The 72,089-nt window shown below is 36.4% G+C and overlaps 1 protein-coding gene across 5 annotated transcripts; it reads left to right on the top strand.

Annotated features, from left to right (window-relative positions):
- The first annotated feature begins 14,835 nt into the window (after positions 1–14,835).
- Positions 14,836–71,405, top strand: zmynd11 (zinc finger, MYND-type containing 11). Of its 5 annotated transcripts, none has more exons than XM_088918531.1 (16): positions 14,836–15,013; positions 36,068–36,203; positions 46,210–46,369; positions 49,188–49,211; positions 56,056–56,217; positions 59,355–59,432; positions 60,462–60,554; positions 61,324–61,411; positions 61,601–61,656; positions 62,034–62,111; positions 63,396–63,514; positions 64,001–64,208; positions 65,325–65,393; positions 65,903–66,175; positions 66,799–66,984; positions 68,320–71,405. In XM_088918531.1, exons 2-16 carry the CDS (start codon positions 36,088–36,090, stop codon positions 68,440–68,442), a joined length of 1,833 nt encoding a protein of 610 aa, XP_088774657.1. In that variant the 5' UTR covers positions 14,836–15,013; positions 36,068–36,087; the 3' UTR covers positions 68,443–71,405. The 5 variants fall into 5 exon arrangements, with proteins under 5 accessions (XP_088774657.1, XP_088774655.1, XP_088774659.1 ...); XM_088918529.1 differs by having other exon boundaries at positions 49,188–49,217; XM_088918533.1 differs by lacking the exon at positions 68,320–71,405 and adding an exon at positions 67,200–67,317 and having other exon boundaries at positions 49,188–49,217.
- Positions 71,406–72,089: the final 684 nt, after the last annotated feature.

The raw sequence follows: 72,089 nt of genomic DNA, 5'->3' as shown, positions 1-72,089 counted from the left end.
ACAGTGCTCTAGATAAAACCTAACATGCATTATTGAGTAACCAGTCATACAGTAGGAATACTGCTGCAGCAGAGCACTACTAAAAGTATAGCACTTGCAGTACTGCTACTGATATTAAAAAGTTTAAAGCTACGTTATTTTCATTGAGTTACACTACTTACTTACCTGCCAGCAGCCATATCACCCTGCAACTCACAACTGGCAACCCACTGAAGTTAAACAGGTGTGAGCCTGGTCAGTACCTTGATTGGAGACCTCCTGGGAATCACTAGGGTTGCTGCTGGAAGAGGTGTTAGTGGGGCCAGCAGGGGGCGCTCACCCTGTGGTCCCCGGTATATTGACGGGGACACTGTACTGTAAAAAGGCGCCATCCTTCGGATGAGACGTAATACCGAGGCCCTGACTCTCTGTGGTCAATAAAAAATCCCAGGGCATTTCTCGAAAAGAGTAGGGGTGTAACCCCGGCATCCTGACCAAATTTACCATTGGCCCTTACCAATCATGGTCTCCTAATAATCCCCATCTATGAATTGGCTTCATTACTCTGTTCTCTTCCCCACTAATTGATGATGTGTGGTGAGCATTCTGGTGCACTATGGCTGCCGTTGCATCATCCAGGTGGATGCTGGTGGAGGGGAGTCCCCATTACCTGTAAAGTGCTTTGAGTGGAGTATCCAGAAAAAAAAGTGCTATATAAGCATAAGCAATTATAATTACTTACCAAGCAGTAAATAAGGTCATGGACAGACACAATCGCAGAAAACACAGAGCAATCTTTTTAACCTTTAAAGATCCAGATGCAAAACACCTCAGGCTTGACATTAGATGAAACCCAGTGAAAGGATATTTATTTCCATCATTTTGATTTTGATTTAAATAATTAAATTCAGATGGGAGCTATCCATAATGAATCATAAGTCTAAAGGTACAAGTCTTTAAAAGTATAGATTTATAAATAAAACCTTTATTATATCAAACTTCCATTTCACACATTTGATATACAGTATGTATCAAAAATGCAAAAACAGAAACTTTTAACGTAATCGAAGAATAAAAATGATGCGGTGTATTCAAAGTCATATAGACATTCTCATAGAGTATCTAATTTCAGTTTATATGTAACTTGAAGTGTTTAAAGTGTTCCAGTGACAGAGGCTCAGTAGTTGAACTGTTGTATGATTGAGCTTGGCTGCCACAATGTCTTTTGGTAATCTTGCAGTCAGCAGGGAAGGATATCCATTTTATTTTTAGAGTTAAAGGTGCTCTGGGCAGCACTGGGGCCCGGGGATCAATTTCTCCATGTAGTTTCATGGGTTTCCTTCAGGTGCTGTGGTTTCCTCCTTCCTATAGACATACAAGTACAGTAGGTTACTTTGATTTCGTGAAAATTGGGCCTCTTGCGAGTGTGTGTGTATTTGTGTCTGTGTGTCTGCCGAGCGATGGACTGGTGTCCAGTCCAGGGTGTATCCTGCCCTGTTCCTGTTGCTTCCCCCTGACCCTGTATAGGATAAAGTGTTTAGAAAACAGATAATACATAAAGCATATTTTTGTATTGCATTGAAAGGATGTAAAATTTGAAGGAAAGCTGTGAGAGGAAGGCAAAAGAATGGGAATTTAACAAAATACACTTTACCAGTGTGATTTATTTTTACCCAGGCTAAATACTGTACATAACTTCAGCCGCGATTTATTAGAAATAATAATTTTAATTTATTATGTCTAAGAGATAATACTGTTGAAGGCAAACTACCAAGGTTACGTACATATACTAATTATAACCATCTTAAGCAAAATTGGACAAATTTAACAATTTTTCACAGAAACGTTCAATTTATCTTGCAAAGATCTAGATGAGTAGTAATTTCCAAATTCTATCTCTCCTCAGCCTTACATATTTGAAATGATTGACCCATGATGCCTAAAAGGAAAAATAAATGCAATTCAAAATCTGACATGATCAATCTGATTGCACATTAACTTCCTTGTCATTTTAAATGTAGTGTCACTCTAAACTTAATGGTTTGAAGCCTTTTTATTTAAATCAAAGATAGAGCTGATTTGAAAAGCACTGTAATTGAATCCAGATTGGTAATCTAGGTCAAATTCTTCAAGTCCACAAGATTTTAAAAGAGAGCATGTTACTTCAACAAATTCATGGAAATGCAACCTTTACAGCAGTCCATAATTATAGTACAATACAGTAATTTATCCACAAGCTTTAAAATGTCATTAAATAGATGCATATTTATCAACAAACCACCGTCTCCTAACTTGAACTTTACAGTATATTAAATGTCAGATAACATATTTAAACCAAAACATATTATTTATAATTAGGCTCTATTTATAACTTTTGAATGTAGAAAAAATAAGCAACTGTGAACAGAACATTACATGTATTAATTCCCTTAATCAAAAAGACTGGGACAGAATAAACAATACACATTTATACTGTAATACTGTTTTCTGATTCTCTGTTCCATGTTGTTTAATTTCGTCTTTAGTTATTAGCACAACTCTTTAAATTTCCAATGTTTGCTTTCTGATTCACATTATATGGTGTGCATGTGTGGATTTACTAAGGCAATGATTGTATGTTACAGTGTATAATGAGAGACATTACAAACACACAACTAAGTATTGGAAATCATTTCTTGAATATTTAATACCAACTGAATATATCAACCTTATCTTTAATTTTAGTACTCACTTTTTTCTATAAGTGCTCCTTGAGAGAATTGATTTGAAATGTTTTTTTTTAATTGTAAATAACTTGTAACAAAACTATTTTTACTGCTTCATTGTGATATTTATTCTACCTACCTTCTAACACAAAATGCAGAATTTAGGAAGACCACTAAACAGTACTTTATATAGAGAGTTTTCTAGAAGGGCTATTTGATTAGGTCTGGTTAAGTCTACACAGATATGGCCATACTGGCAATTGTACATTGTACTTTAGATCACAAACATGATTTATTTTGGGGTGTTAAAAATATATGCTTCAAACCTTTACATGTCTATATAGCCAAAACTAATTAAATTTAATCAATTTTGATAACCCATACAGTGCAGTATATTTGTACCCACCAAACCCAGCTTAAAGTCTAACTATATACAGATGTACCTCTAACTCCATCTGGTGGAAGTTGATATTAACCCCTGATTTCTGTCTTCAAAACCTTAATACCACAGCCTTCAAAATACATCCGCCTTGTTGGGAACAATTGTAATGATTGGCAGCTGATGTGGCCTTCGATTATGCACAACTAAATCAATTCTGATGCCCCAACCAACACAGGGAACTATCCATAAAAATAAACAGAAGAATAGTATTGAAATTTTGCAGAACAGATAGCAAGGTCAACTGTGTCCATCTGGTTGTTTTATCTGTACAGGTTATGTTTTAAATTCTTGTGTCACCGTCAGTTAAATGGGATATGTATATACTGCTTTATTTTAGATTTTTAAATTAGGTATTTACGAAATAAGAAATTTTGCCAGCTGTGCATAGATTGGAATTTAATAAAAACATTACTTGTAGGTTATTGACAATTTAATTGTCTGGGAATAACAGTGGTACAGCACACCTCAATTTTAGCTTTCAGGTGCTGAAATAAAATCAGAGATAAGGAACATAGTGAATTGTTACATTGTACATACCACACAAGAATGAATAACTTCTGCAATACTCTGACTTTCTCAATACTCCCAGAAGTCTTAGTCATACAACATTTCAGTTATAATTTACCTAGTACCAAAACATAATTAGTCATGCTAACACACATTACCCATTGATTCAATTCCATTTTAAAAAGCAAAAAATCATATTTTCTAATGTTATGCTCTAGCAAAAATACCTCTAACGGCAGAGCACTTTGTTTTTTTACTTGTATGTACTAGACTTTGGAATAGTAACATAATGCATAATGTAGCAATACGCTAATATAGCAATGTTTTATTCACCTCATGAAGCCTTAACATATTTTAAAAGAACATTCTGTACTTAATGACCAGTACCTGGATGAAGACCTACTGGGAAAACTAAGGATGTTTCTGGAAGAGGTGTTAGTGGGACCAGTAGGGAGTGCTCACCCTGTGGTCTGTGTACAGTAGGTCTTAATGTCCCAGTATAGTGACGGGGACACTATACTGTAAAAATGTGCCATCCGTCAGATGAGACATAAAACCAAGGTCCCGATTCTTTGTGGTCATTAAAAATTTCAGGACTTTTCTCGAAAAGAGTAGGGGTGTAACCCTGGCATCCTGGCCAAATTTCCTCCCTGGCTTTTACCAATCATGGCCTCCTTATAATCCCCATTTATTAATTAGCTTCATTACTCTGTTCTCCTCTCCACTAATAGCTAATGTGTGCTGAACATACTGGCGCACTTTGGCTGCAATAGCATCATCAAGTTGGGGGTCACACATTGGTGGTGGTGGAGGGGAGCCCTCATTACCTGTAAAGTGCTGAATGGAGTGTCCAGAAAAGCGCTACATAATAAAAGGCCTATATTATAGGAAAGGTTGAAAATGAAAGGAGGGCATGTAGCCAATCCAGTCCGTCATTTGATATCTTGTTTAAATTTCAGGGTTTGAAATCTGAATATATGAGAGAAAGGTCAATAAATAGGTCAATAACTACTGCTGTCACCTACACTGCACCTCCCTTTTCTTGTCATCCTTTCAGGTGAAGCACAAACACAATTTTGGCAAATACATAAAAATACACATAAAGGACCTCCCCCTGTGGGGCATATTGTGTTATTACATATGTGGAAAATCTGTCAGTAGAGCAAATTCATAATAAAACACTTTTCTAAATGAAATATCATTTGCTTATATGATAGCTATACTTCTTTGGTCCACTAGAGGGCATATTGTTGTTGCCTAGCTCAACATTTGGACCAAAAGAATTGTGCAGAAATAAAATGTATTTAAAAAGATATAGTAGTTCAGGTGGGTAGCTGCGTCAGCATGCGTAGGCTGCAAAGGAACAAGTAATAGGTTTATTCCATGCTGAAAAAAAGAAGAAAGAGAACACAACGTTTCGGCCGTGGAGCCTTCTTCACACCTTTTTTTCAGCATGGAATAAACCTATTACTTGTTCCTTTAAAAAGATATATACATACTGTCCTTTCAATATGTACTTAAAAAACATTCACAATGCTGGCTAGTTTTTCAAGTCTAACAGATAATAGACAATACTTATTTAACTACCCAAGATTCAATTCACCAATTTATCCAAAATATCCAAAGAGCCTTCTTCAGGTGTAAGAAAGATAGGGCAGTCAGCAAAGATAATATAGGAACAAGTAATAGGTTTATTCCATGCTGAAAAAAAGAAGAAAGGAAACACAACATTTCGGCCGTGGAGCCTTCTTCAGGTGTGAGAGAGACAGGGCAGTAGGCAAAGGTAAAGTAGCGGGAGAACAAAGGTTGGGAGGGAGGAGGAGTGAGAGGTGGGAGCAGGGGACAGAAAGAGAGGCCAATCAAGAGGTGTGAGGTCAGAATGGGTGTAGAGAGGTGTGAAATTAAACTTCCAATGAATGGAGAAAATTTAAAAGGACAGTAGTCTGTTGTTAAGAGAAGGGAGAATGTGTGATCCTTGCTGCAGAATAATTTTGGTTTCGGTGGTCTTTCTGATGTACGAGTTCGGAAAACCGTCTTTGAGAACAAGAAGATAATATAGCATGGGAAAACAAAAGCCAGGTGAGAGGAGGAGGCGGGAGCAGGGGAGGGGCAGAGTGGACAATCAAGTGGTGCGAGGCCGAGAGAGATGAGGAGAGGTGTGAAATGAAACCTACTGTGAGACGCATTTGGGTTAACATGTTCAGTGTTCAGTGTGTGGTAATCTGTTTGGTGCGAGTGAAGTTTTATGTAATCTCTGACCCAGGGAAAAGTGTGGTGTGGACGGTTGAGGAGAGAATGCAGGCTCGTGCTGTGTCCATTATTCTTGATTCTTTTTTCTTCTTCTGGTTTGGTCGGCTAGTTCTTGTTTTGGTTTTATCAATAAAGTTTGATAATCGGCCAGTGAAAGCTCTGTTGTCCTTCACATTAATGCCTGAAACATTTTACCGAACCCAGGATTTTACACTACTAATGAATAGAGAGAATTAGTTTCTGATGTTCTGCTATTGGAGTTAAGAAACCCTACTTTGAGAACGCAGATGGAGAGATCAGTGTGATCATCTCCTGGCTTTTGTTTTCCCATGCTATATTATCTTTGCTGACTGCCCTATCTTTCTTACACCTGAAGAAGGCTCCACAGCTGAAACATTGTTTTCTTTCTTCTCTGTTCCGCATGGAATAAACCTATTACTTGTTCCCAAACAGATTTATTAGGCTGAGTGTAAACTCATTTGAAATTGAGGTTGCCAATACTTAGCATGCCGTCCAAAGCTTCTGAAAAAGAAAATAAAGGTTAAGGTTTGTCCTCATTATAACTGAAAACAAATAATCAAACTTCACAAATGAAAAAATATTAAATAAAAATGTATATTGTTCCTAAAATGCATGGTTAGATTAATATTTTGTATTCACATATTAGTCTGTCATTTGAGTTTTTAAAACTACCTGTTCAGAATAGTTTTATATTATTTAATGGTTGATAATCTAAACTTTTTAGAAACAAACTGTGCTAAGAAAACTTTACATTGTCTCATCCTTGTTTCCAAGCCTTCCTTTGTCCATGTCTAAGTTGTCCCAGAATGCTTCAATTGAACAACAATCTGGAATCTTTGGAGAGTATAGCATTAACTTTAAATCCCCATCTTATTCTTTTTGGCTAAGAAATTCTTTAATAATAAGGCAGCATGCTTTAGGTTGATGCCATGCTGAAGCCTCAGTATACTAATCCCTGTCCAGATGGTTCAGCATGCTGTTTGTGAATTTACTTCAACCTTTATTTATTTAATTTATTTAATTTATTTTCCCTTAGCATAAACTAAGCTTTTTTAAAATTTTCCAATAATTGTTATGTAAACCCTAAACATTTAGAGACCAACACCATTGTTTCTCTTCCACAGGAAAAACTGAAACCTTCTTTTCTATGGCAGATGCATCAGTATTCACTAATGCTGAAAATCACAGATTTAGACTTCATCTCAGTCCGCTTTGTTTTATATATATTCTTACATTTATACTGTGCTTTTCTGGACACTCGGCTCAAAGTGCTTTAGAGGTAATGAGGACTTACCTCCACCATCGTCAATTTGCAGCTAACACCTGCATGATGTGATGGCAGCCATAGTGCGCCAATACGCTCACCACACATCAGCTATCAGTGGGGAGGAGAACAGAGCAATGAAGCCAATTCATACTGTAAATGAGGATTATTAGTAGGCCATGTTTGGTAAAGGCCAGGGGGGAAATACCCGTGCTCTTTTCGAGAAATTCCCTGGTGTTTTTAATGTCAGGACATCCTTTTTACATCTCATCTGAAGGATTGCACCTTCGAGTTGCAGGGTGATGATATAGCTGTTGATAAAAGATACTGTATAAGACGAGCCTCTTACCTTATTTGAGGACATTTTGAGGATTTTGCAGACTCGTGTAGAATAAAAAACATTAAAACGATGCATTTTCTAATAAATCAGTACAGTCAGCAAGCAATCAAACTGCAATTCAATAGGTCCCTCTGGTGCCCCTGTAGCTGTGCCATGACATTACTTTCATACATGTTATTTGCACAAAGGATGAGTACCCCCTACCAATCCCACTAACACCTCTGAGCAACTTTAGCTTCCTGGGAGGTCTCCCATCCAGGTTGTGGCCAGGCTTACATCTGCTGAGCTTCAGTGGGTTGTCAGTTGTAAGTTGTTTGAAAGGGTATGTCACACTTCAAATGCTCTCTGACAGGTACATTGTTTCTGCGGCAGCTTGGCCATGTAGATTTGTTTCTTTCAGTCTACAATGAACAGTTACAGTACGTGGCTGCTGCAATCAGTCCTGTTTAATTTTCCTCCTAATGTCCATGTACAATGACTGTCAGGCAGTGGTCTGAAGAATTGGTTTCACTGTCCTCTAATTTTATGTCATTGTTTCTCCACTTTCTTTATAGTGCTTCAGGGTATTTCATGTCATGTTTAGTCAATAAAAACATAAAAAAGGCTGCAAACAAGAGGGAGCTGGGCAGACCACCTTTTAGTTTAGTAGTTGAGTGAAACGAAAATTTTGTCCAGTTGTTTCTTGAAGGTGCCCAGAGTTTGGGTAAAGGATTCTATTGCCAATACCCCTGACTCTTTGAGTAAAAAAGTTCTTTCTAGTCTCCAGTTCATTTAACTTTTCGTTTGTGACCACAAGTCAGTGCACTGAATTATTGGGGAGCCATTTTTATACTATATTTTATTGCTTGAAGAGTTAATAAGAATCATTTCTCCTTTCTTTAGTTTTAGCAACCTAATATGAAATTATATAGTTTCTAGTTAGCTCCTACTGTATTTCTTATTAAATTATATTTGTGACTTTGTACTGTCACTATTGTTAAATTGTTTTATTCCAGTCTATTATAATTCTAGAAAAACTTGCGTATTATTTGTAATTGAGGTTTATGTACACTGTATGTTTTTTAAGCTTAATTTGCATTGTTACGCTCTTTTAAACCACATTTTATTTTTTATAGATTTGAAGTGAATTTGTTAAGAAAGGCTAAGTTCTACAATTGATTTATAGGCACAAATAATTATTCTTTATCATATACAGAGCCTTGCAAAAGTATTCAGCCCTTGAATAGTTTTGGCAATTTCTTGCTTTGAAGCTTAAATATAATAGCTGTTACAGGTATATACACAAGCGACTCCTTGCATATTCAAAGCAAAACACAAAAAGTGAAGAAAATAGTTTAGCAAGAACTGAAAAAAATGTGTGGAATAACAGTGGTTCACTTGATTTCATAATAAATACACCTGTCTCTGTAAGGTCCCTCAATCAGTACATTTCAAGCAAACATTCAACTATTAAGACCAAAAATGTATCCCTGGGCTTTTAAAAACTCTTGGATAAATTTGTAGAAAGGCACAGATCATTAGAAGGGCATGAAAATATTTCCAAGAACAACTTTGAGTGTGGTTAAGTCAATCTTTGAAGTGGCAGGTACTCAGAAACTGCCTCATTTAGGCTGTCACTCCAAACTGAGCAGCCAGGCAAGGAGGAAACTGGTTTAGATTTAGACTTTAGGGTCAAATCAGTGGTTGAGACAAAATGTTCAACAGTCATCCAAAAAAGGGACTTGTATTAAATTGAAAAAAAAACAACATTTCAAATCCAGCATGGGGTTAGCAACAAAGCACATAATATTTGATAGTGATATTGGAAAACTGTGGCAAAGACAAAATTGGTCTAAATGCAACATTTAGTGTTATATCTAATGCAGACCCATCATAGTGCTTCACTCAGTCAACTCCATCCCTGCTGTCAAACATGGTGGTGGCGGCCTTATGTTATAGTTCTGCTACACATCAGCAGAGACAAAGTACTGGCAAATCATAGATGACAGCTTGCACCAGACTTTAAACTGGGCAAAAGTTCAGCTTTCAACTGGACAATGATCCAAAGCATAAGGCCAAACCAGCACTTGAGTGGCATAAGAGTAAGAAATTGAAAGTCCTCGAGTGGCCTAATCAAAGCGCTGGGAAGACTTGAAAACTACTGTCAACAAGCAATTGGCAACGTGAGAGACCTTGAGCAAATCTGCAAAGAAAAATGGCAAATTGGATCAGGTTAGTGTGTAAAGTTGGTAGTAATTTATCCAAAAAGACTTGCCTGTAATTGCTGTCAAAGGTATAACAAATGTTGAGCTCAAGGGTCTGAGTACTTATGTTTATTGTAACTTATCTTATCTTTAGTGAGTCTTCAGTTTATGCATTTAGGTTTTGAATAAAATGTTAAGTTCAATAAAATGTGAATGATGTTTCACAAAATGGAACACCATAGGAAGGGTCTGAATACCTTCGCCAGGCATGGTACAGTGTTTTACATACACAATAATGGGATGAAACTGTAAACACAAATTTCAGTGGCCTAGCTAAATTCCACTTTGAGTTAACTCAACCTGTATTGCCTAAATTTCAGCTTTAATTTAACTGGAAAAGTGCTGTAACTTGTCACCTGATCTGGTAGAGAGCTACTGGCTCAGAATGGAAGATGGTGGTTAAAGTGGGTCTCTTGTTACATGTAAACCATTCTGACATTTTTGGGGTGTTATTACAATTTATATTGATGATGCTAAGATCATTAATATCTTAGTTTCCTGCTATATACTGGTACACATATTGTAGAGACATCTGTCTACTCCCGTGAACCAGAAGATAGAGATTGTCCGGTTGCTAAGCACACTGGAGCTGTGACTGAGGGATTATGGGAAGGCTGACTATGGCACAACATCTGACTGTACATTTATGCAACACAGCTATAGCTGTTTGCCAGCCTGGCTTTATTATCTGCTCTCTATGCATGCCTTCTGTGTGTGTTTGTACATGCCTTGTTATGGGTAACTCTGAAAATTGTATTCTTACACTGAGTTCAAGTAGGTACTGTGGCTGCATCAGCATGCGTAGGCTGCAAAGGAACAAGTAAAGGTTTATACTGTACCGTGCTGAAAAGAGAAGAAAAGAAACACGTTCCGGCTGTGGAGCCTTTTGAAGAACAGGTAGACACACCTGAAGAAGGTTCCACAGCCGAAATGTTGTGTTTCTTTTCTTTTCAGCGTGGAATAAACCTTTACTTGTTCCTTCTTACACTGAGTGCTTGTTAAAAAGCATCATTGGAGTCTGCTTTTTTGCGCTAGTACTTTTGCGCTCAGTTATTATTCCAATTTAAGATATTATCTTCATTTATTAGGCCAGCCAACTCATGCACTGTGATCAGTTTCAAGGTACCATTCTTTAATGAAATCCAAATGTGAATACCGTTGGACATCTAGGCATCAGGCATGAGGGATCAGGACAATGTGACATTCCTAATAATGAATGTATGAATTCCACTTTTATCCTTGTTTAGGCATGATGTTCTCAGAGAACATCAGTGACATTTAATTTAAAATGAAATGTGAATTAAAGTGTTCATATACAGTTGAGAAAAAACAACAGTACAGTGTCAAGGATTTCTATCAGGTGATTTATTTTGCTGGAAAGCTTATATTGCTTGATCTGCCACAATTTTTACAGGTTGTTCATCTGCAAATGGAAGTTGTATATGCAAATGGAACGTCAACTTTTGCATCAATTCTAAACAGGCCGCCAAAAATATACTGTAATTTCTGAGAATCAGATTATTTTTAAAAAATGATTCAAACTGCACACTAATTACCTGATTAAGAAAGAGCATGACAAAGACCGCAGATGTAAAAAGGCCATTCAGTCTATCTTACTCAATTAGAAAAAGTCAATATCAGCTTCAGTCTACATCCATGTGCTGTTATAAATAGCTACCAGTTCAGTTAAAAAACAAAACAGATAAAAAAGGTCTCTTCTAAATCAGACAATAGTGAATAATACATTCACAAATAGGGCAACTCAGAGTATTGCTGTGGTAATTGTTGAATTTGAATACAAATCTGTGAAGAAGAAATGTGAGAAAAAAATGTTTTCATTTCATATTATCTAAGTATGAACAGTATTTCTGAATCTTCATTGTTCTACTGCAACTACCACAAACCTACTGTATTCTACTCTTCCATTCTTAGTTAATTGATTTGGTTATGTTTTTCTTTATTTCCTACCACATGTCCTAATGGGATTTTTTAATCAGGTGATTAGATTGGCCCTCAAGATTGTAAAATTCTAAAAAAAAAAGATTTCCTTCCATACAGTGGTTAGTTAGGTCAATTTTATTTTTGAATTTGTTATTCATAAGATCAGAGGCTCCTGCCACTTAAGGTAACTTTTTTTCCAATACCTTTTGATATATTAACAGATTCTAATGTCTTTCCTTGACAAGATTTGGAAAAGGGGAGATTTATTAGTATACTGTTGAGGAAAGCCTCACCCATACCTGCAAAGGTTATGAGGGGACCTGACACAGCTATTCAAAATCGTCAAAATCAGTCACAAAGTTAGAATGAACAGTAAAACACGAACCACAGTGCACAAATGGAAACTATGTGGAATTGCATTGAGAACTGAGAACACGAGGCACCTCAAGTGTGGTGTGAGTACAAAACAAGCTACCAAGCAATGCTGTTGAAGTCACTTTCCAGACTTCTCTCAGGAAACAATTGAAAGGGAAAACTGGGTTTATTTTTTGGGAGTTTTTTTATTTATAAGTTAAAGTACAGAGAACAGAGTTGTTAATGAATGCTGAAATATCAGCATTTGGGTTAGCAATTGCTGCATCTGAATGTAGCGATATCACTTCTTCAATAGTTTTTTTAGGCAAATACTCGTAAAAAATATTTTTTAAATAATGGTAAGACATTGTTGCTTGGTCGTCAGCCAGTCTGACATCAAGGTGACTTGATTGTTCAATTGGTTGGATTATAAAGGTAGGAGATTTGAGTGCAAAATCTGCTAGTATATGAAGGAGCTATCAGTTTTAAAAACTCAAGGATTTAGGCTTTCCAATGAATGGTGCTCATTTAGAGTAATTTATAGTGATAAAAACAATGACGCTTGATTAAAATCACTCAGAAATAATGCAGAACACAGTCAAATGTTCATAATGGAGATTTTAAAATTAATCTTTGAATGGTTACATGTTTGCTAGTCAACCTACAGTATATGACTCAGACTGTTCAAAGCCTGCGTACTACATTTGTAAATGAGTCCAAAAATACTGCTCAATACTTCACCTCTTGTAAAATCTGAGTTTTCATGACATCATCACAAAATAGAACAATTGTTAATTGAAATACTTGTGGCAAATCAGTACCATACGACATATATGATAGAGCTGTGACCAACACTATGTTACCACTATGACCAGATCTATGTTACCCATTATTATTCTGAAGAATAATATATATATATATTATACTGTAGGCTGCATACAGTATATATCACAAATTTCCTTGGATCAGTTTTTTTGTGTGTAAGGGAATTAAATTTAATTAAATTAAAATTATTTTTATACTGTAGTATGTTTGAAAGCAAAATTCTCATTAATAATCATAATTGTTTACCATACATAAAAAGAACATGTCAGAATAAAATACAATAAAATCATAATACACTTAGCTGTTTAGTTTTTTAGTCAACACAACACACTGATCTTGACTTCAAGGTAAATTGAACAGGGTCAAATAACACAGGCTCAAACCCTGGACAAAAACCCATAGCTCTCATACTGTATAAGGATGTTAGATGTATGATTCCATGATTTTTTAAAACTCAGCTGGCACCTCTAAATATTAAACCTAACAGTGATTCAATCTGGTTATAGATGGGTGAGCTCAAATAAATTTTGAGGACAAGCTCCTGCATTCAATTCATTCCTTACCCTAGTGAAATCAGATTATCTGTGCAGACACACACAGTAAATCAAAAGACCTTTTTACCTCTTGTGCAAGATGTGTCCTTTATAAAGATCGGGCATAGTAAAGGACATGGAGCTGTAAGGACATTTTTATCTTGTGTTTGCTAGTTGAGCATTGTTATGAGATGCAATTCCTGTAATATATCCTGAGATAGGAATTTAAAAAATGAGGAATTTAAAAACCCAAGATTGCCACATAACATAAATGAATAGTTTTAATATCCATTTTTTAAATAACCTTTAATAATATAATTTCTGCGATTTTATTACAGTATAGTACTGTTTATTGCACTTGTTATTTGAAACATTTTTTGCTGACTTTAACATGCACAAAAAGCTTTATTCACAGATTTTACAAACTACAGAGTCTTCCTCTCGACAATCTACCCACTCTTAACATAGACCAATGTATATTGCTTCATGGAATAAGATGGCCGCTATCAACAGTCAAGCACCTGCTACTACTAAACTTCAGAATTTCCTTTCCAGGGAAAGTTAGCCATCTTTCAGCGCTGGGGCCCTGGGTTCAATTCTAGAAGTGGGGTGCTATCTGTATGGAGTTTGTATGTTCTCCCTGAGTTCACATGGGTTTCCTCCAGATGCTCCGATCTCTTCCCACAGTCTGCAGACAAGCTGGGCGGTTAATTAAAATTTTGAGAAAACGGGGCCTGGGGTGAGTTTGTGCAGGCTTGTGTCTGTGTTTGCCCTGCAAATGACTGGAGTCCCGTCCATGTTGTGCCTTGCCACGTGCCCTTTGCTTGCTGAAACAGACTCCAGCTCCCCCATAACTGTGTTGGATAAAGCAGTTAGAAAATGGATGGATGGAAGAGTGCTGGTCCACCAAGATCACTTCTAGCAGCAATTTTCATTTTCATTACATGTACTGTATATCCATCCATATGCTAAACAGGCCCAGTCTTGCTTTTGTACAGTATATTACTAGATATGACAAGATCAGGCTTCAAGACACCAGAATTACTAGAACCGTTTATTCAGTTAAGATATGGTTATTGTTGCAGTAACTGATAAAATTAGGTACTTTCTCACGTAAGATTCCCTTGGTCATCAGTCAGGTCGGTAGAGTGGCAGAGAGTAGTCCTAGCGGTTATAAAGTAGTAACAATAAGGTGACATTTTCAACGTTACATTGTGGATAGAACCCAGATATAATTATTGTGTTTGCGAAACATTTATACGCATAAACTGCTGTAGAGCTTTTTGTCTCAGTGTCCTTAAAAAAGTAATTTATTACAGATGCAATATGTAATAAAAGTAACAGTTCGTTTATCTTCCTGAAAAAAAAATACAACAAAAAGACAACTAAAGCCGCAATTCTTTATTCAGCCACTAGAGTTCTCCTACTCTTAAATCAGCCCTGCTTGCGTTTATGTGTTTACCTCTCCGAAGCCTGAACTGTGGATAGACATAAAACATAAATTCAGACATAAGAAAACTATTCCGGAAATACAAATGTAACATTCCTATCGCATCCTGCACGGGTTTCTACAGAGGCGCGCATTATTTTTAAGAACATCCTAAAGAAGGTAGGTTTAATTTGATCCTTTAAAATTTACGAGTTGAAAAATAAAACATTAGGAGATGTTTCTTTTTATGTGATGGAGGATTATTAACATGGCGCCTCTGAACTAGTGTTGAAAATATCTACGAATGAGGCTTTAAAAAAAAACTACCCATGCTAGATGGTTAATTGCAAAATGTGCAACTCACCGGAATCGCATAAAATAATATTAAGCGCCTATTTGCGTTGTGCAGGGTTTTATATTAATTGAAGATTTTGTTATTATTAGTTAGAACAGAACTCCTTAACTTAACCCACCCAGTCGTTATTGTTGTAGTTTTGCGTTTGTGCATAGACTGCAATCTTTGATTTAAGAGCGCAGTTCGTGCGTCTTGAAGCATTTCTAATGGAGGGTAGTCGAAATTGTGGTATTGCAACAAATGGTGAAGTGGCCTGGGTGTAGAGTAAAATCCACGGACATTCCTAAACACTTAATCCGGGAATCAGATGAGCTCTCAAGTAGAAGGGCAGCACAGCCCCTGGCGTTGTTAACTGGACGACTATCATGTCTTAGAAAATAATATAATTAAGAGCGATGGAAATCAATCAGATGATTAACTGCTGCAAATAGACATTATTCTTTACATATCATAGAATCACAAAGGGCTAGGCGTCTGCAATGAATTACCCGCTTTAATGGCATGGTAGCATAAAAGCCGAAGAAGTCTAGTAATTCATTGATTTAATGTTGTCTCCTCTGTTTTGTATTATACATGCGACAATTTGTAACACTCCCTGTGCCGAAAGGTGCTGCAGTAACAAATGGGCAGTTACTTTTCTCCCCATTAGGATATTTAAATGAAAGACCATTGGTTTAAAATACTGAGGAATATGGCGGTTATTTAATTAATTTATTTTTGCCGAAAGGTGAAACCAGAAGTTGTAACTGGGATATCCACGTTTACTGCCATATCACGCGAGCTAGACGATTGATATTTTTGTTACTGGGTGATGGTTGTAATGGGTTACTAAAATATGTTCGAATTCTGCACTTATTTTTATAGAAAATAAGTATTTTTGAAGCCTCCTTGGACGTTTGTGAACCATGGTTTGATTTGCTCCGAATATATGGAAATTCGTCTGAAACTATTTGATGAATGTGGATTCCAGCTAAAAATATTCACTATTCAAATTTACATTAGAATATTTTTTTTCCCCTTTGGAAGATATGAGCGATGACGGAACAATAATATCTTTTTATTAAGTGGCTTCGTTTATTCAGAGCAGCTCAACAGGGTTACAGTAAAAATATGGTTTATTGCAAATACAGTTATAAATTAAAGTAAGGTTATTTACGGTGTAGAGCTACCTTATGTTATTTATATTGAAAGAACTATATTAAATTTGGAATTATATTTGTAAATTGTAGACATTGATTCTCAAGTAACATTTTGCTTATTGGTTGCAATCTGGTTTATAGGATCCCAAGCAATATTGTCAATATTGCCAAGAGCCAGAGAAAGTTGATAACCAGTGTAATGTGGAACGGTATTTTATTATTTGAATCACAAAAAACTCAGGTGCAGAAATCTTCAAATTACCTGTTATTCCAATTAAAACATGTTGCATTTCTTTGAAACTCCTAATAATATCACCAGCTGTAAATTGTGATGTGTGAATTGGAGAGAAAATTGTGACAGTTATGTAGTCTAATAACAGATGTTGCTAGCAATCATTTTTAAGTGTATAAGTATTAAACCATTTGTAGAATTTTCTCTCAAGACGTAAGCAGTACTGCAGTACAGTCATCACAACCACAGGTCTAATTCTGGAATAACCATGTCATTGCAAAAACCCTGATGTGGTTAAATTAGCACTTAAAAAACATTGCTGCCATGTTAAAAGACCTACCTGGTCAATTTTCAGCTCATAACTATCATTTCTGAAGATTTTATGTTTGCTAATTTGATTTATTGGATTGTTTTATTGTAACTTTATTATTCACTGCAAACTAAATCACCCAATTCCAAGAAAGAATGTAAGTTGGAAGAATATAGTGGTGGTTGAGAGGGTCTATTCAGTATCACAGACTTAGGATAGCGGGGACAAAAACGAGTCACGCTGTCACACTCTTTACTTAAGGATCTGGTTTATAGCAAAAGCACAGAGATCCGCTGAAGGAAGGTCACATTTTCTGCTATCCACTGCTCTGTGTCCAGATTCCCAGCCTCTCAAGGAAACAAGTAACACTTCTGTTATGTTGTAGTTATACCCATTTCACCTTTTGCAAATCCTTATTGAAAAGCTCTTACTAGAACTGTACCGAAGAGGCAAAAAAGTAATACATTTAATATTTATTCAGATCCGTCTCTTACACTTTTCCTCTACCAGTTAAAAAGTATTACGTATGAAATCTCTAGGATAGCCTTTTATGAGAGTCTCATGAAACCTGAAGTGGGTCAGACTCCTGAGCAGTGGGAAACCTAGGCCTATCTGTTTTCCCTCCAAAGGGAGATGAATGTACTTTATCAACCTGATCCCACTTGCCCATTCAAAGCTAACAAGTCTTAGGTTGCAGGGTTCATACTGGATTGTTAGAAGCACCTAGGCAGTTGTGGTGTAAGGAGTTCATTATTTTCAGCCTATTTAGGTAAACAAGTAAGAGACTTTCAAAGAAGTATACAGTAGGTCCTGTACATTTGAGGTTTGCGAACTTAATTTCATTATACATAGAGAAAAGAGTGAAGTTAAAAATTATGCACAGCAGAAGTGCTTTTCTTCTTCATCTGTAGAATCTGAAAGTGCTTATCACTGTTAAAATCTAAAATGGATCAACTGGCAAATAGCAGTATAATCCTTTTCCTTTTATAATACTCTGCCGTGATTAGAATATTAAAATCGCTCATAAAATTTCGTTGGAGCCAGTAAGACCCTTCATTTAGATACAGATTTCATAGATACTGTGTGCAAAGTCTCATTTGTATAGGGAGTGAGTGTATATTGTCTGTTTTGAATGTATAACCCTTTTGGAGTAAAGACAGTGAATATTACATGGGTAAGAGATGGCATACTTGAACAAGGCAATTTGTAGAACACATAGGCGGATTTTAGTAGCAGTGAATTGTGCAAAAAATGCTTAAAATGGTATAATACTGTTGGAGAGTATAAATGGTACTCATGTACACTGTGAACATTTTAACTCTAGATTAAGTTAATAGTAAAGCTAAGATGTTTATGTACCTAGTTTGTAGTTTTTGTTTAATTAAGGATTTCTTCCTGTTATCCTTCAGATATTCCCCACACTAATAAAGGTAGCCTGTCATACCCCTGTAGATGCAGTGAGAAGTCAAGGGTTCTTGTATGGCATATTATTTTTACTTGTTGAAAAAAAAATGTATTTTTTACCTCCAGGTTTTCATAGCCTTAAATTAGAAAAAAAACAGTTTTAATAGCCACAAAAGTTTCTAGAGATTGGTCATCCCCAGGAAGTGTATTTTTTTACTTGTTTGTATCTTTCACAAGAAGGTTGTGAACTTTGGCCAATAATGGTTGCTGTAAATTATGGACACAGTTGTGGGTTTCTGTGTGAAAACCTTATCAAATCATCTCTATGTCCTCATGTTCAATTTTAATTGCATTGTAGGCTGCTGAGCTAACTTGCTTTGCTTCAGAATGTTTTTTTTTCCAGTTGGTTGAAAAGTAAATTTTTACACACACAATTTTTTTTCGTGTACAGGATCTTGTTTCACAAATTAATTTATAGATCCTCAAGCAATGAACCGTACAGTTCCATGAAGATTAGTGTTGTGGGATGGTATTGAATACATTTATAGTATTTATTTCTCACAAACGTCCCTGTATTTTTTTAAATATTTGTCCAGGTACAAATACAGGTAAAACAACTTTTAAAACTTGGAATAGATCAAAATGGCATGTTGAGATTATTTTCTTCCAAGCTAATGGCAGAACATTATCATTTATATCTACACTGAAATATAAGGAAAAAAAGACTGTATAAAATGACTGGATGTGAATGTTATATTGCTCAATAATATACTGTAAATATGCATTTCATCAACATTCAGCTGTGTTCTCTTGGACTGTTCAGTGTAGTAACTTCATGCACTATAATCCAATGCTTTTAGCTGTGTGCTGCTTGTCACACAAATGGAGGGTGATTCCTTAAGTATTGTAGGGTGCTTAATGTGTTTTCTGAAATGCACAGAATTTCAACAGATCTTTTCTGCTAAGCTCACAGCGTCCAATTTGTGATAGTCACTTTGACAGTAAATCTAAAATGTTTGCAGAATGTACTGCTGCTGTCAGACAGAGGGTGAGAAATATTGGCAGGGTATTAGAAGCAGAAAAATACATTATAATGTAGTTTCTGGCTCGCACTGTGTCATCAGATTAACCAGCCACGTATTTTTATCATTTTCGCTTCACTCCAAAGTAAGACTGTCTTCTTTAAAAGCATCTTCTCTCTTTAAAATGTCTAAATGAAGTTTGCATAGTAAGCTTGTGGTGCAAACATTGAAAACCTTTTGCTAAACCACCCTGGAAGGAAAAGAGGAAAAAAAAATCTATTTTTAAAGATCTAACTTTCTCATTGGTGAAGCAAAGAACCCCAATTGCTGTCATACTCTTGCAAAATGGCAGCACTTATAGATTGCAGTTTAGATTGTGGGCAGTATGATCAAGCCAGTAGGCCTTAAAAAAGGGCAGTAAATCCACAACAGATCTTTGTGCAGGAAACACTTTACTTGTTGCTGTTGCACTGGAGACAATCAACAGTGAAGGATCAATTTCTGTATTAGACTGTGGAGTGTGGACAAGTATCCTAAAAGTCCCTTATGAAAAGAATAGAAAACATTTGCAATTCCTTTCCTCCCCAAATGTTTACAGTGAGTCTGTATTCCTGATTTCTTCCCATAGGACATTCTAAACCAGAGTATCTTTACTCCAGTCCTCAGGGTCTGGAATGTAGCCAGTTTACTAGGTCAGCTTAATGTGTAGCCAGCTCTGTACCTGGGAGAGGTGTTAAATTGATACAGTCAAGGTTTAACCGGATCTATTTGGCTCTTTTCCACAGCATTCATTCATCTGTTGACAATTTAAAGAAACCAACATAGAAACGCTGCTATATTCCAGATTCCGGGTTGAGAATCACTTTTCTAGACCTGCTGTACATACCAAACATTACTATAATTTAACAGTAGAGCTGAGAGGGGAAGTGGGAAATGGGAGCAAACTGCATGGGCAAAGCAGGGGTTTATGGACAATCATATGAGTTAGACAAAGAGGGAGCCAGCTTTTTTATGGATCTAAACAAATGTGCTATTTTTAAAACTTCGAAAAAGGAGATCTGTGTGGCAGCGTATTACCAATGGGAACAAAGTTCTTCAACAACTGCAGTTTCCATTTTTTCAGAAAAACGTCAGTAGTTTGGAGTATTTGTCTTAAACATGTGCACAGTGCTGTAGTTCAGCGTTGCAAGGAGGAGGCATTGAGGACGCTCTGGGAATTCCTTCCACTGCATAATCAGTTTCTAATTTAGCTTACTTACCTGGGATGTTTCTGAACCTGTGACTAGAGATTTATCTATCAAAAGTGGTGTAATGTGTAACTGCAGACTGAAAGACTTTGAACTAGCTGCTGCTGCTGTATGGCTTGATAGTCAAATACTTGCAAAGCTGTAATACTGCAGGGGAACATCCGTCTTGTCATGTGTTTGATTAAAAGGTGGTTAATTACCATAATTCTGCTGCTGATTATACCAGAAAACTACACTGGAAACGGTCAATATTTGACTCCCATTTGCTGCAGAAATCTTTCCTTTTTTCTCACTACATTCACTACATTAGGGTGTCTTCTTTTTGCTCTTAACTGAATCCTGAAAGACCACTTCCTGCACTGTTTTCATTTCAGCCTCCTCAGGTCAAATTATGGTTTTTAACATATCTGTAGCAAAAATAAAGTTTACCACACTTGCTCTTGTAGTGTTGAAGGCTTCTTAATGATCAGGCTCAAAAGTTGTAGTTTTCAGTGAAATTTACAAGTTTTGGTGTACAAATTGGGTATTTTGGTATTGGTGCTTTTCATAGTAACTGATGAGTAAGCCCTGTAAATCCTGGAAAATGTAAATCTAACTATGCAACACTTTTTATAGGCACCCTATAATTATCCATGTTTAATATCATGGAATATATATATATTTTGCAATCCAACATGTACTTTGTTTAGCAAGGAATGTCTACTTCTGATTCGTGAAGACTGTAGGGTATTGGGGTTTTCTTCCTTAACTCGCCAAATTACCAATTTCACTTATCAAAACCAACAATTTGAAATCATTTGGGTTTGCTTTTTAGTGTAAGACATAAAGGAGCAGACACAAGAGGTGATTTTAGAGAGAAGTGATATGGTACTTCAAAGAAGTGCTCAGAGTGTAAATGAAAATATTTACGACGCTCAAAATAAAGGCCTAATAGTTTCTTTTTTGGAGGCCTGACTACACTTTTAATTCTGAACCCCATCTGAAGAGTTGGGTAGATAAGTCACTTGCCAGCCAAATAACCAGCATTAAGTAAAAACCTTGTAGTTTCCCTTTAAATATTCTTTTCCTTTTCTTAACATCTATACAAAACAAAAGTTTCTAAACTACTTAAACATTTCCATAATGTTAATTTTCAAAGCATTCTTTCAACAAGCACTATTAAGAGTGTGGTGACCATGGGTCTCTAACAAAGACCAGGACCTTCGTTTGCCATGCACTTGTATACTCAAAGGTAGTTTCTCAGTGACAACCAAATGTATCCAATTAAACTCTGGGTCACAGGTCAGTTGGCAGTCCTCTATTCTCATGGACCTCTAGGAAACACACTCTTTTTTTTCCTGCTTTACCTGTGAGGAAACAGCTTTGTGTACTAGATCAGTGAGGTTAGCCCCTCTGTTACATCCCCTCTGTAACCTTTACCCATGCTGAGTCACAATTTGTCAGTTGTTTAATGGCTCTTTCCAGGCAATCCCTAGATACGAGGATGTGTTGTTAGCTCTTGTATATCAGGACAGCATCCTGTAAACGCGCAGATGTCTGAGAACCCAGGTCGACAAGACACAGGTGGCTTTATTAAAACCATGCTCGTGCAAAGAGAGTGCAGAATCTAACTGCTTCACTGTGCAACAGTTTATCACACCCCCCTTCTTATAAACATGTTTTCAGCTGGAGAGCTGGACCATGCAGCACATCGAGTCTGTGTTTAGCTCTGATCCCCCAAGGCATTTGAAATACAGCTGTTAGGAGATCTGTGAATCTGCTGTACTTTGAATTCTGCTTGTTTCAGGTATGGCAGCTTCCATACACAAGATACTGTACAGTACATGCTGTGGTAGTTCTTCCAATGGGCGGAAATGCACTGCTAGCAAAGTGTATACTGGAATTTGAAATTCCAGTCTATAGAGAAATATTTTTTGTGTGCTACACTCACTGTGTGCTACAATATGTCCCACATTTTTAGATTAGGCTATCATACATGTGTTTTTCAAAGACATTTTTTGTTTTGGTGGAAAGTTCTGAAGGTTTTATATAGCTGACTTTTTTTAACTGATACTTATACATGTGTTCAGGCTGTATATGAGAAAATATAAGTGTTGCATAAAGCTTTCTTTTATGCATCTTCTGCCAATTACTTTCCATTTAGTTCCATTTCACATCTGGTATTATTAAACAATATTTGTGGTACAATTTTCCTTCTTTGGAAATGCCCTGCAGCATCAGTTTGAAATTCTTTCTTTCTATATAGACATTTGCTAAATGCACAGCATATTTTCATTTTAAAAATCCAAATAACAGCAGTAACAGTGAGTGTACAATTACATTGAGTGTTCTGCTTTTCCTTTTTAAGAAAAAAGGAAAAGTAGAAATCTTGAGAATAGTTCTGGTTTATTAGAATTGACAGAGCATGCATTGCCTGTATATTTTATCTTTACAACCCTTAGATACCTTGTGTTCAGTGGAAATTTCATGACAGAGAATGTCATTTAATATATAATAATAGAATGATATTCAAATAACAAGAATTGAATTCCAAACAAATCACTTGGTAGAACTTAGAAGCACACATTAAAGGCTGTCACATCGAAAGCATACTTTGAAAAGAAAAGAGAAACTGCTAGCCTGCAGGATCTGAATGCTTTTCAAAATATAATATTGTGCTTTATTGATTGAAACATGGCAATTGTTCTGTGCTGTTGTTCATTTAGTAATTTCATGACTTTACTGTGGTACCGCACAAATGTAGCCACCTTGTATTGCATATCAATTGTTCTAGTAAACCCTTGTGATATTTGAAAGTGTTTTCAATTAAGTCTTTCTTTCACAGTTGCGAACTAGAAAAGATATGTGAAATCGTGGTAAAGATGCTTACGGTAGCAAAAGTAAAAAAAAAAAGCGCTACAGTAGTAAATACAGAAACACCATTTGTTATATAGATAGGTGTGCTGGCTACACTATAAGAAGAAATATATATACAGATTAACTGGGACAGATTCCCTGTCAAAGTTGTTCAAGGCTTAGTTACTACATTATATATCGTGGCTACCATGAGCCAGTCCTCTGCCTGGCAAAACGTGACCCATAGAGATAACTGTTTTCTTTTGCCGTCTTCAGAAACTGATCTCCCAACACCTAAAATATGGTAGGTACCGTTCTAGTGTCAATACAGCTAACATCAAAGTAAAGGAGGTTATTGATACAAATAGAATCTATGTCCATAATGCATTATTAAAACTCAGTGATCACTTTTTACTTCCTTCATTTGTCATGATGGTCATGTCATTTCGGCATATTAAGAGTGGCAGAAGATTACTGGCAAGTGTAAGAAACCAATAAAAGTCAATATGAAAGTGCGTGACTCAGGTCTGATGACAGCCATAGAAATATGAGAAAAGGACATGAAAAGAACTATTTCAAGAGAGAAGCTTGTGCATAAGACATGCATTATCTTGATCGCCTGTAAAAGGGATAGTATACATTTGGCGATATCAGTTCTGAGATGGTCAAAAATGACCCCCTTCACATTGAATATTGAATACAAAGAATATTGAGGTTCCATAATTATCAATGTTGTGGAGGTTACCATTTTCTTCACATTTTGTTTCATATATACAGAAATAAAATAAAACATTGACGCTGAGGAAGACACTTACAGCAATGCATTAATTGTCTGGTCATTGTTGTTTCATAATACGGAAGCTGAGGTGTTTCAAATGGGCCCTATTGTTTTGTTGCCCTCCCAAAATGTACTTTTTTCATCCCATAAGAACAGTTACAAGAGGAGATCATTCAACAAAACTAACCCTTTTGGTAGGTAGTACTGGATTGGTTTGACGATTCCAGTTCTTGAAAGGCAAGAATGTTGCCTTTCAAGTTGCCTTTCAAGTTGGGGAACTTGTTCTAGACTCCAAGTTCATGAAATGTTCTTGAGAATCATCTTGAGAAACCTACAAAACTATAGCTGTTTCTGTCTCAGGAAACCTTTTAACAGCGTAAAGAACCACCTGTGGAAGGGGGAACAGGTGTGGTTCACCCAAACACCTGAGGGAGTCCTGAGATGGATCATATTGTGTGAACCAGGCATCTAAACAGGTAATAGATCACAAAAAATAGGCTGTCTGCTTTTCCGAAGCAGAACAGTTGAGACTCACTAAGAAAATTATCAGGTTTGGCAATATAATACAGTCGACACGCAACTCATGCGCTCTCAGCTTCAGCGGTCGGCTCCGCAAAATAAAAAAAAACATAAAAAATGTTTATTCTCTGAAAAATTCAACAAGCACACCTACGAGAACTAGTTAGTGAAGCTATACAATTGTCTCCCATGAAGTGAGTCTCATCACCCAGCATTTGTGCGATAAAAAAGTATGAGACAGAATCGTGAAGCTGTTTCTTATTTACTTTGATACATTTTTATTTGCTGTTTTATAGTTATATTTAATATGTTGAATTACCGTAAGAGCCTTGTAGGTTGTTATTGGTTATAGACTAAAAGCTGACAATACGAGAATGTGGCTTTACGCCTAACTCAAAATTTGTAACCTCCATGTAAGTTGTAAGTCCACTGAATTACAAGACTGATGATGTAGAAAAGGGGCAGAAAGTAACAGCCAAATTGATAGATGGACCCTGGTGTCAAACGCTACTATTGAAAGTGATGAAAAATCTTCTGTTGACATTGTAAACATTAAATTATAACGCAAACAACAAATTCAACTTAAAAAATGCCTTTTCACTAATTTCTACCTATGTTACCTCAGAATTAAAAAGTGCTCCAAACTTTTAATGCAATACTTCACTGACACCCATATAATACATTAAATTACCATTGTTAAAATTCTTATCATGTCAGGAACTGACACTTCAATCATGCAAAAAGGGAATAGAATATTAAATGTTTCCCACTGGTAGGTCTATGCTGTTATCACAAGCGGTTGAGTACAGTATGTGGTATTTTCCATTCCACTATAAACTATTTACTGACATCAGTTTTTTTAGTAATTGCTTTCATTGTATTGAAATGAGGAAAGCAAGGTGTGATGCTGTTGTCGTCTGTCACAGTAATGTATTTACTATGGAAGTCAAACCTGTTTGTGAATCATATGAATGCAGCCTTACAGCTGCACTGCATTATGGTTACAGCCTGGTTGAGAACCTGGTCAAATGGTTTTATGAATAAAACCCAAACTCCTTGATAGATCAGTTGGTTAAATTACATTTTGAGTTGTCTTTTTGTTTTGATTTTTGTTTCATATAGTTCATGAGGTAGTAAAATGTGTCTCACTCCACATAAAAAACACTAAACTTAGCAAACGTGATCTTTAAAAAATTAAATATATTAACTATTGTTGGTGGTGCATGTTAACTAGTCTTAAAATGCATCTATCAGTGCTTTATATTCTAAATTCATCTAAGACTTCCATCTGCAGTTTATTGCAAACAAACACAAGTAACATTGTGTTACACAAGATGGTATCACCACTGAAAATAAAGTAATCTGAGACCTCACTTATTATATTTACTTATCTGTCTTCTCTGTGGAGTTCTTGGTTTTACAACAGCACATCCACAAATGAGGGGAAAATATTAACTTTTCTTGATGTACAAAAGCAAACTGTGGAGAGTTGCGGTATTTATGTCTGCACTTTCTGTTGCTTGGTGTTTTGTCATGTTCATCTGTCAAGACATTTTAAAATGGCGCTGTAGCACTGTGACTGCTCTACGCCACCGATCTCAAGAACAATGACTTTTATAAATAGTTTTTCTGTAAAGTGGTCAAAGATTGGTGGTGCTGTGCTAAAAATATGACTCCCCATCAGACTAGCACTGCATAGAACTTGGGCTTTGAGAAAGAGTTTAAGAGAATTAGAATGGGATGGAATAGATATGGAATCAGGGGAGACTGAATGACAAAAAAAAGATCTCATCCCAATGCCTCAACAGATTGATTAGAGAAAATCAGAAGTGATAACAATGCACTTTATAAAATGATTACAAAATCAACAGGATCCAGGTTGAAGAGGATATTAGAAAGAGAAATATTGAACAAAAAATGTAAATTATACTAAGATAATAAAAGGTATGCTTAGTATTACAATGGCTAAAGAACAGTAAAGGGAAAAGTAAAATGTATGAATGAGGGATAATAATGGGGAATTTCTAGTCAATGAAAGGGAAATTGCTGATGTATTAAATGTATAGTTCCCTTAGGTATATGTCACGGGATAAACCAACACTACGCCTCAGGGTGTAGAAGGACAACATTTTGTTTAAATTAGTGTTAGCATACAAAAAGGCAAAAGTGTTACAGGTACTAGAATCACTCAAGATGAATAAATCTTCACGGTATTTCACCAGTAACTTGAGGAAACAAGAAATATCATTCCTATTTAACAATTCTTCCAACATTCACTGACGATGCCAAAGCATATGAAACGAAAACAATACCCATTGTTAGCAAATTGCCTTTTGTTATTGAGGGGAATGTCCAGAATTACAGGGTTTTTCTGTAGTTGATAAACAAATCAAGTTTGCAGATGATAGCAAAATAGGAGGATTAGTTAATTCTGTAAAAGCAGTAAAGGATATTAGGAAATATCTTGAAGAAAACAGAGAAAACACCTGACAATATAAATAAGTGCAGATTAATACATGCAGGAAGCAAGAATGTAATCTAAAGATGCAAAATATAAAAATTCTGAGCCTTAAGAAAAGGTATTTATACTGACACATTTAACAATTTTTGGACAATGTATTGAGAAACATAAAAAGCAGACTTAAGATATAAAGATATATTTTTATATATAAAAATAATAGTGAAGAACTCAAGAATGTAACATTAGAATTGTACAGTGCAGTAGTAAGACCTCATTTAGAATATTGCATACAAATTTGGTCACCATGTTATACAAACGATTTGACTGCTCTCAAATCAGTCCAGAAAAGAACAATCAAGATGTATTCCATGTCTTTAAGGAATGTCCTGCACTAACTGGGTAAAAGAACTGAATCTTTTAGTCTTGAACCGAGTAGATTACAGGTAACCAGATCCAATATTTAAAAATCCTTAAAGGGAATAACAAAGTCAACCCAATGGACATCTTCAGAATCAGGATCTACACACAAATCAAAGGACACAAGTAAAAACTACAGTTAATTTAAAACGGAGAAAATAAGGCACTTTTTGTACAGAGGGTTGATGAGAGTATGGAACAATCCATGCTGGTATCCTATAATTTATTTCAAGAAATGGTAGGATGAGATCCTCAAATTTTATTATTCATCAGGTTATTGTTAGCTTATACTGCATTTTGCTTATCATTTAGCTAATAGCAACCCAAGCAGTTAGATCAGTGTTTCCTGACCCTAGTCCCTCTTGATTCATTTATCATATTGAACCTTCATTTGAATTGTTTTCTTTTAAAAAATACGTTCTGCTCCTAAATACAAAGAGAAGCTTAGAGTGGCATATACCCTGTGTCAGAAACTGGATGTCAGAATTTCCCTCATTTAGATTTATTGTTTCAAGGCAGAATTCAAACACAGCCCGAAGAATGCTTATAATGTACCATGTAACATGTGTTTACATGTAATTATTTGAAAATTACTTATTTGTTTATTTATTTGTTTGTTTCAGAAAGCAAAGGAGAAAAAATTAAGTAAGTAGGAACATATAGACATGTTGGCAAAGTTTCTAAGAATTCTTAGTTTTAAAAGAGAGCAGTTAACAAATCAAACACTTCAGTTAACATTTCAGTAAGGGTACTTAATTAATCAAGATCTCAGCTGGAGCGAGAAACAGAGGAGATAGAGGTGTTCCAGGGCCAGACCTGGGAAACTGATGTAGTCCCAAAGGCTTCCTCTCATGTGTAACCTTTCTTATGGTATTATGTAGGTCAGTGTATACCTCATCAATTTAAAAATTAATTCAGGATTTCAAGCAGAGTCATGCAAGTAGTTCTGTGTTGCACTGCTTATTGCTGAATGGGTGAAACTGGAGATGAAGGCCAGGATGTAAAGATGAAATACTAACAGTCTCATCTGGCTTTCAAATTTTATGAGGTAAATATGAACTCATAAAATATTGATCATTTTCATCTCTGTACTCTTTTATGATCATTGTTCCCACAGTGCTCCAGTGTTAGCTGTAGGCATACAGCCACTGCTGGGCTTGTTGCAGTAGGGATCTCTGGGGTTACATGAAAAATCCTAAAAGATTGAGACCTCAGAAATAACTAAATATTAATTAGAATTTATTTGTAAGAATGAATGAAATTTCCGGTTTCATAACAGCATTCAGCTGGAACATGCTGCAGATATTGAACACAACCATGACAGGTCTTAGTTTGCCTAATGGTGAATTGACAAAGAGGTATCTTGACCTGCAGTCCTTGAGAGCTTCAGATGCTGATGGTTTTTGGCCTCGATTGAAGACTCGTTTGCCTCGTTAAGTCAATTACATGCTCAGTTGGACTTGCGGTGTGTTATAAATCCTATAAACCTTTTGGAGGCCTTGAGAGAAGCACAGAAGCATTCGGAGAGAAGTGTAGAGGTTACCAGGCTAATTGGATCATTTTAAGACCGCTGTGCTGTGTTAACTCAAGAACTGTGTTTGATAGCCCTGGCACATAATGTCCAGCACCAAGGATGCCGCACCTTTCTGACACAGTCAGTCTCGTTAGCATATAAATGTAAATCAAAATGACGCCTTTCTCTCTGAATGTGGATAGGCAACTGCGAAACCAATGGAAGATCTCATCCAAAATGTTTTAGATCATCCATGCATCTTCTAACTGGTTCATCCAGGTCATAGGGAAGCTGGAGCCTATTCCAGCAAGCAACAGGCACAAGGCACCCACTCGCACCAGGGCCAGTTTTCACAGAACTGTGTCTCGGTTAACCCACCAATATATCTTTGGACTGCGAGATGTAAATAGAAATATGTTTCGGGAGATGTTGTTTAGAGGAGGAAGACTGAAATCTCAGGTACTGCTAATACATCACAGTTTAGCTTTAGTTTCACTTGAAATGAAGTAGTAATTTGACAAGTTTTTTTGATGTGCATTAAGTTGTGTAGGAATATGTATAATATAGTGATACTCAGTTTGCCTCAGTTGTTGAAGAACTGTTTTTTCGCTGACATTGTCTACAAAAGTGTAGTGGTTGTCTCTGCTTTTCTCACCATTCTGCGGAGAGAGGAAATCAATAAATAATGTACATTGAGGCTTTTCAGCATTCTGTTCTCCGAGTCCTAAGGTTAAACACAACCCACCCCATAAATCTGTAAAATGCTGGCAGTATTTCAAGGTTACTTGTGAACAAAAAAAATAGTTTAATAAGCCTTGAGATTTAGTGCCCAAGCATGTATTCAAAAGATAAATGAAACACATCCTCATTATTTTTTTAATTTTGTTCACATACGATATTAAATAAAATGTGGTTGTAATAATTTTATTTTTTATTGAATCTGTTTGAACTTTTCTTTCTAAGATTGCCTGATTTTTGTATTTCAAATTTAGCCTTGTGATCTGCAAATGTCACTCAATTTGCATTGCTTTATGATGAATGTAAGCCCATGCATGCAACTTCTGTGAGATCTACAGGGCATCTATTATTCATGTGTTTGATAAGCCAAATCCTCATAAAGCTATAAATGTTTGGAAGTGTTTAGGGGAAAATAAAGTAATTAAAGAAAGTTCTAGGGGTGGTGTATGGTTTATTTTGAATGCATTATTAAACACATAACTTTCTGAAATGACTCAGATTTTGTCATTCATTATTCAGTGTTGACTGAACATGTCTCGTGTCTCTTGTTGTTCACATTTCATGCTTGGAAAGCAGTGATTCTTTGGAAAGAGAAACTGCGGCAAAGATTTCTACAATGTAAACAAATTTTTGTGTAAAAACCTGGCTTTCCCCTTGTTTTGTGATGTCTGTTGCTTTATGATCTCTGTTAGGGAATAGTTTGTCAATGCTGTTTGCTTTTCATATCATCTTGAAGGGCAGGTCTCTTCAGTTGTGCTCTGTTGTGGGAATGTTGCATGCAGAGCCATGTATGCAGTATGCTGAATGGTTCATTTTCTCACTGATTTGCATGTAAACTTGGTTTTATGAGTTGACTGGTAAGGTATTTGTTTTTTTCTTCTCCTTGTATAAACAAGCTGCAGCAATTTAATCTATCTAGTATTACAACACAACCACTGCAACGAAAGTTCTTGCCTTTTGCGAAAGGAAGTTTCTTTCAAACAAAAAATTCTCAACACAATGCTATCTTGGTTACTGTATCAGAAATATGCTGGTGTTCCCAGTGGCACCACTTAGTTCAATAAAGAACACTAAAGAATTGCACAGTGAAAAACAATAATGTCCAAATATTATTGCATTGTAATACTATTCAAACAGTAACCAATTCACACGTCTTGACTTCCTTAACTTTCTGTGATTACCATTGTCCTTTCCTGTGCTCTGATTAATAAAATGATTTATTAAGCTTAATTTGGACGTTATTGATACGTTTTGCAACTGCTGAATTTTGTAACAGCAAAGTACAAGATACTCGAAACCCAGGTTAATCAAATTATTTTTGTTGTATCTGTCAGATATGAAAAAATGACAAATACCACATCATAAATCTGTTTTCATGGTGGTTCAACATCATTAACAAGACGTGACCACTATTTTACTATATATACCCTATAGAATTGACACATATGAATCCAAGTCCATCTCTTACAGCAAATTAACTCTCAGCTCCATTGAGACTTCCACCTGAAAACTAATCAACATAGATTAAATAGACAGTAGGGTCTCCTTTAGAAAGGGAGCTCTTCCCACAGTTATTGGGGAGCTTTGAGAGAGCAGCCATTGTATAGTGTGTATTCCAGCTCACTGCTCCGTGTATACTAGTCCTTAAAATATGACTTTACAGTGACCAATTCTGTTCTTTAAAATAAACAACTTTACTCTTTGTTGTGGAGTAACCCCCTCTGACATATCATACAAAGATGTACTTTCAGAAAACAGAGACGATGTATTAGGTGTATTGTTTTAATGTTTTGAAAAGTCATATTGTTTACATTTACCCTCATGTGTTTACTGATGAAAATGTTCAAATAGGTAGCTGCATCAGCATGCGTAGGCTGCACAAACCTGAAGAAGGCTTCACGGCCGAAACATTGTGTTTCTTTTCTTCTCTGAAGAAAAGCATGCATGGAGTAAACGTTTACTCGTTCCTTTGATTAAAATGTTGCTTTTATCCTTGAAAATAATCCATGGGTTTTTGAATAGATATCCTCAAACCTGAGAAAAAAATTACACTACTGTGTTAAGAGGCTAGGACACTTTATTCCTCATAGGCTGACCCTGTTTACTGATTGTTATTGTCACTCATGTGCTCACGACTGATGCTGGTTGACCTTGAGCATGGCGATGTTTTGTAGGTAGCATTATTTATCTGTTTCATTTCAGTGACTTTCAAGACTAGCAGCCATTGCAGCAAGAGGTTTTCTTTTGTTTAACGTACAGCAGATCACAACCAGATTCATGGGAAAAGCACATTTCATATTTTTGGCAGAAATACAGTACCTCACTTTCCAACATTGTCCTTGATTGAGTGTTCCAGAAATGGTTTTGACATTTTAAAAAGGTTCGTAGTGTTTCCAAAGGCCAAATTTTATTTTTACATTGTTATATTGTAGCTTTTGAAAAAGAACAAATGAGATTTCAGGTCCGTTGTTATGTGTTCCATATTTCCCATTATAGGCACTCCACAGAGGAGTGAAATTTGAAGCAAAAATCAATGCAAATACATTTTATATTAGTATACAAATTGTAAGTCTACATTTAAAACTGACGTTGCTTAGTAAAATGGATGGAGTAACATCTCCATTTCAACTGTTCGGTGCCATTCCTGATCCATTAATTTAATTATAATTTAGCCAATAGGTAAAAAAGTCCCATCCACTGTCTCTTATCAACAGTAGACAAAGCTTTAGCCTTTCAGCAATGTAAAATTGATTTAAAAAAATACATCAGACTCGGACAAAAGGCCACGCCACAGCCATGTTGTTTGAAGCTGTCGTTTTGTTTTTGAACATATTGTTTGCTTGCTGTTCATCCGGTTAAACTGGTTATAAACTACACGGGCAGATATCAAGTTTACTAAAAATATTAACTGTCAGAGCTGAATTAAGCAGTTCAGCATAACCAAAACCAATTATTTGGACACAATTTAAACATGATTACAGTATCTTATGCTTTAAAGACATATTCTCTGATAAGAGACTCTTTTTCACCAATTGATATTGAAATCTGTGAATATCCCACAGCAATGATGAGAAGAATAGGAAAACAATGGGACACTGAGCTCTGGGAATCCCTATGAGCAGGTGCCACATTTGTGCTAATTACATTTTGTAATTGGGACCAGACAGAATATTTGATTTCATATGCACACTGTATGTGTGGTAAATAGTCAATGTGCCTCCTAAAAGAATTATCTTCTCTTCAGGTTGTGATAATGCTAATTTTACTCTCCAGACAAACACCGACCAGGTGTTTGAAGTCGTCAATTAGTCAGTGAGGAAAGAGGAAATAATAAAGTGGGCAAAACCAATATCATTCTTCAGCAGCCACAGCTTAGAGAACAAGACCCACTTTTGCTGAAGGCGTTAGGCTACATGTTTACACTTATTGAACATCTGTGACTTCTTGATTTTTCTAACTGTTGATTCTTTCTTTGTTCAATATGTGACATTTTTAAGTGACAGAGGGAACACTGGCGCGTTTGCTGTTGCTTCTCTCACCAGTTTCAACTTTCTTGTTTTATTTACCTGTATACCTGTTTACCTGTATTTATTTTCTTCTTCTTTTGCTTTCACTAATCTTTACATTCATTGCTAACTGTAGCCGTACTCGTTTATTGCTCTTTTTCTGCAATCAGTGAGATACTGAGCTTTGGGAATCCGAGAGTAGATCTGATTTCTACTGCTTTTTACTTTTCCTGTAAAGACACTAGGCTCTGTATAAAATAAAGTTTATTATTAGTAGTGTTACTTTGTATTAGTGTTACTCTGTAGTGAGCAAATCAGTTGTATGAATGCTGAAAGTGTAACTTTTTCCCACAAAAGTGTTTTCCTGTTTTTTTGTTGTTTTGTTCTAAGCTGTGCCAATTAAAGAATGGGAGTGTCTGCTATCAACTATTATGATCACTTTGAGATCTGATTAAGGGCCAGATTCAAACACCACATCTGTTTTAATAATAATAATTATAATAATAATTGCTCATGCTTATATAGTGCTTTTTTGGACACTGCACCCCAAGCTCTTTACAGGTAAAGGGGACTCCTCTCCACCAACACCAATGTGCAGCATACACCTGGATGATGCGACGGCAGCCATAGTGCTCCAGAACGCTCACTACACACCAGCTATCAGTGGAGAGGCGAACAGAGTGATGAGGCCAATTCATAGATGAGGATTACTTGGAGCTCATGATTGGTAAAGGCCAGGAGGAAATTTGGCCAGAATGCCGGGATTACACCGCTACTCTTTTTGGGGAAACGCCCTGGGATTTTTAATGAGCACAGAGAGTCAGGACCTTGGTTTTATCTATCATCCAAAAAGCAATTGTAGAAAAAGCGTTGACCTTTCAAATACGAGGAAAATTTTATTTTTTTCATCAACTGTTGTTCTTTCCCTCTGTAGGATCACAGATCATTCATTGCATAATTTCATACTTTTTTTACTGTTTGATTAATCATGAACCTAACTGCAAGATTATGTACTGTAATTATCACAGATTACCATTGCTGCAAGAACTTCAACTGGTCTCTACAGAAAATCTGGCTGAAAATCTACCACTGATTTACTGGGTATATTACAGATCATGTTAAGCTCTTTTAGTTCTGCTTTTGGATATATGCCTGTCTTTTGCTACTGTAAGACTGAATGTTCAGGCTTTGATATGTTTCGGTCAGTCAAGAATTGAGGAAATCCTATTCCCCACAAATTCTCCACACTATATAGCAAGATTCCATCAGGCATTTAGTGTTGTAGGGATTTGTGTTCTATCAGGATTGATAATTATCCTTATGAACATGTACAGGTACTGTAGTTCACATTAAATAAACTAGACACATGGGTGAGGCTGGGACTGTGCAATTTGTGTAGAAATACTATCATAATACATGTAAATCTACAATAATTCAGATTTTCTTTGTACCCTGTCATCTGTATTTGGCATAATACAGTATTTTAACAGGATACTTGCTCGCTTGTCCTAGTAATTTTCATTCTTAAAGAGGCTATGGCGATATATGATTAATGTAAGCAGGATGAAAGATTGTGCAATGTAAAGTTTTAGTGAAGTACACATTGTTTAAATGTGGATGTTGGCTTTGGTATTAGTACACTCTGAGACCGATTTGACTGATGAATCGTTGCCCTCTGTGAGTTACTGTATATGATGCAGAAGAGAACTTGACCCCAGAAACGAATTCTCCAAAGTAGACATCCCTCCGCCCATTGTCTAACCACTTTAGTTCTCAGGGGAGCTGGTAACCTTTTCTGGCAAGCAGTGGGTGCCAGTCCATGGCAGGGCATACACAAACACAAAAACGCACACAATCACACCAGGGCCAATTTTCACTGAAGCAAATTAACCTATTGTACCAGTATTTCTTTGGACTGTGGGAGGAAACCGAAGTAACCGAGAGGAAACCCACACAAACATGGCGATATCATAGAAATCCACGCAGATTGCACCCCAGGAATGGAACCCAGGGCCGCAGTGCTGCGAGGCAGCAATACTAAGTACTGTGCCACCGTACCGCCCCCCAAAAAAGTCTTATTCAATAAAAATTTGGACTCATGGCATTTTCCACTGCAATGTCAAATCCATTCTAAATGCATACTGTATGTGTACATTAATTGTGTATCGGTGTAATACTCTTATTTTTAATCCATTTGTGAATGCTTATTTTAATACAGTATGTTATGTTTTCATGTTAATATGTTTCTGTAGATTGTGTATTTTTTAAACATTTTTATTTTGTACCTTAAGGAAGATTAAAGGGAGTGCACTTTATTAAGAAATGAATCCTCAAAATCTTTCTTACATTTAAGAGTTTTATGTTTCCTTTGTTTTGATGAAGCTGTTTAGAGTGGATTATAAAGACTAATATTAGGTGAAGTAACAAGCTAAAGACTTATAGGAATAGTAGATAAACTCTTCTTTGATCCAGAGTTAAACCAGATGACAAAAGTCAGCTGAATAGATTCAGGTGGAGAACAAATGGCAAAGGTGAAGCTAGTGTCAAGACATATGAAAAGGCTTTTCCCATTACCCATGCTGGTGCTTTTCAGTGGGAAATTGAAGACACAGCATGCAGAAAACGAATGTCTTCTGGCAGGCCCTAAACGCAGTTTCTGGGGGTCATCTTGCAGTAAATAGGATGAGAAAAGGTGTTTCCACAAAGAGAATAACGATTCTTGAACTATTTTTTCTCTCCCTTGTTTCTTTGGCTGCAGGTAAAATAAGTAAAGACATCATGTCACGTGTAGTAAAGAAAAGGCAGGCAGACCCCAAAGTGGTCCAATACATCTGGGCGGCCATTGAAGTCATCCGGAATCAGAAACAAATTGCCAACATGGACAGAATTTCAAAGTAAGTCATCAGCTGATTTGTTTTCTCTTCACTTCACTTGATGGGAAAATATTCTGGTATATTTTGGGCCCGAAGTTGCACATCATCTGGTCGTGGTAGAACTAGACCCTGCAGGTTTCTGAGTTCTCTTCAGCTGCCGATGATTACATCAGTTGCCAGTTAAATTAGTAGATTAAATTAGTTAATTACACTAGGAATAGTAGGTGGGACACAAAGCAGAAGCACCTTTTTTCTGTTTAGATCTCATTTGGGGCATCCCTATTTTACTCTTTTTATTCATTAATTATTTTGTCTTTATACATTTGTTTATACATTTTTCTTGTTGGAAATTAGAGGCTGTAATATTGGTATATGTTCATTTTGTTTGAAAAAATAAAATTATATAGAGTTGCAAGAAAAAGTTTGTGAACCCTTTGGAATTAACTGGATTTCTGCATTAATTACTCACAAAATTTGGTCTAATCTTCAACTAAGTCACAATAATTGATAAACAATCTGCTTAAACTAATAACACACAAACAATTGTACTTCTTCTTGTCAATATTGAACACATCGTTTAAACATTCACAGTCCAGTCCATTAATTAATTGAGTAATTAATGCAGAAATCCAGGTAATTCCAAGGGTTCACAAACTTTTTCTTGCAACTGTATATAAGGAACAGGCATAATAATAAAGGTTAAAAGCTGAACTGGTATATTACATTTCTAAAATTATTTTGAAATATCATACATTTTATATATGTCAACATATATACATTTTATATATGTCAACCTCATTTTACAATGAATACAATTTCATTGTAAAAACCAGAATGCAGGGGGAACATTTCCTATCCTGAATAGCTTGTGTGTTTGCATGTTTTAATTCCAGCTCAGTTGTTAAGGACCTAATCAGCTCATTATTGTCCAAATTGGACAACATTTTCAATTTCTCACAGCACTTAGCTGTGGAGTTTCGAGGAAAAACTAGCCTTTAGTTTCAGCTGCAAAGTTGGAGGCACCTGGTCTAGCATGTCCACCTTTGACTTTCTTAATTCACATGGCAAATGGATCAGCAGCCTGACCATAAAGGTAAGGTTGACGGAACAACTCCTCATTTTGTGTGGAATGAGTCAGGGAGCTGCTGCAAGAGTGATGGGGTGAGGGGGGTCTAAGAGAAAATATATGAGCGGGTGCTCTAGAGGCAAGATATTAATAGGCAGCAGAGAGGAGGTGGTTGTTAATAGGGTTTGACATTCTTGCAAATGTTAATTTAAACATCCATTTACGAAGACTTGTCAGGAGATATCCTGTGGACTTCTCCAGCATTCTGCACTGAAGTATCTGATTTGTCTCCTGACTAATGTCAGAAACACCTACAGTATACTGTTTCAGTGAGTTCCAGGTTAGGTCATTTCACTTGCCAGATCAGAGCTTAGATTCCTTTGCTCTTTGGAAGTTCTGTTGTCTTATAATGTTTGCTAAAATGTGAAGCTACATCAAGTCATTTCAGTTGTTATTGAACTCAGTTTTCTTCCCTTCAAAAGTTTGCAGCCCTTCAAAATGTAAAGCAGACATACTGTATATCTTGGACAGCTGCCATCGTGTTTTACTTTACAGGCGGTTAACCTTTAATTTTTTACATTTTGTATTTCACTTTCATATTTTCATTTTAGACCTGCTTTGAAATTCAAGGCCGTTCCCTTACTTTTGTGGGTTTTCTTGAGAAGACTCATACAACTGGACCAGTCTGTTACTATCGTACATACATTAAAGGTTCTCCTAGATGATAGTTGTCCAGTATTCTGCAGTTGGTCTGCAGCACAAACCTGTCAAATAATGTGTCTTGCTTTTACAGTACAAGTATTTTACTTGGTTTCTCAGTTCAGGTTTTACCAGCTCTTTATTGTACTTGATTCAAAATTGATCTTGTTACAGCAGGAAGAACAGGTTTTTTACCACCATTGTTTACAGTGAAGTACTGAGACAGTGAAGGGAAATTAGTCATTTTTGCAGTGTACTAATGACATTTGTATGTCAGATCAAAGGACTAATAAGAGGCAAATTGTAGCTTTTGATTTGGGGTCTAATTTCGCATAAATGTTTAGTCATGTTCGAACAATGTCATTTGTGGTGTTTTCCATCTGCCCATTCCAGGTGAGCAAACACACTGACAGGTGTTTTCTGATTGCTCAGGTCTTCCATGTTACATTAAGTGTGAAAACATAAAAGAGCTGCGAATGTATAGCCTTGGTTCCAACCTTTGGAGTTTACTGTTTGGGTCAAGATGAAGATCAGGTATGATGGAAAGACAAGCAATTGTGAAAAAAAATCCAATAAAAACCAATGCAGAGAGAGTATGCATCGCAAAATCAACAATATGGGGTATCTTCAAAATGAAAGAAGTGAAGTGAAAGTAAAACTAGTCAGTGAGCACTGAAGACTTTTGACAGGAGAATTACAAGGGCTACACTACAAGATTCAGACCTCTCATCAGCATTAAAAACAGAAAGACCAGATTAGAATTAGAATGAGCCACAGCAGTTCTGGAACCTTTATCAAAGTCACTTAAAGGTAAAAGTGTGGAGAAAGAGAAGAACTGCTGGTGATTCTAAGCACAGCACCTCATCTGTGAAGCATGGTGGAGATAGTATCACGGCTGGGGCAAGCAGGACCGCTTCTGGAATTGGCTCACTGGTCTTTGTTGACAAGAAAACTGATGATTGTGGCAGCAGAATGAATTCTGAGGTGGACATAAACATCTTGTCTGCCCGTGTCCGAAGAAATGCCTCCAAACTCATTGAGCGGTAGTTTACCCTGCAGTGAGACAATGACAAAAAACATACTGCGGACCTAATCAAGGAATTCATCAGGAAGAAGAAGTGGAAACTTTTGAACTGGCCAAATCAGTCCCCTGATTTGAATCCTATTGGGCATGTATTTTACTCTGTTGAAGAGGAAACGTAAGTCAGGAAACATCACAAACAACAACTGAAAGTGACTGCAGTTAAGGCTTGGCAAAGCATCTCAAAGGAACATGCTGGGATTTTGGTGGTGATGATGATGAGTCATAGACTTGAAGTATTCTGAAATTTACAGACGTTTAAATTACTTGTCCTTATACAGTCCATATGCGGACCTGAAATCGGGGATGTTGAAAACAAAATATTTTTGTTCTAACACAGTTTAACGTATATACACAAAAGCATCCAGAAATAAAAGCTGTTATTCTATAGTTTTGCCTCGTTTCTACCTTGTAATCTAAAATATGAATTTTAATAGGGCACAGCAACTTTACTTCACTGTCTCAATTCTTAAGCTTTTCACTATGTATTTTGCCTTCTTGTGTTTTGTTGGATTGCAGACTTTTAATTTCTTTCAACCATACAAAGATCTAGGAATGTGCCCTTAGTCTTGCAAATAATGATGAAAATGAGCTTCTTATTAGCAGGATCTTTCACATATTCTAGATTTGAAGATAAATGGCAGTTCACTCAATAATCTGTGGTCGTTACCAACATTGTCCCTCTACAATATATAATTTAGTGGGGGTTTTTGTTCTTCCATAATGTTAGATAAAGTATTACATAAAATGCATTATATTGTTTTTTGTAGTTTATTATGCAGTACAAGTCATATCTGTGTCAATTATCAAACAACCTAAAGGAGTGGAGCTAGTGGACTGTCAGTGGAACCGGATCTGCATGAATCTGCAGTTTGTGTTTCAACCAGAAAGCTAATTAATATTTGCTCTCAGGTTTTTTCTCTTTTAAACTGTAGTGTTCATTATGATGTGTAAGTACTGAGAAAGCACTGTTCTGTTCAGTAGGCTAATATTGGATGCATCACTTGCAGTAAATAGATCTGAAAACACCAGTCTGGAAAAGAAAATAAGCACTGGACAAAAGCAATCGAACAACTGTATGAGGTTATGAATAGTAATGAAAACTGTTTTCAGTCTTAAAGTGAAAGCATTTTTCTTTCTGATTGTACTGATAGCAGAACAAACTTCTAATGACAGGTGAGGCAAACCACTGTTACATTGCACAACTTACGTTGCATTGCATGTAAACGGACAGACTTTCACATTCAGAGACTACATATGGAAGGGTGTGCATTACCATTATTTACCACACAACTGATTTCTTTTTAGTAATTTTTTAGTATATAAAAAACAATATTACCAGTGCTCTGTGCATTCTCAGTGTTTTGAAGCATGCGGTAATACTACTGTCCCATATTTTAGTAAACTTTTAGGTTTGACTAGCAGTATAATGGAAAATGTTGTGTGTTTCTCTTGTCTGTTATTAACATTAAATGAACTCTACAGATGGTATGGTTAAAAAGAAAAATACAGCTAGTTTTCTTCCTCAAAAACCTTTGCATTGTTTATACAGGACAATTTGTAAGAGAAAATGCATTCATTAAGAAAATTAGTATGAAGCAGTGAAAGATGAATCTTTGTAAATTAGAATGAAGCAGTGAAAGATGAAACCAGGAAATAATTGCTTAAGGATCCAAGTACAAAGGTACCTCCTCTGCAGTCACTGTAATAATCCCTTTGGTTTGGCTTGGACTCAGATTGAAATGAAATGTTTTAATGTTTAGGTGAGGCATCTTTGGAGGTAACATTTGATTGCGATGCAGGCAAGTCACTTGGCCAAATGCTGACTTGCAGTTTCTTTTACCAGCATCTTGTTAATCAGTATTCAAGAAAGTTTCTGAATAGCAGAATGTTCCAACTTGAGAAATAAGCTCTTGCTTAAATGGCAGAACACAAAGTCACGATGTGCTTTATTGCTGAAATATTAAATATCTCCAATGCCATTGGCCTAAATCCACAAATTATTATTGGGGCCTATAGAAAGACAAGTAATAGTTAAAATGGTCAGGTAAAAGAGCACATTCAGTTTAACGCATGCTTAGTTGCTGTACAACAAATACTGTGTGAAAATCTTAAGAAAGTGACAAAGAATAAAAGCTTTAAACAGTTCAGTGCATATACAGTACCGAGTTCATTTTCCACAAGTGGTATACAGTGTTGTCAAATTAATTAGTAGGATGTGAAAATAAAGATAAATAATGGAAAGGCTTATAGACATGCTGTGAATAGTGTCCTAGCTTTGGTCCTCAAGGAAAAAAAAAAGATTTAACAATGCTTCATACTGTCAGATAGAGATGTTCATGAGCCAGAACCACTTTCTCTCATATGAAGAAAGGGTCCCAAAAGAAAGGGAATTAAATATGGCTCATCTGTGACAAACCAGAAACTGGAACAAGTCCAGGTTTTAATCAACGTGAATGCACGCCAAAGTGCAGTGCAAGGAAATGCTTCTTCAAAAAGCAAAACTTGCTCTGAAATGTCATGGTACTGTAAGCTCTTGTAACAAGTAACCTTTCTGCCTGCTGTGACTGAAAGCTTTTACATTATTTTTCTTTATCTTCACATTTGCTTTTTTCCCCCCAGTATTATATTGTCACTTTTTGGAGTGCATATTTATGAGTTTGGAATATTTTAATATTTATATGCTCATTGCTACATCGGTTAAAAATTAAACATTAATTTTCACTCAGTGGTACTTCTTACAAATAAGAGTCTGATTTTTTTTTAAAATATATCCGTGATATATTAAGTCTTTGTATATTTCACGTAAAGGAATAAAAACCTAAAAACAAGTTAACTTTCTAAAATGCTAGTAAATACTGAGCTGAAAGGTGGCAGGTTATTGTCACAGTCTTTGCCTCTTAAAATGTATTAGGGCTTTGCAAGAGAATTGCTATCATAGATTGTCCATTGAAGTATCATTTAAAATGATTAAATCAGAATATTTTAAAAGCCAAAACAGCTCACTGCAGTGGTGGAAAAAGTAGAGGTTAATTCCATGATAAAAAGGTAAAAAAGAAGATCATCAATGTTTTTGCTGTGGAGCTTTGTTCAGATGTTTATGAAAGCAGTGAGAGACCAGTTGAGTGACTGTGAGGCACAGGGCTGGAATAGGGGTAGAAGGGGTTCAGGAGATGATGAGAGAGCTAAGAATTGAAATATGGGCATTAAATTACAGGGGGAGCGTGGAAGACTGAAGTCTACAAATGAATGGAGTGTTTGAGAAACAAATTGATCATTGAGAGTTGAGAGAAGGTGTGAATCTAGCTTAAGGACAAATTTGTCTTTCAGAAACCAGAATGACCCTTGATGAATTATAGAATGGCCTGTCATTTTTCCTTCTGTACAGACCGACTTTGAAATTGCTGGTTGTTAATCATCTTGGCTGTTCTCTCCCAGGAATTTAGGACATGGAGGCCGAATGCAGTTTATCTAACTTATGTGCTACCACGCCATACAACAAACTGTAGTGTCCTGGATGAGAGATTCTTACCACATGCACCGTACTCCTGCTTTATGAGAAGAAGAAACAACAATAAAGTACTACATGTTTACTACTCTTTTATGTTTAGTGTTTAATTCAGTTTTAGGTTAAAAAGTTTAACCTTAATGTGGTCACCAAAAATAAATCAGGCAACATTTTTTTATTTTTAATTGGGGAATGAGTGTCCTTTTGTATGCGCTTTAAAAGGGCTGCTGGATTCTTTGATGTGCTCAGTCGTGGCGTCCGATAGAGACAGTACATTAAAGGATAAAGAAAAGAGTTAATAATCCATATCTGTCCCTTCAACAAGGTGTGAGAAAGATTGTCCATGCACATTATTGCAGATTTTGTTTTTAGGTTTTCACTGGAGAAAAACAGCTTTACATCGGTAGTTCTACATAGGTCACAATAATGCAGAGACATTACAATGATACCACAACACTGGGTTAAATATAATAATAATAATAATAATAATTGCTTACACTTATATAGCGCTTTTCTGAACACTCCACTCAAAGCGCTTTACAGGTAATGGGGATTCCCCTCCACCACCACCAATATGCAGCATCCACCTGGATGATGCGACGGCAGCCATAGTGCACCAGAACGCTCCCCACACACCAGCCTTCAGTGGGGAGGAGAACAGAGTGATGAAATATGCATATAGCTTGTTGATCAAAACAATCCAGCCGTCTCTAGGGGGGAGGACTGGTCATTAGCTGCTCTTTCTTTGATCTGATTTTTAAGATGAACCCACATACTCTGTAGTTTAAACCTGTTTTGTCCTGCATCCATCATCATTATTCTGGTGAGGTGTGAGGCAATCCTGAGCCTATCCTGCAGACAGGTGGAACTGAGAGCATATGAGTTTTCCACCTAGATGGGACACGAGGCCATGGAAAGGCTATAGAGAAATGCACATTTTAGCGTATTCAGTGAAACCTAACTGGCTTTTGGGGAGATGGGAGGAAACCAGAGCACCAGGTACAAAACCGTGTCAAACGAGGAGATCTTGGAAGCTCAGTGTAGATGGTTACAAATGGCTGGAGTTGAGCTCAGAACCCCAGAGCTATGAGGCGTCAACCCTAACTGCTACTGTAAGCCACTGTTGCACACAGCCTCTTTTTCTGAGCTTGTAATGGGAATTTCAAATTAAAAGTCAGAAAGAAGCCATCATGATACAGAACATTTGCCTTCAACAATTATTGAAAGTTATTTTCAAGTCTTAAAGTTGCTTTCATCCTATAAATTAGTATTTGTACCAGGCTCATTAAACCTATTTTTGTTCACTGTTTGAAATGTTATCATTACAGAAGCAGCCTATGTTTTTCAGTTTCCCCCTTAAGTATGAACTACATGCCCTTAGGGGGGATAAATTATTTCGGCTTTCCACAAGCTTCAGAAGAGTAGTAGATAACATAATTCTGTGGTGTTATTTACAGCTTTATTGTGCTACATAGAAGCTTAGACTTCAGCATATATGGCAATTGTATTTTGTCTTGTCAGTTAGTACTCAAGCTGAAGTGCTTTTTCTGCTAACTATCACTTCAAGATTGGGTTAGGGGAGATCTATTTCTGAATGCAAAGGATATCACAAAGGAAAAGCCACAGCCACTTAAACAATGCAGAGTGATGATTTATATTTAAATGTGTGGCTCACAGCAAAACTTAAATCACATTTGGTGGTCTAGATTTGCTTCAGGATTTTACTCCAGCAGTTTGCTGTTATTTAAAGTATATCAGTTTAACTTTTAATCAAAGAGAGGAGACTTCTTCAGTACAGAGGTGCTTGTTTCATTGTCTGTAAAAGTGATTTTCATATTTAATAGATAGATGGAGCTATAGACATTTAGTGCTTTATGCAGTGCCACATGTGGTGTATCTTTTAGAGAAAAACAGGGGCTCTTGCTTCAGCACCCTGGAACACGTATGTCGTGGTATTTATATGTAAGAAAGTGATCAGTGTCCTGTGATGGCCAAAACCCATTCACTAATTCAATAAGAAGACTAAGATGCCCTTGTAATGCAGGCAAGTATTAGCATAATTCCAGCAATATATATTCCATGTATAAAGCACCACGGGTTTCCTGGCTGGCAGGCATGGTGGTGCCAGTGTCATGGTTTGGGGCTGCTTTCCTGCCTCAGGACTCAGTTTTCCATCTTTGACAGCGCCTTGAATTAGAGGGTCTATAATCAAATTCTGGAGGTTAACGTCAGGCCATCCATTTGTCAGCTGAAGCTGAGCCGAAAGTGGGTCGTGCAGCAAGACGGGGACCCTCGACGTATAGGCAGATCTACAACAGAGTGGTTGAAGAAAAGACTGTTTTGCATCATGGCGTGGCCAAGTCAGAGTTCAGACCTAAACCACACTGAAACGTTATGGCAGGACCTGAATTGAGCTGTTCATGCAAAAAAACCCTCAAATGTCACTGACTTGAAGTTGGTAAGGAAGAATGGGGCAAAATTTCTAAAAGCTGTTGCGAAAGATAGAGAGTTTAAAGCCATTTCTACGGCAGGAGCAGACCAGATACCAGATACTGAAATTAAGTGTTCCTAGGAACGCACTGTTGAATCCTTTTGTTAAATAATCCAAATATATACCATATCTTTGAATTATCTATTTAGTTTAATTAGGATATCTATATCTTTTATTGAGACTTTCATGAAGATTTAATTACATTTTAGATCTAAAAATCTATGAGAATACCAATCCTAGGGGTTGCCATACATTTTTCCAGCACTTTATTTTGAGATTGTGGTTTGTTTGATTTTTTGGTTTGTCTCCTATAGAATATAATATATTTTATTGCACAAATTACCTAGATAACTTGTTTTGTTAAAACCTAAATAGTTTGCGATTCAGAATTAAAGGAGTTCTGTGTAGCCTACTGCTAATAAAAGCAGTGTGAACGTTATTTTTTGACTTTCAAAGATAACTCATCTATACACTTTATTGTTCTTTTATAGTTTAGAATTTCCTGTCAATAATTTAGCAACTAAAAACTTAAACCTTGAAATCGTTACATTTACTCAACTAAGCAAAGAGTTGAAAGAGTGCAAATATGTGCAAATATTGGGATTTCTCAGTTACTCAGTATAAACCTTTTTTATTAGTCTCTTTTAATTTAGTGACCTTGAAGAAGTGTATCAGTACTCAAAATGCTGAAAGCTTCAATGTTTGAAGCCTTTCCACATAAAAAACACTTGTATGGCTTAAGTTAAATTGTTTCCAGAGGTGGAGTTCTTCTGAAAACTGTCCCAACTGTTTTTTCTAAACAATGAAACGAATAAAATTTGATATGGATGTGAATTTTAAGTCATATTTATGACATACATATTTGCTTTGCTCTACCCCTTGCAGTATGATTATTAACACGTCACGTGTTTAATCTTTTGTAGTAGTTTACTACTTTAGTGTACCTTACAGTTTAGTTCAGTGTAAAGCACATCTCCCTGCGCCATTCCAGTTCTCAGGATTACAGTCAAATTCTGACTTTGAAAAGCGATAAAGGACTTTAAAAGAAGTGATTTTCCTTAACAAAATGTCAGCTAGCGGGACCTCCTGCCTTGTGGTGTGTGGGGTGCAGGGCGGAGACCAATAAGATGAGGCCCACGTTTCAGAGCCTGTGAGACGAGAGATGGTGGTCTCTGTTCGCAGGTACCTGAGTCGAGTGTTCGGCGTGCACCCAAAGGAGACCACACGACAACTGAGCCTGGCAGTGAAGGATGGCCTGGTGGTGGAGACGCTCACTGTTGGCTGCAAGGGCTCGAAAGCTGGCATCGAGCAGGAAGGATATTGGTTGCCAGGAGACGAGATAGTAAGTGTCATTTATGTTTAGAATCGGGTCACATGTTTCCTGTCACAGTGCATTGAGCTTGCACACGTGGAAGATAGATGAATTTCTGAATATTAGCTAGCAGGTCTTGATGATTGCTCTTTTGGCAGTCTGTGTTTTGATTTTCTTATTCTTTTTCAATCCCAGAGGTGTAATACAGCCCGTAAAAGAATATGGATAATAAAAAGCAATGTTTTGTAGTTTGATAATTTTTAATATTATTGTTTTTATTTACTTTGTTGATTACAGAATGTTGTATGTTTTTGATTAAGTCTCCCTACCAAAGTACAAAGTAGAAAAATTGCATATAAGTAATTTGTTCTCTGTGCAGTTCTGTGTTTTCTTAGAATACAAGGAGGTAATTTGATACACCATTATTCTGCTTTGTTAATGCCTTAGCAGTTGTTTAGTATACAATTTTGGTGCCATTCACTTAATTGAATAATTCAAGAGACAGGACATCTTCAGCATTGTGTTTCATTATTATCATCAATACATTTTTAGCACAACATGCTTTATTGCCCAGTTTGTTATAAGGTATGGCATGGTTTGTGCGGTCTTTTTCTTTTGAAAGCATTTTTTAATTTACAGTCACGCCAGCCAGTCTTCTCTTTGTCTCCTTCTGTCTCTGTATCCCGTTAGTTTCTTTTTTAGCACACTATTGTACGTATAAGAAGTACTGTAGTTTAGTGTCTGAATAGATTCTTTACAAATGGCATGTTAAAAACCATGTGTTTCAAGAAGTGTACCACTGAGTGTCTTTCTGCATTCACTTCTGAACACAGAAGCTTTGCTGTTCAGGCACTGCACATGTTCTGCAATAAATGTGAGTAGGTTACAGCTTGTCTTCAAGTGAACAAATTTAATCTGTGTCCTTTTTAAAAAAAGCACATCCTTGTGAAAATATATTGATAGGTCTGGGTTACTTTGTATTGAAATTGCTAATTTCTAAAAAAAAATGTGTTTTTTAAGCTTGTGTATAGAGGTGTAGCAAACAATGGAGTCCTGCAAGAACAGAAAATTCTCATTTTAAAAATCCTTCAGAAGATTTAAGGCGTGTAAGGGGAAGCCATTTAAAACATAAACTGTCATTACTGACAGCAAAGCAATTGTTTATTTTTCTCATCCTGGACAGAAAGAACAACCCAACCCCAAGAGTATGTATTCAATGTATATAATTATTTATTATTGAATCATTTATATTGAAATACCACTGAAGTAAGAAGCATTACCCTGGTCCTCACATAAAAATAAAATCTGATCCTCTGTTCTGCCCTCCATTTTTGAACATCTACTTATCTAAGTGTTTTAGTGGAGCTATTTCAGTTTGTGAAAGACATGAAAAAGACCCACTGCAGGCTGAGGTGTCTTCATCATGTCCCCTGTGGTTATTTGTACAAAGCTAGGCATCCCTTCAAGAGAAAACAGAGTATGAAGCTCCCAGGTGGCTGATGGGTCCCTGTGGCACAGGGATACCATGGAGATTACTGGGTCAATCAGGGTGGTGTAAATCGCTGGGTTTTCCCAAGGGAATCTGGTGCCAATGCAGGTGGGTGGGGCAGAAGATGGGGTTTCCTTGGCATTGTGTGCGACGACAAATCCTCCACCTGTTTAGACACCTGTGAACTACGTCACTCCTCCACCTGCTACCGTAACTGAAAAGAAGCAGTTAGCAGTCTACACACCATCGGGGCACTTGCCCCTACCTTCTCTCCTGTGCTGGTAAAAAAAAAAGAAGTTCTGTAGCAGTGAACTGAATTACTTAGCAGTTCTTTCTAATCTGAAAAGTAAGGGATATTACAAAAGGAGCCGGCTACCAGAAAAGAACCTCTCCTGTTCTCTCCTGGTTCCCTGATCCCTCCCCTTTGTGTTATTATATTGTATCTAAAATATCAACATACTACAGTATATACTGTATATGAAAATGAGACATTTTTTTATATTTTCATGTGATGGAATTATCCATGAAACACCTAGATAATACCTTGGGAAAAACAGAGAAATGATCAAATATAGAAATAGTGTAGCATTATGATGGGGGACTAGTTGAATACGTCCAGGTCTTCAATTTCAAGCTAATTACTGTTGCATTTCTTTCATGGTCAGGGACCAACATTACAACATACTATAATTGTAATAGCTTGTCAATGGAACATCACTTGGTGTCAAAACTAAGTAATATTGTAGCTTTTCTGTGAGATTTTTGTTCACTGCATTTTCTGTTGTTATTTTATTTAGCAAATAATACATCAGTCTTTCAAAGAATCAGGATTGATATTTTATTTTTCATATTCAGTCATACTTGGATATTTCTTCAATGTTATTATACTTTTTATAATTATTTGGAAGTGTACAAAACTGACAAAGTCTGCAGGGCTTTGATTCTTCAGGACCAGGAGTTCTGCCATCTGTTTTTAAACTAAACAAAAATTTCATGTTTTATCCTTCCTTCTGCAAAACTCAGAATGAATGTCCTGTGTGTAATGGGCTTAAAACGCAAGGGAATTAGCACCACAATAGCTCTCAAAGCCAGAAATTTGGAAACAAAAATTGGAAATCACTCCCCCACTCAGGAACCCTTGTTATTTGTGTTATGTCTTGTAGTTAAGAAGTTAACTCCCTATGTGTCAGGATTAGTTTAGATGTGATATTACCTTTAATCCTCCTTATACAGCACATAGCCCACTTCCCTGGGCTTCCTTTTTGTTTAATAGTAACCTCTCTCAAGGTGTACAGTAGTGCCACTCAGAAGTGCAGCAGGATTTTAAAACAGTTTTTTTTGGATCACTTGCTATCACAGGAGCAGAGGACTGAAGGCAGTAAGGTAAGGGTATGTTACCACTATTTAATTACTATTTTGTTTTTACTAACACTGTCACTCCATGACAAACCAGGATACCCCAAACACACCACTGTCTCAGGTTTTAATATACCGTCATTGCCTATGGTCTGCTCTGTCAAAGTTTCCCACATTTCCACATTTCAAGTGGCAGCTGGATTGGACCTGTGCTTTCAGATATTAAATATCAGGTTATGGATTTATCAGGGTCAAAGGTTGTTATTACACATTCATGAAGTTAGAGTGGGGAGCTGCATCAGCCTGCGAACTGTAAAAGAACAAGAAAAAACACAACATTTTGGCTGCACAGCCTTCGCCAGGTGTGTCAAGACCTGACGTAGTTGTGTTTGTTCTTCATTCTTTTTACTTTTCAGCATGGAATGAACCTCTAACTGTTCATTCATTTCTAATGTTTTATATAGCAAGGTCAGTTTTTGTTTTCCCAGTCACAGTTAATGTTCTAAAGAAATCCCCAACAATGCTGGTATTCAGCCTCAAGCTAATTTGTTTAAAAAGCAAATAAAGACATGGGATTCGCTTGAAGTCTTGGGGATCCACCTAGACAGCAATAGAGAAGGGCTTGTTTTTACTATATGTACACCACACCTTACCAGCTAGATAGAAACTCAATACATTTTCTAAATAAAAAGGTAAAAGGTAAACAACTGAAATGGAATGTACACCTGTCTCATTGCAACCCATTAGATTATTTTGCTCACAGTAACAACGAAACACAACACTCTGTAAATAATCTAATTGTTCATGAGAGCATCTGCGAAAATAATATAACCTATATTCCAGTTAGTTAATAAAAGTACGACATCACATGGATGTGTGATCAAAAGGGGCAGCCTAAAGCATTTTGCTCTTAGGCCACCTTAAATGATTTGCAATTTTATTTTTGTTAACTGTGTGAACGTTCACATAAGAGATCAGTGAGTGTTAGCCTGGGATTAAACTGAAACTTTACAGGCCTGCCAATTGCTAATTCCAAAGTCGTTACTTGATGGTGGTATTCTGTTTGCTGGCAAATTGGGATTGGTTGGTGTGTCAAGGTTTAATTAAAATTGTGGGGCATAAAACGCTTTAAATCAGCACTCTCAATCCAGATTAGGCTTTGTTCTGTCTGAGGTCTTGATTATTTAATTGGAGCCCAGAGTTATATTTATTAGGTATTTTTTTGTTTCAGCTCTGCAGCTTCTTGGGATTTAAAATTTACCAAAATAATCTGAAGTAATTTAAAAACTGCAACTTTTATAAACAGAGAACTATGCAAAAAGTCTAATCAATTACTATGAATTTTAGGGATCAATTAAGCAACAGAGAGTCTTAACTGGACTGAAAACTAGCAGATCCTGTGGTCACCTGGATCAGAATCAGAAAGCCTTGCTTTTAAATTTCCAATTAGTTTTTCTTGATTTTAAGGGTTTTGCACAGAACAGATGGCATATTTAATATTTAAAGTATTTACACAGCTAGAAACTGAATGTCATCAATATGGGATTTTACATTGACTGACCTAAGACATTTTGATGAGCACTTTCAATGTCAATAATGCTTCTCTTCAGATCGCATTAACCATAATCCTTAATCACAACCACTCTTTAAACCAAGCTGGAATTTTTAAAAACTAGAGTTTTACAATATCAACAACCTTTCGCATTCAGTTACATTAAAACCTGAAGTGGTGCAATTTGTATTTATACAGTTTTAGGTGCCCTTGATTTGTCACAGAATGACCCTACAGTGACTCATGACTCTTAAATATCTGCTCGCTACTTATCTGTAAAAGTTGCTTATTCAAATTAAAAGAAACTGAAATATTGGACATCAAAACGAAAAGCTGCAACAATGGCTTAACATTGCATGATTCGTGTTAGTGCCTTAACAGCTACATAGAATATCTTTAAACCTGTTTCTTATTCTGCATTCTAAACCTTGCTGAAGAGTACACAGGTATCATCCGGAACAACATTCATTCTCCATGACCCTGTGTCATTCTGTCACTGTCTCCACATTCAGTAAATGTTAATGAAGTATCGTTTTTTGGGTGAGTCATGAAACAGCATCACGTGCACAGAAACAGGTTTGTAGCAAGCATATATAAATGGGTGTCAATTGTAGTAATAGATGTGATTTTACTAATAGTAGTCGTAGAACTCATCAATGATTTTTCCTCCCTGTCTTCCTTCTCCAGCATGCATTTCATAAATCAAAAAAGCAGTATTAGTTTAGGGTGGGTGTGGTACTGTAGGATGTGTGTGTCCAGCTTTTCACAGCAAGTGAAATCACAGTGGTATTTCAGTGCAGACCAATAAAATATATTATAACACAAATGCCATTTAGAGACCTTTGCAACAAATTTCAGAAATCTGGCCCAAAGTTAAACAGTCGTTATGTTGTGTTATATTGCAATCCTATTTCTCCAGAGCAGGACATAGTCAGATAGAATGTTTTTATTGGGCTGTAGCTTGTATTGCTACTGTCTGCGTTATGTCTGTTCTGCAGACTTCTGCTTCCTCAGTCCTTGGATTTTCATTGGAATGGTTAACAAAATAAATCAGCGATGATAGAGGAGCAGTAAAAAGCTTAAAACATACATTTAAAGGTGTTTTACTTAGCTCCCTGGATTCACACATTAACCAATAGGGAATATAATCACGCATTCAGAAGTGTAAGCATTTGCCTTCTTTCTAAACAAGGTAAAAAATGTGACATACAGAGGAATTAATTACCTTTTTAAGTTGTCATCCACCAGCAGCAAATTGTGAAAAAATAACCAGATAGTGGATCATTATAACTGCCATTAAATAGCAAATTTAATTGTCTTTTATTGCATCTTTATATTCATATGTTTATACTTTTTGTTATGCTTTATTAAATTATGTTTGGAACAAGCTTAACAGTAACAGCAAGTGTAAATATTAATAATTACGGTGAGTTCCAAAATGTTTTTTTTTCTATTCACTCTCCATCGTTCTCAAATGCCTGTTATTCTGTTATAAAAACTTTTAGATTGAGTCCAATTTTATATCAACTTTCAGTAATTTTACAGTTGCTGAATTTTAAATAACCACAGCTTGATTCATTGTGGAACATATGCCAGTACCAAATGAATAACATCAGTTGTTTCAGGCGTACAGTATCAACCATAAAGCGCTGTGGGACTATGGAACAAGCTACCCAGCCATGTTGTTGAAGCCAATACCTTGGCTTTTTTCAAGAAACAGCTGGATGAGTTCCTTGGATCAATTAACTACTATCAAAGAAGCCAAATGACTTGTTTATAACCTTTTGTTCTTAAAGATCTATGTGGATGTATAAGAATATATAGTGATAATACCTTACATTTGTCTTCACTTTGCAACCTTTTAACTCAAAGCGCAAAGGTGGACTTAACAATTTCTATAATTGATCAGTATGGTCTTCCATCTTGTTCTTGAAAGAAGCAAGTCAAGGCAATAGGTAAAATAAAATGCAATTGTAATTATTGTACAGCTGGCAATTTTCATCCTAAAGAAATACTGTATTCAGTATGTGTATGCAACTTTACGCCCATCTCTCCCTAAGTAATAGGAAAGCTTGTTTTGAGATGCAAATAATAAAAATCAGTCGGAAATACCCTTCATTTTTCTGAAGCATTCATTAATCTTACTCCAAGAAATGTTTTGTATCAGTCTTGGTTGCCAGTGGGTGTTTCTTTGGTGAAAGTGGAATGTGTTCATAGTTTTTGATTTTTAATGTACTCTTGTGCACTTCATTTCATCTTGGTGCTATGCTTAAACCTCATTCCTGTTTTTTAGCCAAACTACTGATGCTGTTTTTGAAAATTCTTGATAATGAACCAGGACTGTTGGACTGTTAAATTTAAACAAACTTAAAGCCTAGGAATGTGGAATGAGTTTTAAAAAACCTTGTCTTTGGGCTAATGCACTCAAATTGCCTCTTGCTACGATAGACACCACACCACACCACACCACACCACAGTCAGGACCTCATAGTCCTATACCTTTTTGCACAGTTATTTATCTATGTAGAGAATACCCTTTTAAATTGATATAAATAAAGAATTCTGTTTATAATAACCATATTCCTTTGAGCCACATCAACACATTTCCTTTTCTTAAAAAAGGAAAAACAAATTCCAAATGTTCCACAACCTGAAACATTTAAAAAGAGCCCAAAAGGTCCAACACAAAAACACTCCTATAGTTAGCTGGTTTGTTAAATGTTTTGGGGGTCTTAATAGTACATCATTCTTCCAAATTAAATGATTTAATTTGAAGTTTCTTTTCCACTGTCAAAATAGATCAAAATTAGATCAGCTATATATTTTGTGTTACATCTGAAAGGGCCTTATAGTTGTTATGGTCCTCTCAGCTAAGTTTGCTCCTTCTCAGGCACTTTGATTCTGACGCCAGTGCATACAGCAAGCAAAAACAGGGACATTACTGAAGTATTGTTTGCATTTTAATGAGCTCAAGTATAATGATATTGTTACCATTCAAGTGATACTGTTACTGTTGCCTTAGTAACCTTAAAGTTGTCTTTAACCTACTGTACCACACTCCTGAGAGGTATACTAGACTTGCCCATCCCTGGGGTAGTCATTACATTATGCTAGTTTAGTTTGTGTCTGATATCTATATGGCTACATTAATGTACTGTACAAGTGAACTATGTTAATAATTTTGTGGTCACAGCCATGTGTGAAAATATGAAAATTTGATTTATAAAAAAGGTTCTGCTAAAACACTTAAGTGATTGCTCACATGATCAACACCTTTCAGTGTAAGCCTACAAACATTTTTACACCTCTTTCTTTGTTAAAGAATCTCATACTTTGTGTTTCAAATATATCCACACAGTGAAGAGAGGAGTGCATACATACTGTATAGTGTGCCACTGGTGAATGTGGGCACTGGCCTTACACATCATTCAGCACCTCAGACACAGCAGTGCCATTGGCTGATACTGTATGTATACCTCAATAGCTGAATGCATTTGGAGAACCTGAACAGCTCTGTAATGTCGAGGGCAGCTGAAATTAACATGTTGGAGATTTCAAGGACATACGTGTCCATTCTTCTGTCTACTTAGTGCTTATAAAGAACTGCAGCTGTGAAAAAATATGTTACAACAGATTGCTGTAGGTTACAGGCAATTATAGTTAAAATTATTTTAATTATAATATTACTGAAAAGAACAGAGCTATTAGTAAAATGAGTGAACGTTATTGAATTTGGATGGTCTTTAGAAGAATGACTGTGTTACACAAATGAAACTATTTTAACAGGCGCTATATGATATCCAAGTTGTTCACATTGTTCTTTATACAGCCTTCACTCCTTGGTCTTTATTTTTGTCTTTTATAAAGCCAGGTTTTGCGATTTCAGATTGTGTGCATTGTGTGCAAAGATCAGTTCGCTTTCACCTTCTGAAATTTGGTTTTCAACAGCCTTTGCACTGTGTGTAACTTTCACTTTGAACTCTTCAACACATTCAGCCACCAAATGTTAACAATATGCTAAGACATATTCAGTTCACAGGTATATGGTGAGCAGACGCAGAGAACTATATCCAAATCTGCAATACAGTGAGGGAAGGCTATATATGAAATTAAGAATTTTATGAAGAAAGCATATGTTATATAGTTAATAGTTAATAGTGTAGTTACACAACCAACAAAAAGAACAACCAACATTTTTCCTCTTGCCTCATGTATCTGCTTCAGCTTTTACACATTTTATTTTCGTCTAACATTCTTTGGTGTATTATCAAATCATTAGTTTCTCAGTGTTGGAACATTATTTTGGGCTGTGAGTAAAAACACACAAACATTCACTGATGTGCAAAGTATCAGTTAATGTAAAAAAGAAAAGTAAATCCCTCAAGACAAAGCCAGACTTTTTTACAGTCTGAACTGTTAAATTATTGCAGGTTGCTAGTAACACTTTGGCATCACTGTACCCAGGGAGTTGCAAGTTGTACTGAAGAAGGGGTTGATTTGTTGTCTTAACTGTGCTAGGATTAAGCATTAAATTAAAATTAGCCACAAGTTTCTCAAAACATCTTAAATTTCTTAACATTACTTAAGTTGATTTCTTAATTAAATAATTTCTTAAATGATTTAATGTCCTATGCCTGTTACAAAGCACCTACACAGTCTAGTCTTAAGTTACTGGTTTAAAGATCAGTAGGTTGCAGTGGCTCCTCATTTGTTCTGTGCTCTGGGGTTAAAAATATTGTTATACAAGAATAGTCACATGAATTAATGTAGGTTCTGTCCACATTTTTAAATGTCTTATAGGCCTGTAGTTCTGCTTGGTTTTTATGTCTTCACTACTTAAAAACTTGGAATTAAAAGCTGGTGCAGTTAGTTTTATGGAGGAGGAAAGTGAAGTAGCTACTAAGATGGGGAATTAAAAGCACAAAATGGCAACTCTCACTTGAGTTTCTGGATAACTGCTATTTTTGCTATTTAACAGTGTTTATTGAGAGCTGGGTGCCTTACAAGAAAACGGCTTTAAAATGCTCCTCAGTTCCAGAACTGGATCTTGTTGTAACAAAATGGCAATGCCTTTGCTAATTTTCGGTTACAGAGTAAAGCTTTACTATATAGTGCATGTGAGCAGCTTTTAGAAGCACATGCCATTACCACTGAAGGACACTGCTTGTAGTTGTTAAGGGGACATCAGGTGTCCTTATTTTTTAAAGTTTTCTTTCACTTGGAATTTCTTATAAAGGATAAATGATTATGATTAAGGCAAATGGCAGAGAAGCAGGTTTCTGGGGGGACGTGAGTTACGCAGGCTTTTTTCTCTTCCAGGACTGGGAGTCTGAAAGCCATGACTGGTACTGCTTTGAATGTCACCACCCTGGAGATGTGCTGATGTGTGACTCCTGCTTTCGCGTGTACCATCTCAAATGCCTCTCAGATGAGTTTAAGCCCAGGGACAACAGCACACACTGGCAATGCATTGTATGCAAGGTATGGAATGCATTCAATGCCATATTCCATTGGCAGCTCCTCATGTTGAAGACATTTGCACTATGCTATCAGACCTGTCTCATATTATTTTTTCTTTCCTTAATCCATCCATCCATCCATTTTCAAACTGCTTTAATAATAATAATTGCTTACACTTATATAGTGCTTTTCTGGACACTCAAAGCACTTTACAAGTAATGGGGACTCCCCTCCACCACCACCAATAATGTGCAGCCCCCACCTGGATGATGGGATGGCAGCCATAGTGCACCAGAACGCTCACCACACATCAGCTATCAGTGGGGAGGACAGCAGAGTAATCAAGTCAGTTCATAGATAGGGATTATTAGGAGACCATGATTGGTAAGGGCCAATGGGAAATTTGGTCGGGATGCCAGGATTACACCCCTACTCTTTTCAAGAAACGCCCTGGGATTTTTAATGACCACAGAGAGCCAGGACCTCAGTTTTACGTCTCATCCCAAGGACAGTGCCTGTTTACAATATAGTGTCCCTGTCACTATACTGGGGCATTAGAACCCACATGGACTGCAGGGTGAGCACCCCCTACTGGCCCCACTCACACCTCTTCCAGCAGCAACCTTAGTTTTTCCCAGGAGGTCTCCCATCCAGGTACTGACCAGACTCACACCTGCTTAGCTTCAGTGGGTTGCCAGTTGTGAGTTGCAGAGTGATATGGCTGCTGGCTTTAACCAGTACTGGAACACAAGGGAGCTGGAGCTGATCTTGGCAAGCAAGGCAGGAAACACCCTGGACACGCACAAACATGCCCACACTCACACCAGGGCTAACTTCCCCAGGGGAGAATTGAATTGGGGGAGGACACCGGAGTACACAGAGGAAACCCATGACAGCACGGCGAGAAAATACAAGCTCCTATGAATTGAACCCAGGGCCCCAGCTCTGCAAAGTAGCAGTGCTATCCACTGCACCACCTTGCCTCCCTTTTCTTAATGAATTACCCTAATTGTGTAAATCTCGTTTAGATAGTTATAGTGCAGTATTCAGAACCCTGGCATATATTAGGAAGTGCTATGTACAGTACATGAAGGAATCTTCCATCATTCAGTGCCTGGTGTTTTTGACTGTTTTGACACAGTCTGGTCTGCTTTATATTTATATTCCAGGTGTGGGAATGTTGTGAAATATGGACCTGAACACGTCTTTGTTTTTTAAAAATATATCTGTGCTTGCTAACTCGTTGATTCAAAAGCCAACCTTCAAAAGTCCTCCTCTCCCCATTATTAAACACAAAACACATCAGTTTTCCTTATTGAGGAAACAAAAGAAACGCATGAATTAGAACTGCAGCATTCATAAAGGTCATCTCTGGAAGGTGGCAACATCTTTTTCGTAACATATGCACTTATGTCTGATGAAAAGACATAACATAGGTAAATTAATTTTGTTGAACAACATTTGTCATGAACAGTGTTGATCAAGAGGTGGTCTACAGTGGAAGTCAAAGACTGGTAGCTTGTGTGGTTACCGATCTAGGAAATACAAGCTTTACATTTGTGTTGAAGAGGTTTGCACTAGGTTGCAGGTGGTGTCCAGTCCTCTTGTAGAGCCACGGATTGTACCCCATGGGTACATGAACATCATGTGGATAGGTGTTGTCCTGCTGTGATTGTGTCACGTCAGGATCAGTGCACATGAAGGGCATCAAGTGAGGTCCAGGACATAATCAATAGTGCATCTTGCAGTTAGGTCACCATCCATCACTGTGAAGGAGAGCTCTGTTGTGAGTAGACATTGCTGCCCAGGCTATCACACTTAGATGATAATGCATCGATTTTGGCAAGAACACATGATTGTAGTCACCCGGGTAGTGGCCTGTCATTGACAAACTGTGTTTGGCTGTAATGTCTTGTCAGGTGAGTAACTGCTGGATGCAAACTCCCCAGACAACGAGCAGTAGTGTCCAGCGGCACAACATTTTGAAGGATACAAAGACTTTATTTTCCTTATAAGCGGGCTTTTGTTCCTTTCTGTGTTTTCTGTTCTCATTTTTTTTACCAGGCTAGACATTCACATCATCATGTGTACCATATCATCTCTCTCTTAAATGAGGCTACTTAGTGTTTATGCAACAGTAAGTCACTCAGGAGTATCACATTAGTCCTGAGTGATAAGTGAACAAATAAAAAAGCATTTAATCAGTATCCAAAAACCATATACGTTTTCAAATAACATACATGCATAGACTAATAATGTTTTATGTGTTTGATGCTCATTATTTAAATTATGTGATGTTGTTTTTTTATGTGAAGTATTAAATCCTGTTTTTTCACTCACCTAGAGACCAACTAGACAATCATTTGCTTGTCATTATTTTAAGACCAATGGAAAATAAAATGGAAAAATTGAAAATCCTCTAAAATGAGTCAATCCCAGCTTAAATGAATTTTAAACACAAATGTCTTGATGCAGTTTCTGAAAAAATGTATCTTTTTCTAGTGTGGTTATTGTATAAATTAATTTTTCTTTTCTCCATAATTGTTAGACTTCCCAAATAGCAGTGTGAAAGTTGATTACTGTAGTCTCTGACCCTTTATGTGAAAAAATAAATGATCCTCTATCAGGAGATAAGGATCATATACTTTAAATACATGGATATCTTAGGATTTTTTTTTAATTCTGAGGGGAAGGCAGTGGAAATGAGAAACCCCAAAAAATACATGCCAGTGGATGTCATTGCAAATTATTTCAGTCATTTAAATGGCAAACAAATGTAAACAGAGATTGAAATTATAAGAGTTGAGAGGAGAAATGTAGTGATACAGATCATTAAGCTTTGATTGATGCTTTATTAATCCATCTGTATCCTGGTATGGGTCATGACAACCCAGAGCATGTCCTAGAATTAGTTGGGACACCAGTCTTTTGTGGTCTTTCACTCACTGAAACAATTAGATATTTAGATCCTTCAATTTACATATCCAGTTTGTCTGTTTGGGAGACGGGTGGAAACTTCAGTGCCCAGAGGAAGCCCACTCAGGCCTCTGGAGATCAAGCAAACTCCATATCCCTCAGTATCGAATCACTGTGGTACTGTACCGCTCCGTTAAGTCTAACTAGAAATTAAGGCTTTGTTGTTGTTCTTTTTGTAACAGAGCAGCAAAAAGAAGAACTTGAACAAGCAAGAAATGAGCAAATATCTGCGGTTCATCGTACAACGTATGAAAGAAAGGGTAATTCTTCTAAAACATTTCTCTTGTTTTATTGTAATGTTCACTTTCTGAAAGTATGCACAGAAAGGTAGTACATGCTGTAGGTATTATTTGACATGGACTGTCTGTTTTCTCTCAAAGGGATCATTACCACTTATCTTGAATTTACTAGAGCTTACACTGAACACCTGGTGTGTTTTTGAAATCGTATGTCTTGTATTTTTCCCAAGTAACATTGTTCTATCTTCAGGTCTATCTTTTCACTATATATACATTGCATTTCATGATCTAGTGATATAAAATGTAGACTGATGTTTTTTCATGGTTCTTCAGTATATTATTGAATATGTTCTATTTCAATATAATATGTACAGAATGAAGTAGTTCCTCAAACCTTCTTGACCTTTTATAAATGAAATATTAAAGTTTTGATTATAATTTATAAGAAAGAAATGGATTGAACTGCCTTGAAACTAGTTAAATGTGTTCTATTGATGTCTTTCTTCTTTGGAGCGCTGACAGCATTTTAAATTCGCAATATATTGACTCGCAACACTTGAACACTGTTTGCCTTTTTGGGCAAACTGCACATACGTTTACACAGAAGTTATGCAAAAAATATTCTCTTATTTGGAACTGCAGTAATCCTTGTATTGTTTGTGGAGGGCAGTGTTGAGGGTAACCAGTTGTCTGAAGGAATGAGGGGTCAGTGTTACACTTCAGGATAGGACATAGTTCATCTAGCCCTGGAAACCACCTAGCCCAGTTTTGTACCACTGCTTGGAGAATTCCAGTCACAGTCAGCCAACTGCATGTTTAACCAGTGGAGTCTGGACTATAGTGCCCAGTCTCAGCTTTAAGGCATCAGCGATTCTGATCTCTATGGAATGATCAGCACAAGAAGGAGATAGGGGGCAGTGAAAAAAATGGATGTCTATTTAAGTGATTGATTTGTAATGATATTTTTCATCAGTTGAAAAAAACAAGCAATTCTGCGATCAAAAGTAACCATTTGTTCTTCTCTTTCATAAAAAACCCCAACAATAATAGGCTATAGACTTGAATAAAAAAGGAAAGGACGGCAAGCATCCCATGTACAGAAGGCTAATTCACACTCCGCTGGATGTCTCCAACATACAGGAGGTGGGTGGTAATCAACTCATTTCTTTCAGGTAATGCAATTGTAATAATAAAAATCAAGTGGACTGAGGCAAACACTGTACAAAGACATCGAAAATTACCTGAAAATTACCTGACATTCAACAAAATGTAACATAATTTTCCTGGTAACAACATACTTGTTTACCATAGACACCTCCTTAGTTACTTACCATGGATCTGTATTTGTACCGGGTTATAGGAGTCTCGAATAAGCTGCTCAGCTCTATTGTTTATGCTGCTACCTTACTTCTTTTGAAGAATAAGTGGATGAGATCCTCTGGTCAATTAATTACTAGGAACCAAACAAGCTAAACAGACTGAAAGTTCTCCACTCATTTGTAACCTTTTTAATTTCATAAGAATCCACAGTTTCAGTAACTATCCACAGGATGGTTAGTTTTTGTACGCCTCCCTGCATTGTACAGTAAAATGAATGCATGTAATACAGATAATATTATTGTTTTGGGGGACATTTTAGCTCTTGTATGTAAAAGACATCCAAAAAGAAAAAAAAATGAGAACATAAAATTGAAAATTGAATATTCATTCAAATAATTTTACTGTAAGACGTTTCTGAAGGATGCTCAGGCACACAATAAAACCTGAAGTTTAAGATTGCCAAACTTCAGCTGAAAAATAGTGTAAATTGCTCAAAGTTCATATATTACTCTGCCCTCTGCTGGATTCTGGCTGTTTTGCATCTGCCTTATGAACTAACAGCTCTTTGTGAATGTTTGTGTCGTTGTTTTAGAATGTCACTGATGGAAAATACAAAAGCTTTGAGGAGTTTAAAGCAGACGCTCAGCTGATTGTACACAACACAGCCATTCTGTTTGGAGGTGAGAATAATCATCATTCCACAAACTGCAGTGTACTGCAATGCTACTTCATTTTGCCTGGTACTGATTTATACAATGTCCAGTGAAAGTTTGTTTGTTGTTACATTTCAGGTTTATAAATGCATTTTTCTCTATGTGGTAGGTTATGTGGCCTTTTCTAATAGGGAAGTATGATTTGTTTTATTGCAGTGCAAAGTGACCAGGCAGAAATTGCACGGTTGCTGTACAGTGATACATGTCATGAGGTAAGTTGCTGAAGTGCTAATTTCCATCTAAGCCTATCAAGAAAGTACTCAAGTGTTATATATTATATCAACAATATATAGTGTATGTAGTGTTATATACTGTAACCAGGAATTATTAAGGTTTTTCTGGTCTTTAGTGTCCCTTCAGGGACAGGATTATTTGAAACCAGTCTCCAACTGGTCTTCCTCCAGTTGTGGTGTAACACCACCACTGGAACAGTTTCTATAGTCAGAAGAGATGTTTTGTAGCCCTGTTTTACAGATTTTGTTTTTGCTAGTCAGTAACTGGCTTGACATTCATTAAGCTTTTAAAATGTTGAGCATGTTATCTGCATAAAACCTGATACGAATGCAATAACAGAACTTTATTTTTTCAGCTTAATGAACTGCAGCTGTGCAAAAATTGTTTCTATCTGTCAAATGCACGACCTGATAGCTGGTTCTGCTACCCCTGTGTAAGTATGGAATAATGTTATCTTCATGGCTACATTCATTTCTTCGATATTTAGCATTCCTAGCAGGCCTGATGCTGTGGCTGAGGGCTGAACACATTCATTTGTTTCAGTGCCATCCCTTTGGAGATGGATCAGGAATCACTTCAATGTAATGTGGCATGAAATGGTTCCAGCCCTTGTTTTCCTTGTTGTGAGACAAATACCACATATTTCACACTTTATGCCACTTACATCTTCTTTTAAAGAAAATAAGAAGAAATAAAGAGAAAAAATACAGAATTAAAGATAAATAATAAAAAGAAATAAGTTTATTTTCTTTAAAACCTTAAACATTGCTTTATTAGGTTTAGGGCTTCTCTAAGTATGATTTTCTAGATGCTGGGTTATCACCCTTCTGAGGATATGCCAGGTATAGTGACTTTAGTAGCAGAGAGGCTTCTCCAATATGCTTAGTCCGAATACTTCACACCCAACTACTTGAGAATTTTCATGGCATCAACAGTGTGTAAGCTTAAATCTAGTAGTCATCTAGGGATGCTTTAAGTCCAACCTTAAAAAATGTCTAAATTGGCACAAGAGGACTGGAATAAGTGGGGAAAAAAAGTCTGTTTGTAAATGGTAATGTACAGTTGGAAAGAGCTTGTATCCATTGAGTTGAAGAAAACAGAACCCAAAGAAAATCAAAGAACAGATTTTAGGTCACACTAACTTTGCATGCGTTTAAATGCTTTTAAACTATGGGACATATATAGATGACAACTCACAACTGTGATTATAAGAGATAAGGTTTTGGATGTGATTATCACCAGGACATTAGTCTCTAAATTATGTTTTTATTTTACAGATATTTTTATCTGGTTATTGTGCAATTGTTTTTTTTGAGCATGTGAATTGCAGACTGCTTTCTTCACAAATTTTTTGTTTTACTGTTTGGTTTATTAAACTGTTTGGTCTTGTATACATACTATATGTTACATAGAATTGTGTACAAACCTTCATTTTTCAGTTGGTAAATGCGTTTCTTACAACCTTAATCAGTGCAATTTCAAATGAGAATGAAGGAACAAAACTGCATGAATATAATATTCAACATGAAAATATGGCATCGATCTTTGGTTGCTATGGAAATAGTTAACATTGGTGTTTTAACAGAGCTATTGTTTCTTAATACTGTCTATTATATATTTTGGAGCCTGATTAATCTAGTAATAAAATAAGTACAGTGAGACTTTGTTACAGAAGAATATAGGTTAATAATGAAGGTGGTTTGTTCTTTTTATAAAGGTGCCAAGTCATGAATTAGTTTGGGCCAAAATGAAAGGGTTTGGCTATTGGCCTGCAAAAGTCCTACAAAGAGAAGACAATCAAGTGGATGTACGTTTTTTTGGTCATCAGCATCAGAGGTAAAGAATAATGTGGTGACATTATTATAGTATTATTATAGTAAAGAGGCAGTTTCATTTTCCTTCTTAAAGTAGCTCTATGACAATAGGCCTGCTGTCTAGTAATTTGCTGGATTTTCTAAAACCACCCATGTTAAAATATGAGCCTTTATGATTTAAAAAAGTAGCTCTTATTTTTCTACCTATATTACCTTGAATAGTATCTGATTAGCAACAATGTGAGATATAATTGATAGGACTCACAGCAGCAAACAACTGAGGACAGGATGAAAAAAAACATAATATGTATACATGTCTGTGTTTATGACTGCTGAATTACCCTATTGTGAGTTAGTTCCTTTAATTTTCTAACAGATGCATTTAACGTGACTTCCGTGTCTTTTTAATTATGTCAGATTTTTTGGTTATTTGTAAAAGAATTGGACAGTTGTGAGCAGCAGACAATTTACCGTTATCATATTGAGTGTAATTTTCTTATTTATGGAGGGCTTGGATCCCATCTGAGAACATCCAGGATATCAAGGTGAATGTGCATCAGTTGCAAGTGAAGCGCAGTATGGGCTGGAAGAAGGCCTGCGACGAGCTGGAGCTGCATCAGCGCTTCCTGCGAGAAGGCCGCTTCTGGAAGACTAAGATGGAAGAGAGGCACGAAGAAGAGGCCGAGTCCAGCATCTCTTCCACCAGCAACGAACAGGTTGGCCCTGACAGGCTCCCTTCTTCCTGCAAGGAGAGAGCAACATTCTTTGACCAAAAGCTTTGAGTATTTTCGGTCTTTGCCCCTGAAACACTTGCGTTGAAATCTATGGCATTGTTGAATCATTTTTAAATAGAAAATTGAAAAGGTGACTTTGACTGGAACGGCTTTTTTATGTGAACCAGGCGATTCGTCCTCCCATTATCTAACAGGTTTATCCAACATGGGATCGAGGTCTTTCCCAGCAAACAACAGGAACAGGACAGGACACCCTGGACATGATGCCAGTTCAAACACAAACACACACTCACACTGAGGCCAGTGTGCCCAAAAGCGATTTAACCTACCAGTATGTCTTTGGAATCCACACAAATACAAGGAGAACATACAAACTCCACACAGACAGCACCACAGGTCTAGAATTGAACCCAGGGTCTCAGCACCACCATACCATCCCCACATAATTCAATTGAAAACAATTCATCGCTGTTTTTCTTCAGCTTCCAGCCCCATCTAGTGGCCAGTCGTGTATCATTTTCAGGATCCATTATTTAAAAAAAAGATTGATATATATCGGGGGGGGGGTTCAGTGTGGACAGGACTGCATAAATAAATACTTATTATTTTATTACCTGCATGTACACATTTTGTTTTTATCTGCAAACAAAGGCTAGTACAGGAACAGCACAAGATGGCAGCGTGGTTCAGGAAATATAACAGCCTCTAAATTAAATTTTACTTTAATCTTTAATTATAATTGTAAGAAGCTGGTTTTGCAAGAATAGAATTGGGCATATTAACAGCAATCTTATTATATTAAATATTAGTTAGTCATGCCTCCTCCAATTAATCATCATTGCTCAATAACATATTGCTTCACACTATATTAAGAAATGCGCATAAGGAAACCAGGGATTAACTCATAATAGCAGCAGAGTTTCCTTCAATATTAGACTGGGGATTGTCAATATCATCATTGCTTGTTTAGGACACTCATATCCATGAATTTCTGGATGATATATGGATTTCTAATCCACATATTATTAATAATAAATATTACATTAATGCTTAGTTATTTTCAGCTCAGTGTTTAAATTAATATATTATCTTCCACAGCTTAAGGTTAATCAGGAGCCGAAAACAAAGAAGGGGAGGCGTAGTCAACACACAGAGCCCAAAGAAGAAGTAAGTGCTTACAGTGGTCTAAAATGGACTATACTTTGAATATTAATAACACTGATATATCTCTAGAGAAGAATAACAGAGGGTTTTAAATGAAACAAAGCTTACTGAGAAAATACTGAGAATCTCATACTGCCATTTCTTGGAACAGTCTGCGGGAATCAACTTGAGCAGTTCTTGATTCTCAGAGGATCACTTTTAATTTGAGGAAGTCGCATCCTTCCTTCCACCTGAAGTGCGTCTTCGGTTAATTTATGTTTGTGTCCCCGATCCTTCTACCATTGCTGGAATCAAAGTTGTCTTTTTGGTTGCCCTTGACAAGATTCTGCGTACTTGAAGTAAGCCCCCTTGCACTCTCCTTTGTTCTCCGATTAGACTCGGATTTCCCAAAGAGACTGTGGTCATTCTTGATCAGATTCTTTCAGGGAAGCTGGGCGTTTTAGTGTTTGTCCAGTGAGTACGAAAAGTAAGTGATCGTCTAACAGAGGGATGTCGATTTTTTTTTCTTTCAGGACCCAGAGCCAGAAATTGAAGCAGTGAGCTCCAGTCAAGAAATCCCCACCACTCCCCACCAACCCGAAAGGCTGTCTGTCTCAACTCAGACCAAAAAATTAAGTGCCTCCTCACCGAGAACACTACACCGGAGCACCCAGACTAACAATGACGGCGTGTGCCAGAACATGTGTCATGAGAAGTACACCAAAATCTTCAACGACGTGAAAGAAATGATGAAGGCCGACAACAAGCGGGAAACTGAGAGAGTTGTACGGGAAGCGCTGGAGAAGGTAAAGAAGACACAAGGATTTTCAGCCTCACTTTTATCTTGCCTGATGACCTGCAAAACTTATTTTATTTGCTTAAACTGACTTGAGGGGTTGAATAAGTAAACATGGAGTTTGAGAAAATTCCGCACTGGAACAAAATCTGTTTAATAGTTGTGCTGGTCATCTAATTATTTGTGTAATGTACTGTGTCGTTTTACACCCCAGCTAAAAAATAAAGTGGTTTGAAGTTGCCGTTAGGTATTTTCTGTTTATTTGGCGTTTCAACCTAAAATCAAGCATCCCTTGGATGACATTTTACTGTCCTGTGACCATTAGTAATTTGAATTAGAATTAGTAATTTCAATTAGTAATTTGAATCTTTGCTTGGTGTAAAGATAAAATAAAATATAAAACAAAATAACTGTGTGGGATTCCCTTATGTAACCCTTATGTTACAGCCACAATACCTAAATTAAAAACTATAAAAAAGTATTAAAACCGTAGCAATTAACGCTCAAGCAAGAAAGCATATCAGTTGAACTTGACAGCAAACAGCAGGTTTGATGTTTGATGTTTAATTTCAGTTAAGTAATGATTTCAGATTAAAATCCATAATATGAGTCCACTTATTTCTGCATGTGCAGTTGCGCACAGAGATGGAGGAGGAGAAACGCCAAGCTGTGAATAAGGCCGTGGCGAACGTTCAGGTGGAAATGGAGAGGAAGTGCAAACAGGTGAAAGAAAAATGCAAGGAGGAGCTGGTGGAGGAAGTCAAGAAAATGGTTGCACAGCACAAACAGCTCATTTCTCAGACTAAGAAGAAGCAGTGGGTAAGTGCTCACTCACCACTTTCTAAAACACTGTTTCCACTGATTGAACTCCACTTTGAGGATCCATTTTCCAGAACCCAGTTACTCATAAAGGGTTCCTGATGTTAACATAATGGATAGAAATTAATTTTTTTTTATGAAATACACAAAACAAAATTAAATGTCAGACCAAGATTTGCCTGAGAAAATAAGACTGTGATTTTATATATTAATAGACTTGGGATGAAAAGATTCCCTGGGTTTCCTGGGAATCCCCTGTAAATCCTTTCTGAAGACCCTAAAGGTCTCTGGACCCTTGACTGAGAGTCCACTTTTCTGTCAGGAGCTATCAGGCCTGAGGTACAGTAGTTTAATTGATGAATAACATTACCGAAGAGGGATTGCTTTCATCAACTGCGTAGACCACTACAGCACTGCTTAAACACATTTGGATTGCCAAAATAAGCCTCTCACTGTGCTTAGTTTATAAACACCACATGCATGTTTTAAAGTAAAAAGAAGTTACAGAATGTTGTCATATTAAAACAAGCAGCCTTTGGAAAGATAATGTGACACTGTGACAGAAAGTCATGCATACAGTAAAGCAGAAAACAGAGGTCATCTTTTAAGCTGTTGCTTCTTGGAAAAGATTTCACAAGTGGCCCCCTCTGTAGGGTATCTTCAGCCATGCATTTTAAACAGCATCCATGAAACGCATCCCAGCCAAACAATTCTTTATATTTTGTAGCAGTTTGTGTCATTTTTGTCAGTGTGATAAGGATATCTTCAGTAAAACAAAGTGTAAAGAAATTCGGCTGTGTGAATAGTTAAACACCCTGTGCACATGGAGAAGGTTTGAGTTACAGCTTATCATTAAAATGTCTAAAGATAATCATTTACAGTATGTGTTTAAGCACGGATGAGGTTGATCAGAAAGGAACGCGGAAAACAGGCAGCCCCAATAATGATCTTATTAATAACATTGCTTCCACAGTGAAGTATGTGCAGTAAGTGTGTGAGGTTAGCTGAAGTATTCAGACAATGGTGTTGTAGAGACTATAAACCATGAAACTATTGGTGCAGAAACACATGGCACCCATGGGCAACGGGCATTTTGGTGACAACCATTTGTACTCTTGAAGGGCAGGGTACACAGTTGCATAATAAACTTATTTGGGCTCCATTATCATATGTCCATAGGAACAGGTGGTAAATTATGTGGATCCTCCGTGTACAGTTTTCATTATTCAAGTTTTGAATCAATATTGTATACAGTGTGAACCCTGTATGAACAGGGTAAGAGGTGATGCTGGTTGTTTGTATAGTGAGGAGATAATTCCATCTCCTGTCTTTCAGTGTTACAACTGTGAAGAGGAGGCAATGTATCATTGTTGCTGGAACACATCGTACTGCTCCATCAAGTGTCAGCAGGAGCACTGGCATGCTGACCACAAACGTACCTGCCGCAGGAAAAGATGAAGGCCTGCCTCCTTTCTCTTCTCCTGTCAGTGACTCACTGTGTCTCCTGCTCCTGCCGTAGCAGAACGCGTTTTATGAACACACAAATTGGGTAGTTTCGTTTTCCGAAATCTCATTTGCACCAGCCTTCTGAACACTTTGTGTACCGAAAACTTTGCACAGAGTTGAAAAGAATTCGTTTTCCTTTGTTTCTCTCTCTTTCTCCGTTTATTTAATACGCCCAAGATTGATTTTATTTTTTCAAAATCATGATCATGTGTGCGGGGGCATGACTCAAATGCACAGAATGGTAAAATGTGTCTTTTATTGTCTAGCTTATTTTATGTTTGTTGGCAAATGTGTTATTTAAGTTGAAAGCAAAAAAAAAGACAAGCATTTATGGAAAAAGTACATTTATTACCTGAATTGTTTTTAAAAAAAAGTCACTTTTCTTACTACAAATGAAAATGAAAAAAATCTGGATGTTGAACTCAATCGTAAAAAAACATTGTAGCATTAAAAATGTTTTCCTTTCTTTAAGAAAATTTTCAAATTTACACTGTAGGTCTTGGACAAAGGTTTTAGTCATCCAAATTTTAAGGTGATTATGTATTTGTATTGGTTAATACCCATTTTCCAGAATTATTACGGTTATTATTGAAATAGGGGACAGGGTTATGATGACAGGTATCATACCTGTCAAAAAACTTCCGTTTATAATTATGTGCATTTTGGTTCATGGTCTTTAAATATATTGTAATTTTTATGAACATTTTGCTAGATTTTCTCTTTTAGCCTACAGTACTGGGGAATATAGGAATCTTAACTGAGCTGGATCTTAGAGAAGGTTTTACTATTTACTTCTTATTTTAAGGTTTGCACTTTTTGTTTTTCTTAAATGCTTGTAAAAATTGCCAAATACTACCTTTATCGTACTGGTCTTAACAGACGAAATGTAATGGTGACGTTTTTTTCTTTTTTCATTGACCTCAGTGTCATTTATATATTGTGATATTTACACTGTTGGTTTCATTGTAGAATACAAATACCGCCTAGTTGAAAATCTCTTCACTGCTTTTCACTGCTTCTGTTGTAGTTAGTGGTTGGTGCCTGTTATTTCAATACCATCATTGTACACAGAATGAAGAAAAGTGCATGTAGATTAATATTTCAAAATTAAAGTAATTAAAAAAGTTTGCTTGCTGAATTTCTTGGTTCAAAAAGCAGACATATATGGATGGACCAATATAAAATATATCAAATGCCGATGAATAATGTATTCTGTATTGTGCGTTCAAGACTTTCACAACTGAAGGAAGTCTAGCAGTTTGGGCTTTCGTAGCAATTAGCCATCTCTCATACTTGAAATATACATGCGCATAAACTCACTGTGGGCACACAATAAAAATTACAGTATGGTTGCTTGATTTTTGATAAGAGAAGAAAAATAAAAACTTGTCACCTTACAAAAACTTTAGCAGTCCTTCAGCCTATCGTCTTTCTTGGTTACAAGTTATGTTTGATTATGGTTACAAAATGGAAGATTTAAAGTATCATAGCTTAACTGGTTTCATGGCCCTTAAGAAAGTCCACCTGTTAGTTCCAGGTTATGACCATGGATCTCAGGATGCAGTTTCTAAGCAAAACTTTAGGCACAAACATGTGACATGTTCCCAGTACTAAAATATGTAATTGCTGACAAATGTAGGCACGACGGTTGTAATTGTGGTTATGTTGTCTACCTGCAAAGTTTGTTGTGAGAACGACGATGCTGATGTCACTGTAGCACTACAGCACTACATGTAAATAAATACTACAAGTTTCAGGGAAAATATCCTCTCCAGCCATGATTATGCTGACCTCTCTCTCTCTGCTTCCTTTCACAGAAAATCCAGTACTCTTACCCTAGAAAGACACCATGTGGCTAAAATTAAACTTAAAACTATGATCACACATTCCTCGAGTACTTAAAATACTTATGTTTAAAAACATATCCCTTCATTTACAGATTTCAGCTTTTCACTCTTCCCAGATTTCCATTTCTTCACACATTTTTTTCATATTGCATCCCAATCCATTGTTTTATTTACCAACTCCTTTACTTCATATTCCTGCTACTTTCTCTCCCTCTCACATCTGAATAAGACTCCAAATCCAACAATGTTTTTTGTATTTCATTCTACTTTATAACATGGAATTACCATTATCCACTTTTTCCTATATGTAAATAACCTATTAAGCAGATTTTCTTTGTTTTTCAATGTTACCTATTTCCCACAATTAGTTTGCATTATATCAATTCACTGTCATGTACCGTAATTGTGACTATGTCAAGTTGTTTGCTCTACTGCTGCTGTTTTGTGGAAAACATTTACAAACCTGCAGTTATCTCTGGAACAGAATGGTTAGGAATGACAACATAAATTGCATACTGCAAAACAATTATCTGTAGGGGGAATAAAAATCTGTAGATCTTCAAATATACTATTAAATATTTTATATTAGTCCATCCCTGGTTATAAATGACCATTTGTGATATTTTCTTAAGTGGAAATATTTTGATGTATAATCATTCCAGTCTGTAAAATATTGCTGGTATCTGCATGAAAGTAAGGTGTGTGTTATCTGATTTTTTTATTTTTATTTTTAACATTTAATGACATAGTTGCACTTCCTGAAATGATGCAATATGAAATGATATGGTTTTAAAAAAAAATGCAGTACGGTTTTTTTCCCTTCACCGCTTAACTGATAAATTCTGAATTGTTCCTAGTAAGAAAAGTGTTACGACTAATTCACGACTAATCCAGAAACTGTCTTCTAAAACTTCAGCTCTCTCTCTGTTCATATGTATACATTTTATTGTGGCTGTCAGTTTTCTATGCTTTCTGGCATTTTTTGTAAGATGCTGTAGCTAGTAATATATATAATATATATAGTCATTCTATGTGCTAACATGGAACAATAAATGTATCTTCAACAAATATTGGCTGTTTTCATAAACACTCATTTGTAGGTGGAAAGTTACCTTATATTGTGTCATGTAATTGTGCTTTAAAGGTCACACATTTATTATATATTTGAGATGCTCTTTTAATGTTTTTTTTTGCTTTATTAGTTATTTTTGTTTTCTGATGCAGGCATTTACACAGTGTACCAAAAGTGTGAAATTAAAATAAATTAAATGGCTTAGTGATAAAAGTGGTAGTTGATGTGCAACTATTGCATGTATAAATGGGTTTTGCACTGCAGTTCCCTTCCACCTACTATGATATGCTGGTTAGATTTGATTTGCCAGGTTGTCTTCTTTTTTGGTGGTGGGGGGTAACAGTACCACTGGCTAATTGGACTACAGAGAGACGTAACCAAACCATGGTAGGTGAATGGTCTGTAGAAATTTTCTTTATAAATATTCTTGACATATGAAGACAAAAGCGGGTTTTGGGTTACATTGCAGAAGCGCTTTTAACTCTTGTATTATAAAAAAGGGAAGCTACTGACCCCAGAATACAAACTAAAGAGCAACCAAACCAAAAGCAAAGAAACACACCTCTCTGTATCAATTAAGCATTTTGGTCAATTGAACTGCATCTGTACTGTATGTTTAATCCTTTCACTGCTACTGTTGTAAAATTTGTTTACTATATTTTCTCATTCAAAAAATGAAT

Source organism: Atractosteus spatula, chromosome 6 (genome assembly GCF_055471065.1).
Source record: "Atractosteus spatula isolate fAtrSpa1 chromosome 6, fAtrSpa1.hap1, whole genome shotgun sequence".
Lineage (NCBI taxonomy): Eukaryota > Metazoa > Chordata > Actinopteri > Semionotiformes > Lepisosteidae > Atractosteus > Atractosteus spatula.
The sequence above is the reverse complement of the archived record's forward strand: the minus strand, read 5'-3'. Positions and strand labels throughout refer to the sequence as shown.

Bases quoted from the DNA above. Each gene is read 5' to 3' on its own strand.
- zmynd11 (XM_088918529.1), top strand. From the start codon at position 36,088: ATGTCACGTGTAGTAAAGAAAAGGCAGGCAGACCCCAAAGTGGTCCAA. The intron at 46,370-49,187 runs GTAAGTGTCATT...TTGCTATCACAG, and splicing joins GGTTGCCAGGAGACGAGATA to GAGCAGAGGACTGAAGGCAG. The intron at 66,985-68,319 runs GTAAGTGCTCAC...CCTGTCTTTCAG, and splicing joins AGACTAAGAAGAAGCAGTGG to TGTTACAACTGTGAAGAGGA.